General features: G+C 35.2%; 4 protein-coding genes and 1 non-coding gene across 6 annotated transcripts; 2 read left to right on the top strand and 3 right to left on the bottom strand.

The window, feature by feature from the left end:
* The first annotated feature begins 30,943 nt into the window (after nucleotides 1-30,943).
* On the top strand, nucleotides 30,944-32,519 carry LOC112737756 (senescence-specific cysteine protease SAG39-like). The gene is made up of 2 exons (XM_025787819.3): nucleotides 30,944-31,729; nucleotides 31,825-32,519. The coding sequence occupies exons 1-2, from the start codon at nucleotides 31,294-31,296 to the stop codon at nucleotides 32,415-32,417; spliced, it is 1,029 nt and encodes a 342-aa protein (XP_025643604.1). The 5' UTR covers nucleotides 30,944-31,293; the 3' UTR covers nucleotides 32,418-32,519.
* A 122-nt stretch (nucleotides 32,520-32,641) lies between these two features.
* On the bottom strand, nucleotides 32,642-37,175 carry LOC112737755 (ketol-acid reductoisomerase, chloroplastic). The gene is made up of 10 exons (XM_025787818.3): nucleotides 36,625-37,175; nucleotides 36,343-36,435; nucleotides 35,562-35,627; nucleotides 35,266-35,406; nucleotides 34,703-34,930; nucleotides 34,502-34,619; nucleotides 34,289-34,428; nucleotides 34,003-34,170; nucleotides 33,524-33,679; nucleotides 32,642-33,313 (listed from the first exon to the last, which is right to left on the bottom strand). The coding sequence occupies exons 1-10, from the start codon at nucleotides 36,889-36,891 to the stop codon at nucleotides 32,945-32,947; spliced, it is 1,746 nt and encodes a 581-aa protein (XP_025643603.1). The 5' UTR covers nucleotides 36,892-37,175; the 3' UTR covers nucleotides 32,642-32,944.
* Nucleotides 37,176-47,883: 10,708 nt separating this feature from the next.
* Nucleotides 47,884-51,930, top strand: LOC112737752 (uncharacterized). Of its 2 annotated transcripts, none has more exons than XR_011869477.1 (6): nucleotides 47,884-48,304; nucleotides 48,826-48,999; nucleotides 49,565-50,219; nucleotides 50,338-50,406; nucleotides 50,502-51,416; nucleotides 51,500-51,930. XR_011869477.1 is itself a non-coding variant. In XM_025787815.3 (6 exons), the coding sequence occupies exons 2-6, from the start codon at nucleotides 48,904-48,906 to the stop codon at nucleotides 51,662-51,664; spliced, it is 1,098 nt and encodes a 365-aa protein (XP_025643600.1). In that variant the 5' UTR covers nucleotides 47,884-48,304; nucleotides 48,826-48,903; the 3' UTR covers nucleotides 51,665-51,930. The 2 variants fall into 2 exon arrangements, 1 of the variants encoding a protein (XP_025643600.1); XM_025787815.3 differs by having other exon boundaries at nucleotides 51,304-51,416.
* Nucleotides 51,931-53,179: 1,249 nt separating this feature from the next.
* LOC112737754 (uncharacterized) lies at nucleotides 53,180-56,345 on the bottom strand. The gene is made up of 5 exons (XM_025787817.3): nucleotides 56,218-56,345; nucleotides 55,182-55,420; nucleotides 54,497-54,614; nucleotides 54,175-54,406; nucleotides 53,180-53,461 (listed from the first exon to the last, which is right to left on the bottom strand). The coding sequence occupies exons 2-5, from the start codon at nucleotides 55,331-55,333 to the stop codon at nucleotides 53,433-53,435; spliced, it is 531 nt and encodes a 176-aa protein (XP_025643602.1). The 5' UTR covers nucleotides 55,334-55,420; nucleotides 56,218-56,345; the 3' UTR covers nucleotides 53,180-53,432.
* Nucleotides 56,346-66,928: 10,583 nt separating this feature from the next.
* LOC112739497 (small nucleolar RNA R71) lies at nucleotides 66,929-67,036 on the bottom strand. Its single transcript, XR_003170433.1, has one exon. It is a non-coding gene; the product is annotated as a small nucleolar RNA R71 (small nucleolar RNA).
* Nucleotides 67,037-72,089: the final 5,053 nt, after the last annotated feature.

Below are 72,089 nucleotides of genomic sequence, written 5' to 3'. Positions count from 1 at the left end.
AAAATTAACACAGTAAAACAGAACACGATAATACATAATATGTAAAATACTTAAATATTGGTACGATTTGGTAAAATTTTGATTTCTTAAAAATGATAATAATTATGTTTGATAAATTAAAATAAAAATAACTCTTAATAAATATAAACTAAAAAAATTATATTTGATAAAATTATTTTTAATATTTAAAATAAATTTAATCGATATAAATATAATAAAAGGTAACAATAAACATAAATTTATTAATATATAAAGTTATATTTAATTTTTTAATTTTGAAAGACACAAGTTAATTTTAAAAAGCAGGATAAAATATACTTTTTGTCTTTAATATTTGTGATTTTTTTAAAAATACTTTTAATGTTTAATTTTATTCAATTTTGTCTCTAACGTTTTTCATTAATTTAATTTTGTCTTTAACATTTTCGATTTGTGTCAAAACTATTCTTAAAAATTTTTAATTTTGTCCCTATTGTTTTATATGAAATGAATGTCTATAAATAATTTTAATTCAAATTAAAAATGTTAAAGACAAAATTAAATGTAACTTATCCTTAGGAATATTTTTAAAAAAAATTACAAAGATTAAGGACGAAAAAGCATACTAGAAGGTATCTTACAAACATACAATTGCAATAAAAAGTTGAATCTCATCAATTTTATTTGAAGCAAAACTGCCTGTTTAAGTTCCATCAAACTTAAAAGAGTTGTTTCCAAATAGTCAAATACGATGACCAAAATTTTATGCAGAAAATGGAAAGGAATCATATGATTAAGATTAGTACTAACACTATAGTACCGATATGAAAGTGTAATACCTTCCTAATCCTATCCACAATTATAAAATAGTGACATCCAAATCATTCTTTGTTAAATGGTAAGTTGGTAACAGTAACTAAGACACTTGCTCTCTTTTAATACGAAGAATTTACGAAAAACACGTATCAAGAAAAGGAACCGGAGAAGGTGATGGATTCAGCAAGAAGAAGCGAGCGAAGCAGAGTCCACAGTAGCCGATAAGGCGCATACAGCACCAGAAGGAACATGAGCTCCGCTCCTCTTTCGCCTAGGTACCATCTTCGCCGGTCGCATGCCGCTGCGAAAAGCCTTGGAGATGAGTTCTCTGCCGCTGCAGCACGTTTCCTCGCCGTCACCACCGCCGCTGATCTTCCTTTTGGGCGTAACCTGCGAGTGGCTCGCGATCTGAAGGCGGTTATGGTGAGGATCAGAGGATGAAGGAGGAAAGAGGAAGTTGTTGTTGATGGAGTAGTTGTTGCTGCTGCAGAGTTTCTCCAACGAAGTGACGCAGCATTCTTGCCAATTGAGCTCGTTGAGGTCGGCAATGGCGTCCTCCACCGTCAGAACCGCTAACGCTGAGATGACGCAACTGTGGAGCGTGGAGCGCGACAGGTTCACCAGATCGAGCGAGTTCACCGCGTCCACCAACACCTTCTGTGGAAAAATCACAGTGAAGTTTCTCGAATTTTTCAAGAACGGCTCCAGAGTTACAAGAAGCAACATACGTAATAATGTAATCGTGTTCTATTTTCCTTTTTATTTGAATTTATTTTCTCTGCAAACAAATGAAGACTTGACATTCATCGAATTTCTAAAAAGCAGAGAATAGGTGACATTTTCGCGCGCGCGCGAGAGAGAGAGAGAGATGAGGACAAAACCTTGGGAGTGTGGTGAATCTTCTTGAAGCCGTGAATGCGAATGATCTGAAGTAGGAAACAGAGAAGAAAACACGTCGTAATGAAGATCGATTATGGAGAAATGGAAATCAGAGCAAATTGAAAAGTGAAAGCGAAACCTGATTGAGTTGAAACATGGTGAGGTCGAGGGAATGGCGAGAACGCAGGAAATGGATGTAGTCGTCGAGGAGAAGCTTGTCATTCCTCACTGACCGTTTTTTCGTGGAGCTGGCGTTGTTCACCTGAGACTCCATGGCCATCAATGCTGCTTCTTGCGCCATTGAAGAATTCAATCAGAGAAGGAGAATCAGAAGAAGCGGGATTTCTTTGATGATGAGTTCGTTGCGAATTTGTTATGTCGCGCGCTCTCTCTCCTCTCACACTCGCACTTCCCGTTTTGTAACTGTTTACCTGATGTGAGTGTGAGCTCAGTGATTAGTGAATGCTATATGCTCTGAAAAATTATGGGGCAAATTTAATTTTACTTAGTATAAGATAATGTGCTTATTATTAAGGTTTTTTTTTTCTGAAATAAAATAAAATAAAAAATTATTTTTTCAAACATATTTTATTTTAACTTTAATTTTTGGAATGATTTTTTTAAGGTGAGTTTGTCCAACTCCCGACTAACTTCATTCAACATTTTTCTCAACGAATCAAATTTAAATTTTTAAGTCATTATCATCGTGTCCAATCGTTTATAGTTGTATACAAAAGTACACAGACAACAAAAATGACTTCTTTAATATCGTCCACGCCAATGATAATTATTATCATCGTCTCCAAAAATACACAGGTATACATGAATAAGCCATATTTAATCAGAATTTTTTTATTATAAATTAAAAAAAATCACTATCTCCCAAAACAAATACGATTTATTTCTATATATTCTTGTGTATTCTTATATACTCTGGAGACGGAGACGATGATAATGATGGTCATAGTTAACTTTCAAACTTCTCTTCTCACCTAATCTAATATTTATAAAGAAATGTGGTGAAGTTTTCCCGAAATAAGGCAAATTCTATAAAAATAAAGAAGTTTGTCGGGATCAGACGAACTCTATTAAAATAATGAAGCTCGTGAAAAATGCGGCGAACTTATCCTATATTCCCAAAAAATAAATTATATTCTAAAAATTAAAGTTCAAAAATTAAATTTAGGAAAATAATAATTTTTTTATTTTATTTCAGAAAAAAATCCTCATTATTAATTGAAGGATCAAATAATTGGGTTTTAAATCCTAATCCATCAAAGGATTGACTTTAGGCCATTAGATTTTAATAATAGGATAAACTACTAAATATATATTTTAATAATTTTGTCATTCATAAAAATGCATTTAAATTTTGTTTTTAACAAAAATTCTTTAAATAATTTAAAAATTTGATAAAATATTCAAAAAAATATTATTTTTTTTGTAAGGGATAAATAATTTTTATATTTAATAAATTATTTATATATTTAATAAAAAAATTATAAAAATATTAAAATAACTATTTTAAAAATACACACAAAAAATTAGATAAAAAATTTCAATGTTTTTTTATTTTTAAAAGTATTATTGGTTGTTGACAAAAAAATAAAAAAAAATAACTATATATCTAGCAAAAAATCACCGAATTTTAAAAATAAAAATATTTTATTTTTCTAATCAAGCTTGCAAAAAATTGTATCAAAATTCAATCTCTAAAGTATTTTTTGAAAATACATATTTAATGATGGGTATTTTTGTCGCGTTTTTAAATTATTTGAGGGTATTTTTGTCAATAACAAAATTTGAGTGCATTTTTGTCGGTGACAAAATTATTCATGTACATTTTTTGTGGTTTAATTAGTCAATACAAACACTAAATTTTTAACAAATAAATTTTATTAATTTATGTGTGTAAATTCTGATAAATATAAATATAAAATTATATTGACTTATATTTATAAATTATAATAAATATATATACAAATTATATATTTTATGTGTATAAATTTTTATAAATATAAGTACAAAGTAAATTATTAATTGGCTAAGTGTTTATTTAAAATAAGACATGTAACATTGTTGAAAGCCAATACATGGTGCAAATATATAACCTTATAACAAATTACAAGATATAGTTATCCCATAAAAAAACTTGTATACCTTTTGGATAGAAAATAATTTTTAGAGTTTAATTTTAATATATTATAAAAAAAATAAAAATAAAATTTATTTTAAATATTAAAAACAAAGCTAAATTATTTAAATAATATAAATATTTTTAAGAAATAAATATTTTTTTTAAATTTAGAATTAAAATCGAAATCATTCCTAATTGTTTCAAAGGTAAAATTATTTTTAAATTTTTTTAATTGATAAATTTCTCACTATTTTATTTTTATGAAAAACTAATTATAAAATTTTATTTTTCTAATCCCCAACTCCCCTGAACCATTATTGAACCATTAAAACTGAGAGGAAAAACTAAGGAAAGGACGAAGAAGAAGATAAAGAAAGGAGAGGGAGATGGAGAGTGGGAAGGAGACGACGGCGTCGGGGTAGCAAGGAGCCGTCGCGGTAGCCGTCGTCAATGATGAAAGACAAGAGCAAGAAGCAGATCTGATATAGATTTTCCGTAAAACTATCAACAAGTGCACTGGATCGCATCAAATAATACCACGATGAGTGGGTTATCGTTCCCACGAGAATTAACGGATCAAGCAACAATAATCAATTGACTATTCTAGTTAAACAAATCAATTTTGAATGAGAATCAATTAAGACAACATAAAATTATATAACTTAGCTGTGAAGTAAATGATTGAATCTAAATAACAAGAAAATAAATGGTAGAATGATAAATGACTGAAAGTAATCAATGGATTAAGAACATAAACAAAGAATAGATCATCTATATTGTAAAATTGAAATAAGGCAATAATTGAAAGCAAAAATCAAACAATTAAGAGAATTATATTATGGTAAACATTGAGGTTCATAGATGTTAACTCCTTTGGCATTATAGATTTCAACTCTATCTCAATCATGCAATTATTAATCTCTAACAAATCTTAAGTAGTTGAACCCAACTCTTGGTAATTCAACCTCTCTTAACTTGATCAATTACCAATGTCTTGATCTAATTGTTCATGAAAAAAGATGAAAATTGATCTTTGATTTAGAGGCACACAATTCTTAGGATCTGAATTTAGTTAATTATATGTCACATATCAAATCTAAATACAACATCAGAAGAATTGCGAGAGAGAATCTTCAAGCTTAATTCCTATGAATCAACTTCTCAGTTAATCAAGGAATTTAACCCAAATTCAAACCATCTCTCAGTGCATTTGATCATTCAAAATAAAAACGAAAATCCTCTCTTAGAAATAACAATACATAGATTAAAGATAGAGAATCAATGAATTCATTGCATTAGAGATCAACTGAGCTCTTCCCCTCAATGAGAAGGAATTAGAGATTCATTGCTCTAAAGTTACAAAATTCAAAATGTTCAAAAGTGAAAAAATGGTAAAAGTCCATTTTCGAATGCTCTCCTTCTCCTTTTTATACTTCCTTCCTTTGCCCTTCAACTTCAATTCAAATTTTCATCCAATGCCAAGTCCAACTCAAGGTCCAATTCAACGCAACGCAGCCCATGAAGGTTAGCAAAGTTAAGCCTCCTCAAAAATTCCACCAAATTAGATGGTAAATTAGGCTCCAAAGTGAAAAGGTTGATATTATGGAGAATGGCTTGGAACACTTTCATAGTGTCGTGCCACGGCGCTATTAAGTTGGCCCAAAAATTGAACAAATGAAGCAATAGCATAGGACACCAAAGCTTCCCGTGGCATACCAAGTTTCCCTTCTACATGTTGGCCTAATTTTGGATGAATGATGCAACAGGCATGGGACATTGAGAATTGGCGTAGAACGGCAATGAGACTTCTCCTTAGCATGGCCCAACTCACATATATGACACTAACATGCTTGGGACGTTGAGGGCGTAGCGTGGGATGCCAGGGTCATTACATGAATGTCCAAAAATCATGTGTATGCATGAAATGGGTGTGACACGGCAAGGAAGGTAGGTGTGGGACGCCAAGATAGCGTCAATAGGCCCACAATTTACTTTGGTGTGGCATGCAGTAGCATTTGGCATGGGACGCCAAGGCTTCATCACTAGGCCAAAAACATTTGGGCGTGGGTGGTGCAGAATTTCCAACCACAAACTAACCGGCAAGTGTACCGGGTCGTACCAAGTAATACCTCAGGTGAGTGAGGGTCGATCCTACGAGGATTGATGGATCAAGCAACAATGGTTGAGTGATTGGCTTAGTCAGACAAGCAGAAAAGAGTATTTTGGTATTCAAAAGCATTAAACAGTAATTCAAAATTCAAAGGCAGGCAAGTAATAAGTTGGGAATAAAATATGGAGAAGATAGTTAAGGTTTCAGAGTTATCTATTTTCCGGATTGACTTTTCTTATTAATTTATTTTAATCATGCAAGATTTAATTCATGGTAAACTATATGTGACTAGACCCTAATTCCTTAGACCTTTCTAGTCTCCTCTAATTCCCATCAATTGCCAATTCCTTGGTCAATTAATTCCAATTAGAGGGTGAAGTTTAATTCTAGTTATTATGCCACAAAAATCCTAATTACCCAAATATAAGAGGATTATATGTCACGTATCCCGTTAAGTCCAGATAATTAGAATTTAAGAGAAATTGTTTTCAAGCTGTTGTTCAAGTAAAGAGCTTTTCCAAGTTATACAAGAACTCAATTAGAAAGAGTGTCATACTTCCGTTCCACCCAATTTCATAAGATAAAGAACGAAAATAATTCTTGAAATATAAATCAGTACATGAATTAAAATAGAAAAATAATAGTATCAATCTATACAATAGACAGAGCTCCTAACCTTAACAGTGGAGGTTTAGTTGCTCATGGTTCAGAGTGAAAAACTAGGATTGTAAATTGGGCTGAGGTGGAATGAAAAGTGGAATAATATTCCAATCCCCCAAAAGAGAAGTTTCTTTTCTCTTTTATATCTAACCCTAATTAAATTTAAAATCTATTTTCTAAAACTAAAATAATATCTTTTCCTGTTTTAAAAATAAAATACAAATTTAAATCAGAATTAATTGTAGCAATCAGCAAGTCTTCAATTGATGGATGGGGACCACTTGCTTTGTAGGATCCACTCCTAACTTGGGCAATAACGAGAAGTGTTCCCCTGATTCCTCCATTCTGCAGCCTCTAATCTGTGTTTTCTAGACTAAAAACTGAGTCAAAAACAGCCCAGAAATCGCCCCCAGCGTTTTTTGCACGTGGCGCATGTCACGCGTACGCGTCAGTCATGCATACGCGTCGATGGTCTTCTCCGCGTGTCACGCGTACGCGTCAGGTACGTGCACGCGTCGCCGTGCGAATCTCCAAATCACGCGCACGCGTCAGGTACGCGCACGCGTCGCTCCTCGCTGGTTATCTCCTTTAATTCTTGTTCTGCAGAAACTCCATCAAATCCAGCCAAATGTTACCTAAAATAAACAGAATTGTACATGACTCAAAGTAGCATCCATAGTGGCTAAAAGATGATTAATTTTTTATTAAACTCAACAAATTAAATGCAAATTCACTAGAAAAAGATAGGAAAGATGCTCACGCATCACAACACTAAACTTGAATTGTTGCTTGTCCTCAAGCAACCAAAACTAATACAAGGTTAAGATGTGAATTTACATGAGAAGTGAGAGTTCAATCATGCTCATGTCTCTTCTTAAAGTGGGATTTATCTATTGCAATTCTGAACAGTTTTGGCATCTCACTTTCCTTTGAATCAGAGGAATGTCGATGTCTTGCGAAATTAGAATCCGGATCATATTATGAGTTCTCTGATCTTTACACCTCAGTTAAATCCTTGAACACAGCAGATATCCCTTAAATTAACTGGTGCTTTACACCTTGAGCCTAGCCGTGACTTTAAATATTCTGTCTCAAGGGTTAATTGACACAACAACACCACAAGCACTTAACTGGGGAACTTTTTTGAAGTTCTGATTTTTCTTTCAGCTATTCCCAGACAGTGGTGCTCAAAGCCTTTGGCATACTCTACTAATTGCAGTTGATCTCGACTCTAAATGTTCTGTCTCAAGGATTACTTGACATAAGAACACCACAAGCATATGACTAGGGAAACAACTCTTTGAGCTTTTAATCATGTCTGACCTCCCTAGTCATTGATGCTCAGAGCCTTGGACCTTGCTTTTTTTTTTTTTGCTGTTTCTTTTGCTTCAAGGATTAACTGACACAATTTTCAGAAAATTCATAATACTTCTCTAAATTTCTTTTCCTTATACATCAACATTCCTTGATTCAAATTCAAATATGCACGGTTTATGTCATGCACTCAGAACCATAGAGAACACCACCACATTTGATTAAGAGAGACTACTCAAAATAAACTCAATTTCTCATGCATTACATCTCCTTTTTCTTCTTTCTTTTTTATTTTAAGTTCAGTGGGCAATACATGAGATACCTTTCAGAATTAAAGCAACTAACAAAAATTTTGAAAATAACAGAACTAAACTAGAACCTAGAAATCTAACTAATAAAGGATCATGCAATAAACAAAGCAAACTAGCAGAAAACCGGAACATAACATAGTAAGAGCGGGAAGGAATACAGAATGAAAGGAACTCAACCACCTCAGTTATCCTAGCGGTCGTTTTATTCTTGAGGTTATGTTCCTCCGTGAAGATGATTCGCCTCCCTTTGGTACCATAAAATTAGACAGAAAAGCCATAAGCAAAGCGTCAACACCAAACTTAAAGGTTTGCTTGTCCTCAAGCAAAGAAGAACTGAAAACAAAAATAAATAGTATGAGGAAAGAAGAATATAAGGATAAAAGAACAAGAGAGAATTAGGATTTGGGAGGGAGAGAGAATGAAATCAGGCGCTGAGGTGGTTTAATTGGGCGTCGCATGCAACGCGTACGCGTGATATTAGTTGTGCGAATGGCACGAGGGCAGCCCCGCGCACGCACAACTCTCTGTTCAGATACGCACGAGAGCCAAAATTTTATATGACACGTGCGCGTCAGGGACGCGTACGCGTGGACGGCCAGGATGGGAAAACGACGCGCACGCGTCAGCCACGCGTACGCGTGATGGGGCTTGTGCACCCAGCATAGTTCCAGCCCCACACCATCATAACTCTCTGCCCAAACACTCATTGACGCCGATTTTCAGGGTCACGCGTACACGTCAGGGACGCGCACGCGTGGGTGGCTAAAAGCGCAAACGACGCGCATGCGTGAGGTACGCATACGCGTGGGCTTGTTTGTGCGCGAAACATAGTTCTAGCGCCACTCCTGCTCATCTCTCTGTTCACTTCATTGGTGTTGCGTACTCATGCATGACGCATACGCGTCATCGACGCTTGCGCGTCGAACACCTCTTTCTCTTTTTTTTTTGTCGAAGTATTCAGTTTCTGTTCTAAAATAGCTGCATGATCAGAAAAATAGTAGAAACTCAATAAAAATCAAATAAGTAAGAAAACTACTACTATGAAAAATAACTAAGGATACGACATTATCGGGTTGCCTCCCGACAAGCGCTTCTTTACCGTCACTAGCTTGATGGCCAGCTCCTCTAAGGAGGAGGATCATAGGGGCTCAGCTCTTCACCCCTCACCTTGAACTTCTTTCCTATGTCTCCATAAAGTAGCTCAATATGCTCCAGAGACAGGATTTTGTTTACTGTACAAGTCCATACTGGATTCCTAGTCAATACCACCTTCATTCCTGAGGAGAAACCTTCAGTGGGGATCTTTTTGTTTCTCCATCCCTTGGGTATTTTCTTCTTTTTGGGAACCTCCTCCTTGGTGGATGATGCATTCCCAACACCAAACTTAGGTTTGATGTCAGGAGGAATTTTATTGATTGTTACCAAAGGAGGTTTGAGCTATAGATTCTGCTATTTGTCATCAGGAGGTTGTTGAAGGTTTGGATCAATAAGCTCAGTCTGCATGCACCTCTCTTCTTCACCTGTTGAATGTGTATCTTTGAAGACATGAAAGACTAGTTGCTCATCATGCCATCTAAGCACTAATTCACCCACTTCTACATCAATCAGAGCTCTTCCAGTGGCTAGGAATGGTCTTCCTAGAATTATAGAGGCATTCTCATCCTCCCCTGTGTCAAGAATCATAAAATCTGCTGGGAGGAAGAACTTTCCCACTTTGACCAAGATATTCTCCACTAATCCGTATGCAGGCTTCATAGATTTGTCTGCCATCTGTAATGCTATCCTTGTTGGTTATGCCTCTTAGATTTGTAGCTTCTTCATCACAGACAAGGGCATTAAATTGATGCTTGCTCCCAGATCACATAACGCTTTCTCAAAGGTTGTGCTTCCAATGGTGCATGGAATTTGAAAGCTCCCTGGATCTGGCATCTTCCTTGGCAAGTTATTCTGAATTATGGCACTACATTCCTTAGTCAGGATCACTATCTCATCTCCCTTTAAAGGCTTCTTCTTTGACAACAATTCCTTCATGAATTTGACATAGAGAGGCATTTGCTCCAAAACCTTAGCAAAAGGAATATTGATTTGCAACTTTCTGAAGACTTCCAAGAACTTTGAAAACTGCTTGTCCTTGGTCTCCTTTTGAAGTCTCTGAGGATATGGCATTTTAGGCTTGTACTCAGGAGCCTTTGGCAATGTAGGATAAGTGTCAAGAGAGTCTGGGAATGGGTTGTCCGCACGCTTTGGAGGGGCGTGCTCTAATTCTTCCTTCTTCTCCTCTGGAGCTTCTTTTTCAACTGGCTCCTCATTAACTTGTGCTTCCATACTTGCCACTTGTCCACTTATCAAGGTGATAGCCTTGCATTCCTCTCTTGGATTTGGAATTGTATTACCAGGAAGGCTATTAATGGTCATCTTATCAATTTCATTAACTTTTGTGACTAATTGACCCATCTGAATCTCCAAGTTTTGAACTGTATTTGCAGACCTCTCAGGTATTTGCTTGCTCAGTTGGCCCATTTGCACCTCCAAGTTTCTAATGGAGGCTCTGGTTTCCTGCATAAAACTCCTCATCATCTCCCAATTAGAATCTTGTTGGGATTGAGATTTTGTCTGCTGAGGTGGTTGTTGTTGATGAGACTGAAATTGGCGGTTATTATGATTGTTCTGTTGGAAACTGCCATGAGAATTATTATTGAAATTCTGAGATCTCTGAGGTTGGTCCATCCACCCAAGATTGTATGTCTTAGAATATGGGTCATTATTGGGGTTTCTAGGACCACTCCCCATATAATTTACCTGTTCAGAAAAAGATTGAGCATAATCATAATTATCATTTTGCACAAAATTACCTGTCATGTCATAAGAGACCTCTTGAGGTGGATTTTGGGTGTTGATAGCTGAGACTTGCATTCCACCCATCTGCTGAGTAAGTAGATTTATTTGCTAAGACATAAGCTTGTTCTGAGCAAGAATAGCATTAAGAGATTCTACTTCCATAACACCCTTCTTCTGAGGAGCCTCAGAGTTGACAGGATTCCTGTTAGATGCGTATAAATATTGGTTGCTAGCAACCAATTCAATAAGCTCAATAGTCTCCTCCGGTGTCTTCTTCTTGTGCAATGAACCACCTGCAGAATTATCTAAGCACATCTTAGACATTTCACCCAAACCTTCATAGAAGATATCTAGTTGGGTCCATTTGGAGAACATGTCCGGAGGACATTACCTAGTCAGTAGCTTGTATCTCTCCCAAGCCTCATAAAGAGTTTCACCATCCTTCTGCCTGAAGGTCTGAACCTCCACCCTAAGCTTAGTCAGCTTCTTTGGTGGGAAAAATTTAGTAAGAAACTCAGTAACAACCTTGTCCCAAGTATCCAAATGCTCCTTGGGTTGGGAATCTAGCCATAGCTTTGCTCCATCCCTCAGAGCAAACGGGAAGAGCATGAGTTTGTACACCTCAGGGTTCACTCCATTTGTCTTTCCAGTAACACAAATCTGCAAAAAATTAGAATTGATTTGGGTCTTCGTGGGGAAGACCGTGATACTGGCAGTTTTGTTGCACCAGGGTGACCAATTGTGGCTTCAACTCAAAGTTGTTCGTAGCTATAGGAGGCACCACAATGCTTTTTTCATAAAGATCTGTAATAGGAGCAGAATAAGAGCCTAGCACTCTCCTTTGTTGCTCATTCTCATTCGGATTTGCCACATTGGCATTAGCAGCATTGTTAGGATCCATAGTGGATTCTGCAGCCTTGTAAAGTCTTGCTTGTTGCAAACGCCACCTGAAAGTTCTTTTAGGTTCAGGATCAAAGTCTAAGAGATGTTCTTTGTCTCTGTTCCTGCGCATAAACAAACAGAAGACAAGAAAAGATGGAACTCTCTACGTCAGAGTGCAGAGAATTTCCAGTGAGGTAACCTGTGTAAAGAGATAAAATAAAAAATACTGAATAGAATAAACACTAAAATTCAAAAATTACTATTAAAATTAAGACAAAAAATTTTTCAAAATTATTGGGTAAATTAAATAAAAAAAATTAAAATAAGACTAACTAGGGAACACCAAACTTAATTTCAGAAATTAAGGAAAAATATTAGTGCTATTTATTTATTTTTTTTTCAAAAGTACTAAAGCAAAATTTAAATAAAATTAAAACTAAAACGCCTAATCTAAGCAATCAAACAACTGATAGTTCTTAATTACTATCAATCCCCGGCAACGGCGCCAAAAAACTTGGTGCGGAATTTCTAACCACAAACTAACCGGCAAATGCACCGAGTCGTACCAAGTAATACCGCAGGTGAGTGAGGGTCGATCCCTCGAGAATTGATGGATCAAGCAACAATGGTTGAGTGATTGGCTTAGTTAGACAAGCAGAAAAGAGTATTTGGTATTCAAAAGCATTAAACAGTAATTCAAAATTCAAAGGCAGGCAAGTAAATAAGTTGGGAATAAAATATGGAGAAGGCAGTTAAGGCTTCAAAGTTATCTATTTTTCGGATTGACTTTTCTTATTAATTTATTTTAATCATGCAAGATTTAATTCATGGCAAACTATATGTGACTAGACCCTAATTCTTTAGACCTTTATAGTCTCCTCTAATTCTCATCAACTGCCAATTCCTTGGTCAATTAATTCTAATTAGAGGGTGAAGTTTAATTCTAGTTATTATGCCACAAAAATCCTAATTACCCAAATATAAGAGGATTATATGTCACGTATCCCGTTAAGTCCAGATAATTAGAATTTAAGAGAAATTATTTTCAAGCTGTTGTTCAAGTAAAGAGCTTTTCCAAGTTATACAAGAACTCAATTAGAAAGAGGGTCATACTTCCGTTCCACCCAATTTCATAAGATAAAGAACGAAAACAATTCTTGAAATATAAATCAGTACATGAATCAAAATAGAAAAATAATAGTATCAGTCCATACAATAGATAGAGCTCCTAACCTTAATAGTGGAGGTTTAGTTGCTCATGGTTCAGAGTGGAAAACTAGGATTGTAAATTGGGCTGAGGTGGAATAAAAAGTGGAATAATGTTCCAATCCCCCAAAAGAGAAGTTTCTTTTCTCTTTTATATCTAATCCTAATTAAATTCAAAATATATTTTCTAAAACTAAAATAATATTTTTTCCTGTTTTAAAAATAAAATACAAATTTAAATTAGAATTAATTATAGCAATCAGCAACTTCAATTGATGGATGGGGACCACTTGCTTTGTAGGATCCACGCCTAACTTGGGCAGTAACGAGAAGTGTTCCCCTGATTCTTCCATTCTGCAGCCTCTAATCTGTATTTTCTGGGTTGAAAACTGGGTCAAAAACAGCCCAGAAATTGCCCCCAGCGTTTTCTGTAATTTCAGCACGTGGCGCATGTCACACGTACGCGTCAGTCACGCGTACGCGTCGATAATCTTTTTCGCGTGTCACGCGTACGCGTCAGGTACGCGCACGCGTCGCCGTTCAAATCTCCAAATCACGCGCACGCGTCAGGTACGCGCACACGTCGCTCCTCGCTGGTCATCTCCTTTAATTCTTGTTCTGCAGAAACTCCATCAAATCTAGCCGAATGCTACCTAAAATAAACATAATTGTACACGACTCAAAGTAGCATCTATAGTGGCTAAAAGATAATTAATTCTTGATTAAACTCAACAAATTGAATGCAAATTCACTAGGAAAAGATAGGAAAGATGCTCACGCATCAGTGAAACGCTCGGACTCAGGGGTGGGACGCCACTACTTCTTTACTCAAATTTGGCCCAATTGTGAAAGTATAGATCACAGGCGTGGTACGCTGAGACTATGGCGTGGGACGCTAAGATTCCTTCAATAATAATTGGCCCAATGCAAAAGTGTGGATCACAGGCGTGGCACAGCAAGTATTAGCGCGGGACGCCAAATTGCATTTGTGCGTACGCACGAAGGGGTGCGTACGCATGGTCCTGGAGATAGCACTAGTTGTGCATACGCGTGAAGTGATGCGTAAGCATGTTCTTCTTGATTCATCAAATTCATGAGTATGCATACAGTGTGCATACGCATGCTTGTCTCTAGTTGCAACATTTGTGCGTACGCATTATCCATGCATACGCACGACTTCCGTTGGACGCCACTTCTCCCGCATTGAATGGCAAAGCTTCCAAGGCCCATTCTTCACTCTTTGGCTTCTTCAAAGTGTGTCCATTCAAAGTGTACCCTTTCTTTTAAAGTGTATTCTGCTTGAAGTGTGTTCTTGGCTCTTTTTGTTCTTCTTTGATCTTGTTTTACTTGGTTCATCTTCAAATTCTCCCAAAACACATTATTTAATGCATTAAACATATTCTTTGCTAATCTATGAGTTTATAGCTAAAAAAAATAAAAACTATTAAAATATACATGAAATTGAACAAGAAAAACTACTAATGATGCAAATGCATCAAGATCTAAGAAGAAAGCAAAGAGAGAGCAAGAGAGAGAGAGAGAGAGAGAGAAGAGAACTCGCTGGGTTTTGGAAGGAGATGACGGCAGCATAGTGAGAAGGGCCGCCGCTGCCGATGAAGCAGAGAAAGTGAGAGAGTGAGAGAAGGAGAGAAGGAGAGGGACGTGGTGCTTCCCCATTCCTGTTGATGGGCCGCCATTGTTGTTGCCAGAAAAGGTGAGTCATCGTTCCCTTTCTCCTTCGTGTCTCTCCTGTGACTCCCTTGGGTTCTTCTCTGTTTCTTCCATCACCCCCAATCTTAATCCTCCCTACCATTATTACCCTATCATCCTTAACATTCACCACCAAAATTTCTCCTTCGCTATCAACATATTCAATAACAATTAATTTATTTAATTAAAAAATTTGAAAGAAGAAACAGAAGAAGTATTTGCTTGGAGTACTTTATATTATTGTGCTTTGCTGTTGCTGTCATTAATGTTTTATTGTTGAAGAGTCTCTAGGCTTGTTCTACAGTGATGATTGTGTTGGTTGTTGATGAGTTTCTTGTTTGATGTTGATGATGATGATGAGTAGGGATGAGAGGATGTTGAAGAGGAAGGGAGATACTAAGGCTTAATTTGGTGAAATTTTTATTTTTAAAAGTTAGTATTTTAAAAGTTATAGCATCTATATTTGGTAAATTAAATTTAAAATAATTTTTAATAAGCATAAGCAAAATAATTGCGTTAGTAGAATAGCTTTTAAAATTTAAAATTACTATAATAGACATTAATATAAGAATTAAATTTGAATATTAATCAATGTATGAGGTTATATTAGACTTTTTAAGTTTAATAAATACAAGCCAACTTTAAAAAGTTTTCTTTCAGGTGCTTTCAAAGGCACTCATAATTTTTAAAAACTACAAGTATAAGCACATGAGCTTTTTATTTACTGATATGATCGTTATAAATCGGTTATAAAAACTCCGCATATATTAAAATCATAACAACAAATCAGAACGTTATGATATACCTTTATACATTACCACTATAGTTCGGTAACGGCAAAAAATAACCTCTGACTACTTACTCTCTTTATAAAAGAAAGTAATCAAAAGAAAGGCAGGGCATTCATTCATCCAAGAATTACTTGAAAATAGAGCTTATTCACATACTGACTTGAGCGTCGGAGTACCTTTTTGTAGGTGTCCACCTCCTTGTTCCCAAGGTGCTGAGGTATAACCCATCTCGAAAGAAGGTTTAAAGGAAGTCGCCAAGGAATGAGCTAAACCCCAGCCAACCCACACAAGAACAATTAGCTCCCATCGTGGGGCCTAGAAACAAAAACCTTTTTTTTTCCTTAGGCCTCGAAATTTCCAGATCTGCCTATTGCTAACCAACCTCCTCCAACACCATCCGAGCTTCTTCAAATGGTAACAGAGCTACAACAAGCTAATCAGTGCATAGCAGAAGAAAACCAAAGAATGATAAATCAGATAGCTGAGTTAACTAATGCTCGGATTGAAAATAATGATAATCATAATGAGCAACCAGAGGACGAGGAAGAAAATTCTGATCCAACACACGTCTCTGAAATACAACAACAAGAAGGAGATCAACAAGCCAATGACGACAATGAATTGGATAATGCCATTGGTCCATTCACGGCCGATGTCAAGAATTTTCAAATGCACAAAAGGTTCACTCTACCAACGACTTTAACTCCTTATGAAGGATTGGGGGACTGGAAGAAGCACATCAAGAAATTCCAATCTATAATGATAGTAAATGGTGCTTCTGACCATGTTTTATGTCGTTATTTTTCTACTTTTTTAGATGGTCTTGCACTTGATTGGTTTTATTCTTTGCCTGCAGATTCTGTTTCTCGTTTTTAGGAATTAACAAAGCTATTTGAGGATCAGTTCGCTGCATCTTCTATTTATCTACACAATTTTGACTACTTGAACACAATCAAGCAAGGACAAAATGAAAGTCTGAGAGACTATATTACTCATTTTACGAAGGTGGCAATAACCATCCCAGATCTTCATCCTGAAGTACATTTACATGCCATCAAAAGCGGACTTTGGCCAGGAAAATTCAAAGAAGCAATCACAGTAGCAAAATCAAAAATGCTCGCCAAGTTTTGCGAGAAAGCTAAAGGTCAAATGGAGATTGAAGAACTCCGTCAGGCTCGAAAGTCAGAAAAATCCACAACAATAAAGACGACGATAAATCTCGGGATAATAAAAAGACCTTTAAATTAACTCCCCATTATGACTCCTATACACAATTCAACACCAAAAGGGAGGAAATAATCAAAGAAATCCTGAACACAAAGCTCATCAGGCCCCCTCGAAAAGCTGGAAATTACCAGGACATGAAGAATGTAGATAAATCAAAATACTGCACTTTTCATCAGAAGCACAGGCACACTACTGATGAGTGCGTTATAGCCAAAGATTTGTTAGAGCGACTAGCTCAGCATGGACATTTGGACAAATACATTGGTGGCCATATTCAAAAATGCACAGGACACTCTGCCGACCATTCTTCTGCTGGACAATATCCTCGGGAAAAAGAGAAAACTACTCATACTCAACCTGATCAACCACGAGGTATCATTAACTGTATATCTGGAGGCTTTGCTGGTGGTGGGGCCTCAAACTCCACCTAAAAACATACATACTAATGACAAGTCATCTTAGCCTAGTTTCACTAGCCTTTTTCTTTTGTTTTCAATTGAATTATGCACTTTCTTGAGCCATAAGCAAGCCAATTGGGTAGATTTTCATGCTTCCTTTGATTTAATCAACCATAGATGAATTAATGCAATTTCATGAGGTTTTATGCTATAATTGTCACATATTATGAAAGAACGAATATCTCATGATTTTGAGCATAGCTTTGATGTGTTTGGTTGATTAATGATAGGTGAAGAAAGCTTGGAGAAAGGTTGAAGCAAGGAGGAATGGCTAGGAGGAAGAGAGGACAAAAAGTTTGAGCAAAAGTTTGCCTCAAACTTTAGCTCAAACTTTTGGAATAAGTGAAAATGAACCAGGGAGCAAAAAGCTGGAGCAAAAGTTTGTCTCAAACTTTTGTGCAAACTTTTGGGCAAAAAGCTGGAGCAAAAGTTTGCCTCAAACTTTTGTGCAAACTTTTTGGCAAACTTTTGGCATCACAAATCAACACCCTGGAGAGAAAAAGTTTGCGCCAACGTTTGCCTCAAACTTTTTGGCAAACGTTGGCGCATGAACAACACACCCTGGAGAGCAAAAGTTTGCGCCAACGTTTGCCTCTAACTTTTTGGCAAACGTTGGCGCCATGAGTATGCAAGGGGAGGCCAACGTTGGAGCAAAAGTTTGACCCCAAACTTTTGCCCCAACGTTGGTATCAGCAAAAGAGGGTGGCTGATGTGAAAAGTTTGAGTAAAAGTTTGCCTCAAACTTTTACTCAAACTTTTACTCAAGCTTTCATGATTCCAAACCCGGTTCAATTCGGTTCTTCTCCAAACTCCAAGAGCAATCAACCAAGGCCTCTATCAACCCAATTCCATCAAGAGCAAAGGCCCAATTGAAGGCTTGAAGACCATTTGAAGAAAGTGTATAAATAGAATAGGATTTAAGTTTTCGGAGAGCTTTTCTTTTCGGTTTTGATTAGTGCACTTAGTAGAGAGCTCATTTTATATTTTTTGGCATTGTTGTTTAATTCAAGAGAATTTGGGAGGAGAATTGATCTCTCTTCTTCCTTGTTCTTGCCCAGCACTCTTTACTTTCCTTGTCTTGGATCTTGGGTTGGAGAATTGAAGGAAATCTGTTTCAATCTCATCCTGAGATCTCTCTGTTTCATTTTACTGCACAATTGAATTTCCATTTTGGTTAATTGCTTCTGTCTTCTACTTATTCTGCAATTTATAGTTTACAATTCCTTCGTTCTTGTTGGATCTAGGAAGGCATTGAGATCTAGACTTGGTTATCTAGTCTCTTGAGTCCTGAGATCTAAATTCTCATTTTACTTTCTCTGTTTAACGCTTTTCATGCTCATTTACAATTCTGTTTTTAGATCCGGTTCAATTCAAGTTATCTTCTATTCCTCTGCTTGTTAAATTTTACTTTCCCTTGTTTAATTTCTGCAAATCCAATTTCCTTTACAATTCAAGCCATTTACATTTCTTGCAATTTAAGATTCTGCAATTTACATTTCTTGCGTTCTAAGTTTCTGCCATTTAATTTCTTGTTCTTTAAGATTCAGCACTTTAAATTTCAGTTCTCTTTAAATTCAATGCAACTTACCCATTCCCTTTACTTTCCATGCAATCTAAATTCTGCAAATCACAAATCACTCAACCAAATCTTGATTCGCTTGACTAAATCAACCACTAAACTAAAATTGCTCAATCCTTCAATCCTTGTGGGATCGACCTCACTCCCGTGAGTTATTATTACTTGATGCGACCTGGTGCACTTGCCGGTTAGATTTGTGTGTTTGGAATTCATTTTTCGTTTTCCAAAAACACACATCAAGTTTTTGGCGCCGTTGCCGGGGATTGAATAGATTGACAATGATTAAGTAAAGTGGAGATCTAGATCAAGCATTTTTTCTTTTCTGTCCTTTAATTTTCAATTAACCCGCTAACTGTTTGAATTTTTGCTTAAGCTAACTAAAACTTCATTCTAGCAGTAGATTGAAGTGTCACTGATTTGTGTGTTCCTTATGTTCTGCTTGTATGTCAGATACAAGAAGAGAGATCCCTACCTTTCATGAAACTGACGAAAGAATCCTCCGAAGGCTAAGAAGAGAAGCAAGAGAAAAAAATGTTGCTGGAGAGGAAGAATCAGATGAAGAATATCATGAATTGGAGGAACACTCAACAAATCCAACAAATCCACCAGTGAGAATGGCCAACAACAATGGTCAACCCCAGAGGAGAGTCTTGGCTTCATATACATTTGCTAATCCAAGGCATTGTGGGAGTAGCATCCTCACCCCAAATGTCGATGCAAATAACTTTGAATTGAAGCCCCAACTCATCACCTTGGTGCAGAACAATTGTTCTTATGGAGGAGGCCCCTTGGAAGATCCAAACCAGCACCTATCCACCTTCCTGAGGATATGTAACACAGTGAAGACCAATGGTGTACATCCTGACAGTTACAAATTGTTGTTGTTTCCATTTTCCCTGAGGGACAAAGCTTCTCAATGGTTGGAGTCATTTCCAAGAGAAAGCATCAACAATTGGGAGGATCTAGTAAGCAAGTTCTTAGCAAAGTTTTATCCTCCTCAAAGGATCATCAGGCTCAAAACAGAGGTTCAAACATTTACTCAGATGGATGGAGAGTCATTGTATGAAGCATGGGAGAGATACAAAGCTTTACTCAGGAAGTGTCCACCAGAGATGTTTAATGAATGGGATAAACTCCAAAATTTATATGAAGGACTGACAATGAAAGCTCAAGAGGCACTTGACTATTCAGCAGGAGGCTCAATGCAACTCATGAAGACAGCTGAAGAAGCTCAGAACCTCATTGACATGGTGGCTAACAACCAATATTTCTTTGGCCATCAGAGACAACGCCAACCATCACTAAGGAAAGGAGTGTTAGAAATGGAAGGGGTTGACACCCTCCTAGCTCAAAACAAGATAATGCAGGAGCAGATTCAACAACAATTTGAGCAGATGGCTAAAAAGATTGATAGCTTGCAAGTTGCAGCAGTGAATACAAGCCAACCATCAACCACATGGGGGCAAAATAAAGAAAACCAAGAAGATCAGCAGCAGGAACAACCTCAATATGTGCACAACCAAGTTTCAGGCCAAAATGAGGTTTATGGTGACACCTACAATCCATCCTGGAAGAACCATCCAAATCTCAGATAGGGAGATAACCACACCCACAGCCAGCAACCGTGGCAGAAAAACTCAAACCAAAACAACTCAAGAAACACAACTTACTCAAACCACGACCAGCAAAACGCTAATAATAATCAATACAAGAAACCACAAAATACATATCAACCACCCCACCACAATCCACAAACTCATCAAAATAGCATTTCCGCACCAACATCTAACCCCCAAAACTACCACACTACCCCTACAAATAACTTCCAGCAACCACATTCCACCCCCATCATACCACCAATAGACCATCATGAAAGTAGAATTTCAAGTCTTGAGGCAGCCATACAAGCAATTGCTCAGTCCGCTCAGAGCTTGGTCAAAATGCAAGAGAGAAATGAAGCTACCATGAAGAGCCTTAAACGACAAGTGGGACAATTGGCCAAACAAGCTGAACGGCCAACCAATGTTCTCCCAAGTGATACAATCTCCAATCCAAAGGACAAAGGAAAAGCTACAGTGTGGGAGGAGTGCAAAGCAATCATAGTGGGAAGTGAAAAGACTAGGGAGAAGGAAGCCATCAATCAAGAAGAACACAACAGAGAAGTTCCACAAGAAGAGACAGAAGAGAGAAGTGAAGAGGAGAGAAAGACCAAGAATGCAAAAAGCTCAAAGAAAGATGTGGACATCCTTGAAACACAGCTACAAGAGAAGAAGGAAGGGGTGAAGCTAGATGTCCCCAAACTTCCGTACCCTCAGAGGTTCAAAAAAGAAAACGAGGATAAGCAATACTCAAAATTCCTAGATATATTCAAGACTCTCAGCATCAATATTCTTTTCTTAGAAGCACTTGAACAGATGCCATTATATGCCAAATTTATGAAAGAAGTACTCACAAAGAAAAGATCCCTGAAGGAAGGACAGATTGTTGAGATGACAAAGGAATGTAGTGCTATCCTCCAAAGAGAGTTGCCAGAGAAGAAAGATGATCCTGGGAGTTTTTACATACCTTGCACCATAGGAAACATAACAATTGAGAAGTCATTTTGTGACCTCGGTGCAGGTATAAACTTGATGCCTTTGTCTCTAATGAGGAAACTTCAAATTTCTGAGCTGAAGTCCACACGAATAGTTCTCCAAATGGCTGACAAATCCATTAAGCAAGCACTGGGAGTTGTGGAGAATGTGTTGGTAAAAGTGGGAAAATTCTTTCTCCCAGCTGATTTTGTCATCCTGGATATGGATGAAGACCCTAACACTCCCATCATCCTGGGGAGGCCTTTCCTGGCTACGGGCAGAGCATTGATAGATGTTGAAAAAGGAGAATTGTTGTTAAGAGTGCATGATGAGCACCTAGCATTCCATATTTTTAAAATCCTGCATGAGCCTACTCAAGAAGAAGATTGTATGAAGGATAAGGCCAATGATCAAAGCTTGAAGGAGGCATTCAATGAGTTAACTCCAAGACTTCTACATCCATACTTGAAAGAAGTAGAGATGGTGCAACAGACCAAAGAAATCAAGGAGGAACTAGATCCAAAACCCCCAGATGAGAACCTCAACATTCCAGATAAAGAACCACCAAGGCATGAATCATCTCTTAAGAAAGAAGAGAAGAAGAAGAGGCCAAAAGGGTGGAAAAACAAGAAAATCCCCACTGAAGGCTTTTCACCAGGGGATAAAGTAGTGTTAAACACCCAACCAATGAAGGTGTCCCCACAATCATCTGAATGCTATACTGTGAACCGGATCCTTTCACTTGAACACCTAGAGATCATCAAAGAGGAGACCGGAAGAAAGTTCATAGTAAGAGGAGAAAAGCTGAGGCACTATGATTTTCAACCTCCATGATCAAAAGAACAAGATGTCAAGCTAGTGACATTAAAAGAGCGCTTGTTGGGAGGCAACCCAACCTGAGGTAATTTTCTTTTCATAGCTTTTTCAATAAAAATGTTGAATAATTAAGTATGTATTGCAAGGAGCTAAGTTTGGTGTTGCACACCAAAACAATTTAAGGGAGAATGAAGGATTCTAAGTTTGGTGTTCCACCAAAATCTCATTTAAAAGCACATTCTCACCTTCTGCACAAAGGGTTACTAGCTCCAAGCAATCTGATAAATCATTAAATCATTGTCTGTTTCTAGTTTTTAGTTTTATTACTTTTAGCAAAGACTTAGGCTTTCACATATGGTTATTTTAATACATAAGAAACATGGCAAGGGGCTAAGTTTGGTGTTCACACACCAAAGTGAGTTCAAACGCCTACAAGAAAGTCTTGCACACTAACCAGTCATCTAAGGGCTTGAGAAACAAGCAACTTCCATTAACACTGCAGGAATTCAATCACTCTCTTGGGAGGACTACACACCATTGGCTTAGAGAAAGAAGAAGAAGCCACCAAGAGGTTGTATTGTCACTTAACTCCATCAGCATTGAATTACTCTAAATTGGAAGTGTGAATATACCCATCTTAACAGTAACTGTTAGTTTAATAGTCTTTGCATTATGTGTGTTTCTCTTAAAATAAGTAAGCTATCCTATTTGTGTGCTTGTGTGTTTACTTTCACTGAACAAAAAGCATGTTTTGTCCCCTGCATCTTTAATTCAATAAAAGAAATGTTTGAATATGAAGTGAGACAGTTCTCTGTTAGATAGAAGTATAATAAAAGTAAGTGGTGGTGTGTGTGTGTGATTGTATAATAGCTCACTTTTAGTGAATAAAAGAACTAGGATGTCTCCCTCTAAGTAGAAAGTGGAATACTGTCTATGAATCTCAATCAAATAAAAGTCCTTGGTTGAAAAGAAAAACAAAAACAAAAAGAGAGAAGAAAAGCCAAAAATGGCAACAGAACAAAAGAAAAACAAAAAGAAACAAAGCTAGACACCAATAGCTTGAACCTTAGAATATATGCCTGTGGTGTCTTTGTACTAGGATCTGCTTGGATTATTAAGCTCTTTGGAGTGCATCAACACTTGGTGACTTGGGTTAACTAACCCGGGATCATCAGCTGAAAGTCCATTATCAAGAGCAACCTAACTACAAGGCATTTAATAGCCCAAAGAGGTGCTGGGCATCAATATTCTAAGAAGGAATGTGAGCCAAGTGTCTATAGTGAATAATGTGTCAAGTATAAAGAAAAGGAAATAAACTTGCTACACATGACACTCAAATAAAGCTTATGAACAAAATAATAGCCAAGGATAAAGAAATAATGAGAGGTCATAGCAGTATGTTACTTGAAGCTTGAAGGAGACTTTCTAGGCTTAAGAGTCAATAAGAGGTGAGTGTTTACATATCCACATAAAACCCCATGAACTACCAATAACACTCTACTAGCATGAACATCCTCTTTCATTTCATTCTTTCTTCTCAATAAATCATTTCTTGCTTGGGGACAAGCAAGCTTTAAGTTTGGTGTTGTGATGACAAGTCATCTTAGCCTAGTTTCACTAGCCTTTTTCTTTTGTTTTCAATTGAATTATGCACTTTCTTGAGCCATAAGCAAGCCAATTGGGTAGATTTTCATGCTTCCTTTGATTTAATCAACCATAGATGAATTAATGCAATTTCATGAGGTTTTATGCTATAATTGTCACATATTATGAAAGAATGAATATCTCATGATTTTGAGCATAGCTTTGATGTGTTTGGTTGATTAATGATAGGTGAAGAAAGCTTGGAGAAAGGTTGAAGCAAGGAGGAATGGCTAGGAGGAAGAGAGGACAAAAAGTTTGAGCAAAAGTTTTCCTCAAACTTTAGCTCAAACTTTTGGAATAAGTGAAAATGAACCAGGGAGCAAAAAGCTGGAGCAAAAGTTTGCCTCAAACTTTTTGGCAAACTTTTGGCATCACAAATCAACACCCTGGAGAGCAAAAGTTTGCGCCAACGTTTGCCTCAAACTTTTTGGCAAACGTTGGCGCATGAACAACACACCCTGGAGAGCAAAAGTTTGCGCCAACGTTTGCCTCTAACTTTTTGGCAAACGTTGGCGCCATGAGTATGCAAGGGGAGGCCAACGTTGGAGCAAAAGTTTGACCCCAAACTTTTGCCCCAACGTTGGTATCAGCAAAAGAGGGTGGCTGATGTGAAAAGTTTGAGTAAAAGTTTGCCTCAAACTTTTACTCAAACTTTTACTCAAGCTTTCATGATTCCAAACCCGGTTCAATTCGGTTCTTCTCCAAACTCCAAGAGCAATCAACCAAGGCCTCTATCAACCCAATTCCATCAAGAGCAAAGGCCCAATTGAAGGTTTGAAGACCATTTGAAGAAAGTGTATAAATAGAATAGGATTTAAGTTTTTGGAGAGCTTTTCTTTTCGGTTTTGATTAGTGCACTTAGTAGAGAGCTCATTTTATATTTTTTGGCATTGTTGTTTAATTCAAGAGAATTTGGGAGGAGAATCGATCTCTCTTCTTCCTTCTTCTTGCCCAGCACTCTTTACTTTCCTTGTCTTGGATCTTGGGTTGGAGAATTGAAGGAAATCTGTTTCAATCTCATCCTGAGATTTCTCTGTTTCATTTTACTGCACAATTGAATTTCCATTTTGGTTAATTGCTTCTGTCTTCTACTTATTCTGCAATTTACAGTTTACAATTCCTTCGTTCTTGTTGGATCTAGGAAGGCATTGAGATCTAGACTTGGTTATCTAGTCTCTTGAGTCCTGAGATCTAAATTCTCATTTTACTTTCTCTGTTTAACGCTTTTCATGCTCATTTACAATTCTGTTTTTAGATCCGGTTCAATTCAAGTTATCTTCTATTCCTCTGCTTGTTAAATTTTACTTTCCCTTGTTTAATTTCTGCAAATCCAATTTCCAATTCCCTTTACAATTCAAGCCATTTACATTTCTTGCAATTTAAGATTCTGCAATTTACATTTCTTGCGTTCTAAGTTTCTGCCATTTAATTTCTTGTTCTTTAAGATTCAGCACTTTAAATTTCAGTTCTCTTTAAATTCAATGCAACTTACCCATTCCCTTTACTTTCCATGCAATCTAAATTCTGCAAATCACAAATCACTCAACCAAATCTTGATTCGCTTGACTAAATCAACCACTAAACTAAAATTGCTCAATCCTTCAATCCCTGTGGGATCGACCTCACTCCCGTGAGTTATTATTACTTGATGCGACCCGGTGCACTTGCCGGTTAGATTTGTGTGTTTGGAATTCGTTTTTTGTTTTCCAAAAACACACATCATATACCGAGCTATGCTCTCAGTAGAGGGTGCTCTCAGCGAATTCCAACCCCCTCCTCATTTTCCAAAAATGACGTTCCAACCAGCCGACTTCAATATAAATGCCATTAACCTAGATGACCCAGTTGTCATTTCTATCCAATCGGGAGATCTATTTGTACGTAAGGTATTGCTTGACCCTGGAAGAAGTGCCAACGTCCATTTTTATTCTACATTCCAGAAAATTAAGCTGAGCAATAACATACTCCAACCATCCACTAGAGAGTTAGTGGGATTCTCAAGTGAACGTGTACCGGTATTAAGACTTGTGTGGTTACAAACCACACTGGGTGAGCATCCTTTAACCAAAACTTTCGATATTCAATATCTTGTTGTTGATTGTTTCAGTCCTTATAATTTAATACTTGGCCGACCTTTTTTGAATACGTTCATTGCTATAGTATCTACAATTCATCTGTGTGTCAAGTTTTCTGTGCAGGACGACCTCATTGCAACTGTTCACAGTAACCATTGTGAAGCTCGACATTGCTACAACACCAGTTTGAAAACACCAACTTTAAACCGAGCTATAAGCGCACAAATAAATGTTGTCCACAATTCAGCTGACCTCCCAGCATTAGCCAACCTTGATTCAAGAGTCGAGCTTCTTGAAAGACCAACACCAATGAAGGAATTATAAAAGATCTATTTAACTAACGATTCAAATAAATTCACTTGTGTAGGTACAACTCTGAACCCATATGAGAAATATACACTTCAATATTTCTTACAGCAAAACGGAGACCTATTTGCATAGATCCCTGCTGACATGCCTAGGATTCATCCCTCAATCATTTCTCACAAATTGGCACTGAATCCATCTGTCTGACCTATAACTCATAAGAAACGCAACCTTGGCGTTGAGAAAAAAACATGCATCATTGGAAGAGACTAAAAATCTCATAAACGCCGGCTTCATACAAGAAATTAGATTCACAACTTGGTTGGCAAATGTTCTCATGGTAAATATATATATATATATATAATGGTAAATGGCGCATGTGTGTTGATTTTACCGATCTAAACAAAGCATGTCCAAAGGATGCATATCCTTTACCATCTATTGATTCTTTAGTTGATAATACCTCAGGTTTTGAAACACTAAGTTTTATGGATGCATACTCTAGGTACAACCAGATCTTGATGCATCCCTTTAATTAGGATAAAACTGTCTTTATAACTGAATATGATAATTATTACTATAAAGTTATGCCTTTTGGCCTTAAGAATGCAGGGGCTACTTACCAACACCTTATGGATAAGGTGTTTGCTAACCAAATTGGTCGGAACATGGAGATCTACGTTGATGATATGGTGGCAAAAACAAAGCTCGGCAACAAACATGTCAACGACCTCACTGAAATCTTTAATCAAATCAGACAGTATAACATGCGACTAAATCCGGAGAAATGCGCCTTTGGTATTCAAGGAGGCAAATTTTTAGGCTTTTTTCTTACAAGTCGAGGTATAGAGGCTAATCTTGACAAGTGCTGAGCTATATTGGAGATGAAAAGTCCACAAACTATAAAAGAGGTACAACGTTTAACAGGAAGACTCGCTACCTTATCAAATTTTTTACCGTGTTTAGCTTCTAAATCTTTTTGCTTTTTTCAAACACTGAAAAGGAAAAACAACTTTAATTAGAATGATGAATGTGAAAACTCCTTTTCAAATCTAAAAGCTACCCTTTCAAAACCCCAATTTTACAAAAAAATTAATTATGGGGAGGAACTTTATCTTTATCTATCTATTACTGATTAGGCTATAAACTCTGTTCTTGTTATAGAAAGAGAAAAAATGTAAAGATCTATTTACTTTGTAAGCAAATCACTACAGCATGCCGAGTTTCGTTATCCAAAGATAGAGAAGCTCGTTCTAACCTTGATATTCTCAACTAGACGCCTCTAACCATATTTTCAGAGTCATGTCATCAATGTCCGAACTTAATAACTATTACGACAAATTCTCAATGAACCAGAACTAACTGGCCCATTTATAAAATTGTTAGTTAAGCTTTTTAAATTTGACATCAGATATCAAAATAAAAGACCAATCAAATAATAATATTTAACAGATTTCGTTCTCGAATTCACTGCTCTCAATTTGAACGAGCATTCCATTGACTGGATTTTTTATATGGATAGCGCTTCTACTCCACAAGGATGTGGAATAAACATAAATGATTTCTAGGCTTTTCAGATAAATCATTACTCTTCTCTAGTCCTACAATAGTATTATATTGGTTTAAATTTCTATCCTAAACAAGCAATAATTTTATAAAATAACTTTTTTTAAATATAGATTTGTTTCACTATAATTAAATTGAGTTCATAAATCTATGGATTTCTTCTCACAACATGACGTGCCATTGTTAGAACCAAACACACAAAGATAAAAAATAGAGAAAAGGACAAATAGGTCCCTGACCTTTTGTCCCGCGGATATTTTTGTCCCTAACTATTGAAAAATACTTTTAAGTCTCTGACCTTCACAAAATTTGGACGGATCAGTCCCTCTGTCCAAAACGTTCCTAGAAACCTTCGGTATATATATTGCTTGGTAGCTATTAGAGTAAATTTCCATAATAGTCCCTGAAATTTGCATGAATACTCAATGTAGTCCTCAAGATTATGATTTTTTCATAGTAGTCCTCTAGATAGAGTTTCGAGTACTCATAATAGTCCCTAAGCATATTTATAGTGATGAGTCATCACCATAATGCTTATGTGGCATCATTTTGTCACGCTGGATAGGTCCAACAACTAGTTTAGCTGGCTCGTTTTCAATTTATACCCACATTGGTCCCTCCCTCTATATTTAACCCTAAATTCCCATATCGTTATTGGAACTAGCAGCCATGTCTCTTTCCCTGTTTGCATTGCCGCCAAGTTAAAAGGGATAAAGCTTGTGATCCATGACTAGAACTATGCTTCTGGTTTGGCCAACTATGTTCTTGTCTTGTTTGCTAATGCCATCTTCGTGGCTTTCAACTCAACTGCTGATAGCTTTCCGAGGAAGAAGTGCGTGGTGTGCGAGAATCCGGTGAGGTTGTCGCTGAGGAACAAAGTTTCAAAGGCGGCAGCAAAGTCGCATTTCTTTCCAGGGTATAGGAAGACGAGTGAGTGTAAAGCAAAGGTTTTGGTGGTTCTTGGAGGGTCTTATGGCGCAAATGTTGTCAACATTGCAATGCTAAATTTGTATTATCAGATGCTGAGGCAGAATAGTTGCTTGTACATTATATGGCAAATTGGGGTCGAATCATATGATAAAATGGACAATCTTGTTAAGAATCATCCCCGCTTGTATATGGCACCGTAAGTCTTTTATCCTAAACCTTTAAATATTTAACAAATTATACATGTGATTGTTTTTACATAGGCATTGTCAAAACTGAGGAAATTCTCAGAGACTTGGTCCAGAAAATTTTTTCCAAAATAAGAAGACTGGTTCTAGATGGCCTGGAAAGCATGAGGAGCGATAAGCTGAAGTTGATTATCAAGGACATGTTGCAAAGGAGGAGGTACTTGGTGATATTTGATGATGTCTGGCATATGCATGAATGGGAAGCTATCAAATATTGGTAATTTGAAGGTTAGGCATCAGGAATCTCAGAGACTAGGAGTTGTTGGAAAAGAAGATTAGAGATCTGGACTTTGAAATTTATGGTTAAATATAGAAAATGGGACCAATGTGGGTATAAATTGGAAACGAGCCAGCTAAGCTAGTTGTTAGATCCATCTAACGTGGCAAAACGACGCCACGTAAGCACTCCGGTAATGACTCATCACTAAAAATATGTCCAGGGACCATTATGAGTGCTCGAATCTCTATTTAAAAGATTACTATTGAAAAATCAAGATCTTAAGAACTACATTGAATATTCACGCAAATCTCAAAAACTATTACGGGGATTTCCTCGCGGCTATTATTATAATGATTACGGTTACGGTACCTATATAATTTTTTGTCACACTTAAACAATGTAAAGTTTGTTTTGGTGAAAATTTCGGACAATAAAAAATCGGTGAAAGTAGTATATTTTTTGGTGTTCCGCAAACGTTATTCCATACTCTAATTTTTTTACTTAATTTATTTACCAAAACCATGGAAGATAAGGCACACACTTTTATCACATCGGGAAATATTTAGTTATTTACTCTTTAGTTTTGCTACACATACAGTACTTTTATATATGATGTATTGCTGTACACTCAGTCGTTATTCTATACTCAATAATCACTTTATGCCTTCTTTGAAGTTAACCTTGGCATTTTGCTATTTCATTTGGTCAATATTAGGGGTGTGCATGGGTCGGATGAAACCGGGTTTGATGTGACCCAGACTCGACCCGAAATATATACCGGGCCTATTTATTAGACCCGAACCCGACCCTAGACCCGATGAAACCTATACACTTTCGGGCCACGATTATACCGGGTAAAAATCGGGTGAAAACCGGGCCGTTAACATTATATTACCTTGATACCTTCTTGTAAGTTAGCATGTAAAAATATCCAAATTTCCAAGACTCCAACCATTATTTGACATGGTAAAATTCACTTAGAAAAATATAATAAGAAGTAACTCTTCTCTAAAATTAAAGTATAACCATAATCAATACTAATATTGCCTAATAACACCAAATATTTAAATCAATACAAATAACACAAAATTATGCATTAGTCTAAAGTCTTATGCATTTTAAGCATAAAATATTAACTTATAGTATTATATATAATGACTAATAACACAAATATTAAGGTTTATAATACTTAAATTTCACATAATAATAACCATCATCCATCACTAATAACACAAAATATTAATTGTGTATGATGACCGGGGCACCGGGCCGATTTCGGGTGACCCGAGCTATGGCCCGGACCCGACCCGAAATAATGACCGGGTCTACTTTTGAGACCCATACCCGGCCCTAGACCCGATGAAATCACATCAAATTAGCCCCTAAAGTGTTCGAGACCGGGCCGGATCTTCGGGCCGGGCCGGGCCATGCACACCCCTAGTCAATATGAAATTCTCTAATCAAATGGTACGCGTAAGGATTAATTTTTATAAATCCTGATGTTCTTGGCAAACCATCAATTTTCTTTTAAGATAATAATCAAAGCGGCATGGTACAAAAGATGCAAACCAGGGATATAGTATGAATATTACTAAAGAATAAAAAGCTCTGTCCAGTAAAATTTAAAAAACAAAAAAACAAAAAAACAAAAAAATAAAACAAAACTTTCTCCAATACATAGACAGATAGATTGTCACCCTTCCATAAGTAAAAAGAATACAAAACCATCATTTAATTGTATAAAAAGGATTAAATAACTATTTTCAACTTTTAACATATGCATTTGAGTTTGGCCTTCCTTGACAAGTAATTTGGCACAAGTGCCTTGACCTACTATGGCCAAAACATGGGTCATATCTTATTCAGCTAATTCTCTCAACTACGTAGGAACAACAATAGATTTATTCTTAGACCCAACATGAACCTTCCATTATATATACCTCATACAATCTCCAATAGTAGCACAACATCATTCTAAACATTTCAGTAAGCAATTTGAACTGCTTCTTCCTATTATCACCATGGTTGCCAACATCCAATTCCATCATATTACTCTAGCTTTGATCCTCTGCTCGGCATTATTGGCTTTTCAAGTCACATCGCGCACTCTACAAGATGCGAGCATGTATGAGAGGCACGAGCAATGGATGGCTCGCTACGGCAAAGTCTACAAAGACCTCCAAGAAAGGGAGAAGCGATTCAAGATATTCAAGGAAAATGTGAACTACATTGAAGCTTCTAACAATGCCGGGGACAAAGCTTACAAGCTAGGCATTAATCAATTTGCTGACCTCACAAATGAAGAGTTCACATCATCCAGAAATGGATTCAAGAGCCACATGAGTCCCTCAATTGAACGGACCACTTTTAAGTATGCAAATGTCACTGCAGTACCAAACACTGTGGATTGGAGACAAAAAGGAGCAGTGACTCCCATCAAGAACCAACAACAATGTGGTAAGTTTTCTAATATTTCATTCAATCTCACAAAGTGACCCATCAAACTCTTCTTCCTCCTTTTGAATTTATAACTCACTTAATTTGTCTTGTAGGATGTTGCTGGGCATTTTCTGCTGTTGCAGCAACCGAGGGAATCAACAAACTGAAGTCTGGAACTTTGATTTCTTTATCCGAACAAGAACTTGTGGATTGCGACACTAAAGGTATCGACCAAGGTTGCGAGGGCGGCCTAATGGACGATGCATTCAAATTCATTATTCAAAATGGCGGACTAACGACTGAGGCCAAGTACCCTTATAAAGGTGTTGATGGAAAATGCAATACAAAAGCATCAGCCAACCATGCAGCTACCATTACTGGCTACGAAGATGTCCCCGCCAACAACGAGCAAGCACTGAAAAATGCAGTCGCTAATCAACCTGTTTCTGTGGCCATTGATGCTAGTGGCTCTGATTTCCAGTTCTATAAGGGTGGTGTCTTCACTGGAAGCTGTGGAACTGAGTTAGATCATGGTGTCACTGCTGTGGGTTATGGAGTCAGTGACGATGGAACAAAATATTGGTTAGTTAAGAACTCATGGGGAACTGAATGGGGCGAAGAAGGATATATCAGAATGCAAAGGGATGTAGACGCCACAGAAGGACTTTGTGGCATAGCAATGCAAGCTTCTTACCCAACTGCTTAGAAACCAAACTTGATTCTTCTTTTCCTATACATACCTAAACTTTTTACTTCTACGTACATATATATATACATACATGTGGCATATATTGTGGTTTCTTTGACCAGTTGTAATTTGTTCTCTACCTGTCAATTATGAAAATATGGAGAAAATCATTTGGTTTCCCTATAAAAAATCTCCATTTTATATTTATATTAAAAAATTTAACACATTATCTACACTAAAGATCACCGCAAGTCAATTCGGTTATCTATATGGAATAAAGCTCTAAGAAATGTTATTGGACTGATGCCATGATACCAACAAATAACACTCCACATACTTGTGAACATAACTTATCAGCTCATTTATAGTACGATATTACCTAATACGCAACATTCCTCATCCGCAAAATCCTTAAAACTGGAGAGAATTAATACAGATGTTCCATACTAGCACTCAAACAAAATCCACTCACTACCAGGATACAGGCTATTCTGAGCATTCTGAAATTGAATCAGCTCAAGAAAAAGCATCCACTGCTTGATGTTCTAGTTTCCAGACTGGCGCAACTCAGGACGGACAAAATCCGCATCTGGTGGAACTGAAATATCCACAGTAGGCCTCAGTTCAGCACATACTTCAATGGCTCCATGGACTGGATCTGACAAGAAGTTGCTGATCAGGTCCCGGTTAGTAGGCGCACCACTGTCTACTGCCACCAAGGCCTGCTGGGTTAGGATGTAATCGAATCTAGGAGCCCATTTCCTTGAACCCAACCTTGCTGTGGTTGAACAGTTATCAACCATGAAAGATACACCCCGAGCATGCATGAAAGGGTTCAATGAATCAACAGACTCAATGACACTCTCATTGATGATTTCAGAGTAGGAATGCCCTTTCTTCCTCAAGATCTCAATCTGCAAATTTTTGTAATCATAAATTTAAGAAGCAAAGACACAAACTTTTGGTCTAATTCTCTACCCCATTCCCCAAGCAAAGATAATCAAGAAAAAATTAACACGAGGGATTCTTAAGACCCCAATAAAACTACATCCTTCGACAGTATGTGAAATATGGGCATTGTGCATATCAACCCCAAAAAAGCTAGCTAGAACAAGTACACAAACCTGAGCCATCATCAATGCCACATATACACCAGCAGTAAATGGATATAATGGCCCTAGATCACCTGCTGGCCTTGTAGATCGGACACGCTGCCCAACTTTCCACATGCGGGTCTGATCAATTTTGCCCATGGGAAAGGCAGGTAGACCCTCTTTCTCCTGTAAAACAACCATAATTAAACTTTTGTTGCATAAAGCGAGGTAAATGGAATAAATTACCATTTCGGATCATGAAAGATTTGATTGCTGATAATTATAACCATGAAAGACGTAAAGTAGAATAACTCAATACTCATCAAAGGATGGGTTAGTTCGACAAAACTACCCAATGAACTACTCATTTTGGATAATTTTGTCGAACTAACCCAATCTTTGACGAGTATCGAGTAAAGTTAGTTTACATTTTTCATGGTTAGAATTGCTAGTGCTCAAATCTTTCATGGTCAGAAATGGTAGTTTCCTCGAAGTAAATGTGCACTTACATAAAAGCGACGCCCAGCCAAAACAACACTGCGAATCTCGCTACAACTAGCTACATCCTCGTAGCACTCGTACAAAATCTCCATGCAGGGATAATATGACGCACTATATGCCGTCTCGAATTCTCTTTTTTCATCTTCAGATAAAGAATTGTATACAGCCAACATGCCCTGTCCAAGACAAAAAGGGCAAAACGGTCATGTCACAATGCATAAGCGCACTTCAGATGCTCAAAAAATCCAGCAAACAAGAAATCAATTCTAAATGATGAATAAAAAAGAAGAGAACCTTAGTTGATATGATTTTAGATATGATTCCTGTTATGGACTCAACAGTGTTCTTATAAGCCAGATCTTCACTCATTCCATTTTCAGTGTACCTCCTAAACAAGGACTCCACAATTCCATGAACAGCACCAAGTAAAATGCCTATAAGTGAAAGGATAAATTAGATAGACAATCTTCAAGGAAAAATCAAGGTGCTGGACGAAGATATTCTCACCTCTCTCTCCAAATATGTCACTCCTGTATTCCATCTCCAATGTAGTCGCAAATGTGAAGGGAGAACCAAGGGCAACAGACCATGCCAAAGCAATATCAGTAGCCCGGCCATCGACATCCTATGTGCAAAGATAATTGGCTCACCCCATTAAAAAATATTTTTTTTGGGGGGGGGGAGATACCGAATGAGAAAGATATATACCTGGTGGACTGCAAAACTTGAATTAATTCCAGCACCATTTATCTCTTTGCCTTGAACATAGAGCCTCCTCACTGAAGGACCCATCCCCTTTGGACATACAGCAATTACACTGAAGTGCTTGGGAAAATCAATTCCCAATGACTGTAAATGCCCAAGAAGAAACCCATGGGACAATCCAAGTATGCTGCCTGGCTTCATGTGCGAAAATATTTTTTCATAACTATCTGCCTGCAAAATGAACGAAAATATTGAAATCACTTTAGAATCAAAGTAACATAACTTATTTGCTCTTACTTGAAAATCAGGTAAGTCCATTAAAATGGTTCCTATGGTCCATATACTTATCTACTTTATACTATATAAGTAACAAATAACATGAAGTTTAGGGAATCGAAGGCGTCACATAATATAACTATAAAATTTGGGATAACACATAACACTAAATAACTTTATCATTAGAAAAGCATAGCAACAGATTAAAGAGAATAAATACAGAGAAATATAAGCAGTCCTAGCACCTAAAGAGTCCAAAATTTCTGTAGTTCTGACTTGAATCGACAAACCTGTGCAGCATCTGAAATTAAGAGCAAGACAAGATCACTGCCTGAGATAGTATCCCATATGTCACCTAGAGTTCCATTTTCCTCACTGAAACCAGCTGCCCGAGCTTCATTAAAGGAACTAGAACCTTTCCTGAGTCCAATCTGTGTTTTGTTAAATGGTACATGTTAACATAACTAGGAGTAAGAAAGAGACAAATGAGTCAAAATTATTTACAAAATTACTTCAATGTTACAGCCTATTGACTATACTTTACGACACAAGAATGAACCAAAAAAGCAATGGAACCCAGAATCACCTTAACCACTATGTCAGACTTTGCTTCAGCGAGTGAGTCCCGAAGATTCTGGGCCTGTGCAGGTCCCTGGGTAAGGTAGTGAAAAGTTAGTAATCATATTGAAATTATGAACCATGACATCATGGGTTGCAAAGGAAATGTATACACTGGATGAAGCATCCAAAAGTCCAACCGAACTCTCTAAACTTAGGAACTTCCCTAACAATAAAAGTGAAAAAAAAAAAGAAAACAAAACAACGTAATTTTCATATAGCTAATCAACTACAATACAACCAGATATTCCCGGTTTTATTTTTTATTTCTTCAGTTTTATAAAAAAAAATATGGATGTGTGATTATTGTAGTTGATGTTGTGTCGAGATAGGATTTTTTTTTTTCTTTCATTTAGACTGCTAATGATTTTCGAGGGAAGAAGAGAGAAGACAGCAATAGCGGGAAAATTGATTTTATATGATAAAGGTGTTTATGTCATTTACTCAGCTTCTTCACAACCAAACAGACCTAATACAGAACTGTCCTTACTCCTTAGTGCATGAAATGAGAAAAATTTGACACGGATTTCGTTCGCTAATTGGATTACAGAGCCCAATGATATATACACTAGTTTTATAGTTAATTAGTTATACAAGAACTCCAACAATACAACAAAAACCATGAAACCAGTAAAACCCACGTGAACTAGAAAAAGGCTAAATCCACGTTCATAAGCTTTATTTATTTTACACATTTCTGAAGAATCTTTTAATCAATAAAAAAAGAAAAAAATTTCCGCTTTGTATACCTGTGAACCCCATCCAATAACACCAATCTGCTTAATCCCCTTGAAAGCATCCGGCAACAAATGAAACAAATCTCTCCCTCCTTTCACAATGTACTGCAACAAATCAACCATAACCGCCAAAAAAGTTAATTTCTCAGTCACATAAAGAAACTTAATATAAATAATCTTTCTTCCTTCAACAAATACCCTAATTCAAAAATAAACATGAAAATTCTAAGAAATGAGAAACAGAAATGCGAAAAGAAATTAAAAAATTAACTCAACAATAAGTAAGAGAGAGACCTCATCGTGTCCAGCGAGGCTAATCTTCTCCTTCTTGAAGATAGAAGTGTTGAAATCAAGCGAGGCAGGGAGCGTAACCGCCGGCGCCGACGAAACCATTTTAGCAGCGAGGGCAGCACCGTTGACGTGGCGAGCAGCGAGGGGTCTTGGAGTGAGGTTGTTAACGGAGAATGCGAGACCGTTGAAAACGGTTGGAGTAGGGGCTTTGGTTAAGGGCTTAGCTGCTGCTAGTGCTATGGTGTTTGAAGAAGCGGCAGCAGCAGCCATTGACAAAGTTTGTAAGAAAAGCAAGCGTGCGAGAGAGCGGAGAGAGCGGAGAGATGTAATGAGGTTAGTCTTTAAACTGTTGACACGTAGTGAAGCTGGCTAACGTGCGCCCTGTTGTACTGGTTTAATGTGGGCCAAATTCTTTATTAGGTTTTGCATGTGAACCACATGTTTATCCTTACATGATATGATGGTATGATGATATTATTATATTATTTTGGCTTCTAGCTTTTGGTTATCCTTACATTGGTACAAATATAAAGTTTAGGAGTCACTGATGTTATGTGTACAAGTTTTCTTTGTACTCAAGTTTAAAGAAGTTGGTGTAAAGTCTAGTAAAAAAAATGCGTATATGTTTTTTTTTTTTTTTTGTGTTTTCTACTGCATATAAATATTTATTGGAGAATACAAAAATTTATTGATATATTATATAAATTTTTAAAATATAATATATAAAAGTTTGTACATAACATAAATTTATTGATCTAGCATAAATATTTTTGTATATAGCACATAAATTTTTGAAATAAGATAGCACACAAATTTTTACACATAGCACACAATTTTTTACTGCAAATATATTTTTATTTGGTGAGTCAATATTCTAATTATATAATTTTCTAAAAGTTGTTCTAGTGCAAATCAAAATTTCTGTATTATAAATTAAGATTTCTGTATTGTACATCGAAATTTATGTGTTATATGAATAAATAATGGTGCATTTGGATTATAGAAGAAGAAAATAAAATTGTGTACTAGATGCAGGAAAGAATTACCGTAGAAGAAAACTAAATCGAATTGAGTTATGAAAATGAACTATTAGGCTGCGTTTGTTTACAAAAATAAAATACTGAGATAGGGACATAGAGATACAAAATCTCGTTTAAAAGAGAAGATATGGACAAAGACAATGTGTCCAGAGATACTAAATTAGTGTATTTTGTGTTCATCCTAATAGGAAGGACACGAAAACACTAACAAGGGACATAACTTATTTTTCATATTTTCTTTTATTATTCTTGTTAATTTTTCATATTTATAATTTTTATGATTGTATTTTTCGTCTCAAATTTTTTGAAAGGAAAAAAATGAGAATAAATTAGATCTTTATAATTTGTTCTAATTTATAACAAAAAAGAATACAAAAATACAAAATTTTGTATCTTTGTCCTTTATGTCTTATTCTCATTGTCTTATCTTGTCTTGTTCTCAAAAACAAACACAGCCTTATATCCCCTACAACTAAGGACGCTTATATATATATATATATATATATATATATATATATATATATATATATATACAAGTTTATCTAGGACTGAGTCAAGCAACTAACTACAACTTCAATAGAATTTAACCAGCTAAGGAACCGCTTTTTAGATTCATTGATTTTTCAAGTTTGTAACTTCCTGTGATATATATATATCAGTACCTTGTATACTACATGTATTTCATGGGTATAATATACAAATTTTTTAGCATAGTACACAAATTTTTAAAACATAGCACACAAATTTTTGCTGAACTAAAATATAATATATAAAAGTTTGTACATAACATAAATTTATTGATCTAGCATAAATATTTTTGTATATAGCACATAAATTTTTGAAATAAGATAGCACACAAATTTTTACACATAGCACACAATTTTTTACTGCAAATATATTTTTATTTGGTGAGTCAATATTCTAATTATATAATTTTCTAAAAGTTGTTCTAGTGCAAATCAAAATTTCTGTATTATAAATTAAGATTTCTGTATTGTACATCAAAATTTATGTGTTATATGAATAAATAATGGTGCATTTGGATTATAGAAGAAGAAAATAAAATTGTGTACTAGATGCAGGAAAGAATTACCGTAGAAGAATACTAAATTGAATTGAGTTATGAAAATGAACTATTAGGCTGCGTTTGTTTACAAAAATAAAATACTGAGATAGGAACATAGAGATACAAAATCTCGTTTAAAAGAGAAGACATGGACAAAGACAATGTGTCCAGAGACACTAAATTAGTGTATTTTGTGTCCATCCTAATAGGAAGGACACGAAAACACTAACAAGGGACATAACTTATTTTTCATATTTTCTTTTATTATTCTTGTTAATTTTTCATATTTATAATTTTTATGATTGTATTTTTCGTCTCAAATTTTTTGAAAGGAAAAAAATGAGAATAAATTAGATCTTTATAATTTGTTCTAATTTATAACCAAAAAGAATACAAAAATACAAAATTTTGTATCTTTGTCCTTTATGTCTTATTCTCATTGTCTTATCTTGTCTTGTTCTCAAAAACAAACACAGCCTTATATCCCCTACAACTAAGGACGCTTATATATATATATATATATATATATATATATATATATATATATATATATATATATATACAAGTTTATCTAAGACTGAGTCAAGCAACTAACTACAACTTCAATAGAATTTAACCAGCTAAGGAACCGCTTTTTAGATTCATTGATTTTTCAAGTTTGTAACTTCCTGTGATATATATATCAGTACCTTGTATACTACATGTATTTCATGGGTATAATATACAAATTTTTTAGCATAGTACACAAATTTTTAAAACATAGCACACAAATTTTTGCTGAACTAAAACTTATGTGTTGTGCATCAAAATTTTTGTGTTTTAGTTTTCTGAATATTTATAGTAGAAGAAGAAGATGAAGACGATAACGAGGACAATGACGATGATAAAAAAGGATGAGGAGGAAAAATAAGAGAAGAAGAAATTAGATAACAACAACAACAACATCAAGAAGAAGAAGAAGGAGAAGTCAGTAGCGAGGACAACAACGACGTTGAAAAATACAGTGGTGACAGCAACGACGACAACGACGTTGAGAATTTTTCCATGCTAAAGAAGTACTGAACAGAGTAACAACAAAGTATAAACCCCTAGTTACACTATCCACTGAACTGAATGAAAATAATAACAAATTTTATTCCAAGCTCTAGTTATACTGTAAAAATGCAATCACAATAACACTAAACCCTGAACACATTAAATATCAAGTAAATCAAAATCACAAAGGCCACCGAACCGAACAATGTTCATGTGGTGAATAAATGGTGATCAACTTTCAATCAACAATAATAGTATTTCTCCATGCAAAAAAAGTACTGAACAGAGTAACAACCAATTTCAGAGTGCTAGTTAAACTATCCACTGAACTGAATGAAAATAACAACAAATTTCATTCAAAACCCTAGTTATATTGTAAGAAAGCAATCACAGCAATCCTAAGCCCTGAATCAAGTAAAAGAAGGCCACCGAACCGAACAATATTTATGTGGTAAATAAATGGTGATCAACTTTCAGTCAACAAGAATAGTATTTCTCCATTCTAAAGAAGTACTGAACAGAGTAAGAACCAAGTACAAACCCTAGTTACACTATCCACTGAATCGAATTAAAATAACAACAAATTTTATTTCAAACCCTAGTTATACTGTAAAAATGCAATCACAATAACCCGAAACCCTAAATACATTAAATATCAAGTAAATCAAAATCACAAAGGCCACCGAACCGAACAATGTTCATGTAGTTAATAAATGGTGATCAACTTTCAATCAATAAGAATAGTATTTCTCCATGCAAAAGAAGTACTAAACAGAGTAACAACCAATTTCAGAGCCCTAGTTATATTATCCACTAAACTCAATGAAAATAACAACAAATTTCATTCAAAACCCTTGTTATACTGTAAGAATGCAATCACAGTAACCCTAAACCCTGAACAAAGTAAAAGAAGGCCACCGAACCGAACATTGTTTATGTGGTAAATAAATGTTGATCAACTTTCAGTCAACAAGAATAGTATTTCTCCATGCTAAAGAAGTACTAAACAGAATAACAACCAAGTACAAAGCCCTAGTTACACTACCCACTGAACTGAATGAAAATAACAACAAATTTCATTCCAAACCCTAGTTATACTGTAAAAATGCAACCACAATAACCCTAAGCCCTAAACACATTAAATATCAAGTAAATCAAAATCACAAAGGTCACCGAACTGAATAATATTCATGTGGTGAATAAATGGTGATCAACTTTCAATCAACAAGAATAGTATTTTTCTTTGCAAAAGAAGTACTGAATAGAGTAAAAATCAATTTCAGAGTTATAGTTAAACTATCCATTGAACTGAATGAAAATAACAACAAATTTCGTTCAAAACCCTAGTTATACTCTAAGAATGCAATCACAGTAACCTTAAACCCTGAACAAAGTAAAAGAAGACCACCGAACTGAACATTGTTTATGTGGTGAATAAATGGAGATCAACTTTCAGATAACAAGAATAGTATTTCTCCATGCTAAAGAAGTACTGAACAGAGTAACAACCAAGTACAAAGTCCTAGTTACACTATCAACTGAACTGAATGAAAATAACAACAAAGTTCATTCCAAGCTCTCGTTATACTTTAAAAATGCAATCACAAAAACCCTAAGCCCTGAACTCGTTAAATATCAAGTAAATCAAAAACACAGAGGCCACCGAACCGAACAATGTTCATGTGGTGAATAAATGGGCGATCAACTTTCAATCGACAAGAATAGTATTTCTCCATGCAAAAGAAGTACCGAACAGAGTAACAATCAATTTCAGAGCCCTAGTTAAACTATCCACTTAACTGAATGAAAATAACAACAAATTTTATTCAAAACCCTAGTTATACTGTAAGAATGCAATGATAGTAACCCTAAACCCTGAACAAAGTAAATGAAGGCCACCGAACCGAACATTGTTTATGTGGTGAATAAATGGTTATCAACTTTCAGTCAACAAGAATAGTATTTCTCCATGCGAAAGAAATACCGAACAGAGTAACAATCAAGTACAATACCCTAGTTACACTATCCACTGAATTGAATGAAAATAACAACAAATTTCATTTCAAACAATAGTTATACTGTAAAAATGCAATCACAAATACCCTAAACCCTGAACACATTAAATATCAAGTAAATCAAAATCACAAAGGCCACCGAACCGAACAATGTTCATGTGGTGAATAAATGGTGATCAACTTTCAATCAACAAGAATAGTATTTCTCCGTAAAAAAGAAGTACTGAATAGAGTAACAACCAATTTCAGAACCATAGTTAAACTATCCACTAAACTAAATGAAAATAACAACAAATTTCATTCAAAACCCTAGTTATACTGTAAGAATGCAATCACAGTAACCTTAAACCCTCAACAAAGTAAAAGAAGGCCACCAAATTGAACATTGTTTAAGTGGTGAATAAATGCTGATCAACTTTCAGTCAACAAGAATAGTACTTCTCCATGCTAAAGAAGTACTAAACAGAATAACAACCAAGTATAAAGCCCTAGTTACACTATCCACTGAACTGAATAAAAATAACAACAAATTTCATTCCAAGCCCTAATGATACTGTAAAAATGCAATCACAATAACCCTAAGCCCTTAACACATTAAATATCAAGTAAATCAAAATCACAAAGGCCACCGAACCGAACAATGTTCATGTGGTGAATAAATGGTGATCAACTTTCAATCAACAAGAATAGTACTTTTCTATGCAAAAGAAGTACTGAACAGAGTAACAACCAATTTCAGGGCAATAGTTAAACTATCCACTGAACTAAATGAAAATAACAACAAATTTCGTTCAAAACCCTAGTTATACTGTAAGAATGCAATCACAGTAACCCTAAATCTTGAACAAAGTAAAAGAAGACCACCGAACTGAACATTGTTTATGTGGTGAATAAATGGTGATCAACTTTCAGTCAACAAGAATAGTATTTCTCCATGCGAAAGAAGTACTGAACAGAGTAATAACCAAGTACAAAACCATAGTTACACTATCCATTGAACTGGATGAAAATAACAATAAATTTCATTCCAAACCCTAGTTATACTGTAAAAATGCAATCACAATTACCCTAAACCCTAAACACATTAAATATCAAGTAAATCAAAGTCACAAAGGCCACCGAACCGAACAATATTCATGTGGTGAATAAATGGTGATCAACTTTCAATCAACACGAATAGTATTTTTCTGTGAAAAAGAAGTACTGAACAGAGCAACAACCAATTTCAGAATCCTAGTTAAACTATCCACTGAACTGAATGAAAATAACAACAAATTTCATTCAAAATCCTAGTTATACTGTAAGAATGCAATCACAGTAACCCTAAACCCTCAACAAAGTAAAAGAAGGCCACCGAATCAAACATTGTTTATGTGATGAATAAATGGTGATCAACTTTCAGTCAACAAGAATAGTATTTCTCCATGCTAACGAAGTACTGAACAGAATAACAACCAAGTAAAAAGCACTAGTCACACTATCAACTGAACTGGATGAAAATAACAACAAATTTCATTCCAAGCCCTAGTTATACTGTAAAAATGCAATCACAATAACCCTAAGCCCTGAACACATTAAATATCAGGTAAATCAAAATCACAAAGGCCACCGAACCGAACAATGTTCCTGTGGTGAATAAATGATGATCAACTTTCAATCAACAAGAATAGTATTTCTCCATGCAAAAGAAGTACTGAACAGAGTAACAACTAATTTCAGAGCCCTAGTTAAACTATCCACTGAACTGAATGAAAATAACAACAAATTTTATTCAAAACCCTAGTTATATTGTAAGAATGCAATCACAGTAACTCTAAACCCTCAACAAAGTTAAAGAAGGCCACCAAACCGAACATTGTTTATGTGGTGAATAAATGGTGATCAACTTTCAGTCAACAAGAATAGTATTTCTCTATGCCAAAGAAGTACTGAACGGAGTAACAACCAAGTACAAAGCCCTAGTTACACTATCCACAGAACTGAATGAAAATAACGACAAATTTTATTCCAAACCCTAGTTATACTGTAAAAATGCAATCACAATAACCCTAAACCCTGAACACATTAAATATCAAGTAAATCAAAATCACAAAGACCACCGAACCGAACAATGTTCATGTGGTGAATAAATGGTGATCAACTTTCAATCAATAAGAATAATATCTCTCCATGCAAAAGAAGTACTGAACAGAGTAACAACCAATTTCGGAACCCTAGTTAAACTATCCACTGAACTGAATGAAAATAACAACAAATTTCATTCAAAATCCTAGTTATACTGTAAGAATGAAATCACAGTAACCCTAAACCCTGAACAAAGTAAAAGAAAACCACCGAACCGATTATGTGGTGAATAAATGGTGATCAACTTTCATTCAACAAGAATAGTATTTCTCCATGCGAAAGAAGTACCGAACAGAGTAACAACCAAGTACAAAGCCCTAGTTACATTATCCACTGAACTGAATGAAAATAACAACAAATTTCATTCCAAGCCCTAGTTATACTATAAAAATGCAATCACAATAACCCTAAACCCTAAACACATTAAATATCAAGTAAATCAAAATCACAAAGGCCACCGAACCGAACAATGTTCATGTGGTGAATATATGGTGATCAACTTTCAATCAACAAGAATAGTATTTCTCCATGCAAAAGAAGTACTGAATAGAGTAACAACCAATTTCAGAGCCCTAGTTAAACTATCCACTGAACTGAATGAAAATAACAACAAATTTCTTTCAAAATCCTAGTTATACTGTAAGAAAGCAATCACAGTAACCATAAACCCTGAACAAATTTAAAGAAGGCCACCGAACCGAACATTGATTATATGGTGAATAAATGGTGATCAACTTTCAGTCAACAAGAATAGTATTTCTCCATGCTAAAGAAGTATTGAACAGAGTAACAACCAAGTACAAACCCTAGTTACACTATCCACTTAACTGAATGAAAATAACAACAAATTTTATTCCAAGTCCTAGTTATACTGTAAAAATGCAATCATAATAGTTCGATCTACTAAATGAAGCAAATCAATCCAGTAAACCTTAAATGCAACTAGGAGAAACGCGACATTGCAAGATTTCTAATGAACAGTAGTTTTTCTCATACATTTGGTAGTCTCTGTTGATGTTTTCGTTCGTTTCTGATTGTTCCTTGCGAAATCTTCTCGCGATTCTTCTGCAGTAGTGGTTTTCGCAGAGAACGTGACTGAAGTTTGAGTGATTTTGAGAGAGATTCAAAGAGAATGAGCGGTTTCGTATTGCAATTTCGTGAGGAAGAAGTAACGTTTTTTCATGATGATAAGTGCGAAGTAACGAAGGGTTTTCGGGTGCGTGTTTTCACTCGTCATTAATGCGCGTGACTCTATTTGAGCTTGGGTCAACTTGGTTACATGGTTACATGAATGTGTAGCATGTTTAAATACATAAATTCTTTCTCCAATTTAATCTCTTGTTTCTAACAACTAATAATATTATAATTATCTTCCTAGCAAAGAAAATATCACTAAAATTTAACAAATATATTATGCTTAATATGTGATTATTATTGTTACACTATTTACTGTTTTTAGAAACTAAGCAACTTTAATTAATGCTTTGGCTTTGGTTTTTGGTTGCCTTAAGTTGTATAGTAACAACTAACAAGAATGGGAAGGATAATTGAGAAGGTAAAGGAAACGGAGATGACAAGGAAATAGTGCATACTCGAATATGGCAACAACACTCTTTGTATAAAGGTACCTACGTTAAAGGTAACTGCCCCAATGGCACAGGACATCGGTGCCCGTTATCTAATTTCGTGGATAATCACAAAAAGAAAAAAGTGGTTTGTTTTATAGAGAGATATTCCTGCCCCAAAACACATGGAGATGTTGAATCCAAATATCCCAATTGTTCTTTCTTTTGGGGCATAGAAATTAAAAGATTCCCAGCCATGTGTAACAAGATTTTATCGCTAGCCCAATATTTTAAATAAAAAGTTATACAAATTACTATTTGTAATCCAACTTTTCATACGTAACTATCAAGTAAATTTACTACGCCAGATGAAAATTGAGGGGAAAAAATAGCAACAATGTAAGTTTTGATTAATTTGATAAGAACAACCGGAGGTAGCACATTTTTTTTTGGTTCAGAGAGCAAGAAAGAAGGATAAGCTGTATGTAGTATGGAACCAAACAAAATTCAGGCTTTGACAAGATAATTTTTTCAAAAAAAGAATTGGCATTTTATTTCTTCAGAAGTTATATGAGCATTGTTTTTATAAGTGGTAAACAATTAGTATATTTGATTTAATTTTTACAAGAACATTTAGGTAATTATATAAGAAATATATACAATTTTTTTTTAAAAAAAATCTCCACCCCACTTTTTTTTCATTTTTTCCTTTTGAACTTTTTTGCCATTTGTGTAAAGAAAATCACTAAACAAATTCACCTAACATAAAATTATTAAATTTTAAAAATAAAAATCTCATATATCTAAATAAATTTATAAATAATCATATTAAAATAAAACTTGACATATTGCATAACACAACGAGACAAGCCACAAAATACAAATATATAATTTGTCCAAATCTATCTACCTTCTTAGATCATATATATGTTATTCAAAAATAAAACAATCCAATTAGGGTTAATTTTTTTGGATATTGGATAAAAATGGGTGTAATTCTTTAATATTGGAAGTTATGGTGTTTTAAAAAATTTTGGGGGCTATAGAATTCGCAGAGTGCAAATTGTCAAATTAATTTTTTTTAATTTATAAAGACAATACACAGACTACGTATTGTATTATTTTAATATTAATTACAATACGCAGACTGCTATTGTATTATTTTAATATTAAATTACAATACACGGTCTGCGTATTGACAATACACGGTCTGCGTATTGTCAGTACAATACGTGTTCTGCGTATTGTGCTTACACAGAACAGCGCCCCCAGATTACTGTAAAATTCTATTTTTTGTAACATTAACGTAAAACTCTCTTCACTCTTCCATATTAAAATAAAAAATCCTCCAATTAGGGGTGTGCATGGCCGGGCCGGGATGGAGCCGGCTCCGAACATTTTAGGAGCTAATTTGGTGTGATTTCATCGAATTTAAGATCGGGTAAGGGTCTAAAAAATAGACTCGGTCATTATTTCGGGTCGGGTACAGGCCATAGCTCGGGTCACCCGAACTCAGACCGGTGGCCCGGTCATCATACACAATTAATATTTTGTGTTATTAGTGATGAATGATGTCTATTCTTATGTGGAATTTAAGTATTATAAATCTTAATATTTTGTGTTATTAGTCATTATAAGACTATAAGTTAATGTTTTATGTTTAAAATGTATAAGATTTTAGACTAATGTATAATATTGTGTTATTTGTATTGATTTAAATATTTGGTGTTATTAGACAATATTAGTATTGATTGTGGTTATGCTTTAATTTTAGAGAATTGTTGGTTCTTATTATATTTTTTTAAGTGAATTTTACCATGTCAAATAATTGTTGAAGTCTTGAAAATTTAGATATTTTTATATGCTAACTTTTTTTTTTAACAAAGATAGGAGACTCGAACCCGCAACCTCTTAATTGAGTATGGGGAGACTATGCCATTTGAGCTATTACTCATTGGCGCTAATTTGGAAAGATAGGAGACTCGAACCCGCAACCTCTTAATTGAGTATGGGGAGTCTATGCCATTTGAGCTATTACTCATTGGCGCTAACTTACAAGAAGGTATCAAGGTAATGTAATGTTAACGGTCCAGTTTTTACCCAGTTTTTACCCAATATAATCGTGATCCGAAAGTATGTAGGTTTTATCGGATCTAGAGTCAGATTCGAGTCTAACAAATATGCCCATTATATATTTCGGGCGAATCTGATTCACATCACACCCAATTTCACCCGACTCATAAACACCCCTAAATTCAATATTTCACAAGATGTTTTTTTTTTTTCAAAATTTATTTTGTCAAAAATAAAATATTTTGGGTCAACAACTTTTTGCTGGTACAAGCAATTTTTTCTGAACTGTTAGATTTTTAACGGATTGGACCATCGTTTAAAGATTTTTATACAGGTCCAAACTTAATACTTTAATAGCAAACTGAATCAAACAAATCGTTGATTTATCAAATTTCCGGCTGAATCGGACGGTCTGATCGGATTCGGATAACAATGGTAAAATAGTAATTTTGTAAAAATGACGTTGACTTGGCGAGTAGAACGTAAGCCGTAAGGACAAAGATGCACACGTGTACGGACATCTTAATGCCTCAAGAAGCTGAATGCCTACTGTGCACGTTTTCTCTTCGTTCATCCTCGTATTGTAAACATAACCGCCGCAAAAGGTCATAAAACTCCTTTTATAACTTTATCCAAGCTTTTCTTTCTCCTAACCCTTTTCGTGTTACAATTGCACATCTTATCTTTCTTCCTCCCTTTAAATAGCAATTCAATTGGCTGAACATGTTGATTGATGGTCTCTTAATTCTCTGCTTCTACGAACAGGTAAGCTCTGACATCTCTTTCTATGCCCAAATTAGCTATCCTCTATGTTAATTTGTAGTACTTTTTTATCATCAAAATCTCTTTCCTTTGTTGATTTTCTATTTTTTCTTATTATAATTTGGTGTTTTTGTTTGTTTATTTTGTTTTACTTCTTATTTTAGATGTCCCTAATCCAATTTCTTCTATTTTTTGCTGATGTTTGGTGTACGAAAAAGATGAAAAAATTGTGTGGCTTAAATTATCCGAAGGGTTTGATATGGGTTCAAGGATGCAGGTTTGTTAGTTAGAGACTAGTAGTTTTGTTGGTAGGTAAGAAAGTGGGGCAGTGGGAAGTTGGAGCTTTTAAGTTTGGCATTATTAGACAAAGACTTTTTTAATTGAATTTCCATTAATGCTCTTGTTTAATTGATTTTCTTTTTTTTTTTTCCAATCCATTTTATGTATTTGTTATAACTTATAACACTCTTTAATCAAGATACTTTCATGACTCCGTTGGATACTTTGTTTCTGATTTCTTGCAGACAATCAGGTAGAAGTAGAACCACCATCAGACAGTGTCTGGACTTAGTAATATTCTAGAAAAGGATATAGGATATACTATGATCACTATGGATGTGAAAGGCATAACTTGGGTGGGAAATATATACAAGAAATTTGAGAATATGTGCCTGGAAGCTGAAGATATAATCTGCGAGGTATGGCTCCCTTTTCGAATAATCTTGACCTATGTTAAACATATTGATTGTTTTAAATGGAAGGATAACTTAGATTACCCTAATAAGTGCACATGTCTTTGCTTCACCATGTATCATAATACGATTTGTTTTTGCACTGCAGTGCATTGCTTGGAATTAGGTTCACTCAATTCTAATATGAGGGGGTTAAAATAGTCATAATTTTGAAGGAGAAAGAAAAACTACAGCTTTGTTTTTCAAAATAGGATGCCATTTTTTTTTTTTTGTAAAAAGGAAAATTTACTTAAAAACGAACCTTAGAAAATTTGCAAAGGAAAAAGTTGCAGAAATATTCATTATCTTCATTTTCAAAGGCTCACACACATTTCTGAATGTTTAATGCAACTGTTTGCTAATTTTTTTCCCCGTTTTCTATTAGTGGTGATTTATGACAAGCTTGTGGTCTCTATCTGTTAACAGTAGTTGGTTTAACTGTTCTAAACACTGATGGCTCCAACTCTTGCATTGATTGACAATTATAATGGCTGTTATATCTCTTATTTCTGTTTTTTTCATTGAGAAATAGGATGCAGTTAAATATATAGAGAATCAGATGCAGACTGTTGGCACGAATGTTAAAAAGTTATATTCAGATGTTATGCGAGATTTCATTCCTCCATGTTCCTATGATTTGGATGAAAAAGAAGCCTCTGGACCTGTAGATCAATACATTGATGCTTGGTTATTTGAAAGGCCATTTCAAAGTTTGAAGCAAAAACCTATGAAGGAAGATTTCAAACAAAAGAAATATGATTCGGGAATTCATCATGATAGCAATAATGATACCATTCGTGCTGCATCTGATGATGGAACTTGTCATTCTGATGCTATGTTCATATCATCTTCTAGAAGTTCGGTCAGAAGAAGAAACTTCATTTCACATTCAAGACATTATGTTGAGACCACGAATATCAAATCGAATATTCGTATCGATGGAAATCAAGTAAATAAAAGAGTTGTTGCATCCAAGAAATTCGATAAAACCCCTCTGGCAGAAACAAATGTATGCAGGGCATCCCAATCTTGTGAGACCTCGAATGAAGATATAAGTCCTGCAGTTGGTGATTCAAAGCCGCCTTCATCTGAAGTTACAAGGTGTTCCTCCATAGCAGACTCTTGTATCGAAATTGAAAATGCTAGTTCTGAACAATCCCCCAATGTTCCGGAATTCACCAAATCAGGTGAGCTTATGAGAATCACTTTGTTATAGTTTCAGAATTTTCCTTGTCATTTTTGTTTTCTCACTTTCGGCTTCAGCTCTGATGGACTTTCTTGATAACTATATTGTTTCACTTGTAGGGTTATCTTCCGATAGAACAATACAGGCTGATGATTGTTCTTCCAGCATGGTAGTGATATCTCATCCAGGTATTAATTCATATCGTTATGAAATATGAAGTAGTTGGTTTAAATACTCACTGTATGTATGTATGTATGTATGACTTTCTGACATCTCACTTCAGTGTTAATGGCGCCCAAACAAGCCCTTCATCTTCAAGCCAGAATCACTTTATATCTTGGTTTCTTTTAAGTATTTGATTTATCCCTTTTATGGGTGCTAGAGAGGCGTCGAGATGAAAAGCTACAACCAGTATATTTATGGTTTATAATTATATAAGATAGCAAGCAAACTTTTGTGGATGAGAATGGTAATGAGAGACTCCTACCACTTTATGGGATTCCTTCGAGTCAGGATGGGTTAGTAAGGTTTTTGGTAATAGTACCTGTGTGCTAGGGGATCCACTGGGATCCCAATAATAAAAGTATGCTGATCTTTCACGGTCACTTAGTTTGGTCGAGATATCGACTTGCTTCCCTTTTTGCACTATAAACCAATGTTATAATTTTCTTGATTTCCCTAGTGACTTCAATTTTGTGTTACTTTTACAAGTGGGTTGTGTGTAATAACGTTACACAGGTTTGTTAGTGCAACCTCTGCCACTATTTTAGGTTTGTTTGTGTCTTCACTATGCAACTCAACCCAGAACTTGTACTCATTTAGGACCTCAAAATTTCAAATAACACACATAAATGATAAATTTATATTTTTGGTTGTAATCAAAATTGCATGGAGAGTCAAGATTCGTTTAATCTGTCATAGGTTTATATTTGTTCTCAAGTTCGTAGCGATGAGACTTCACATAATCCTTCATCCCTGGCACCTATTAGCGAACGATTCAATTTCATATTTTTCTTGTGCATGGTAACTCGTCATTTTAAAAATTCCAAGTACATGAATTTCTGAATTAACAACACTTGATGAAGGGCACAAAACCATGCAACAAGATAATCTGAATCTCGAGGAAACTTGTGTTATGGTGACTGGAGACGAACTTAAATTAGTTCCCAAGGTAGGCGATAGTTCGAAGACTAACAAGGTACACACTCTCGTCCCGAAAATTCCTCCTCTATTCAGTACATACACAATCATGTCTAATCGAAATACTCTTCCTTTTAAAAGAAATCGAGGCGGCGAGTCTTTTCGCTGGCGAAGAAGTCTGCAAGAAAGCAAGAATATGAAGAGCTTGCAGCATGGCATGGGAACGGTGAAAAACTAAATGGAGATTGTGTGGAGAAATTAGATCCACTTCCTAGCATTTCTGAACCTGAGTGGGAGCTTCTCTAGTTTTCAACCTTTCATAATTGAAAACCTCTCCTTATAGGTCTTATGGAGGTTGAGATTTCATTGTGGAATTCCAAGAATCAAGATGCTAATAATATTTGAATTCATGATATATATGTCATCACTAGTTTCTTCTTATCGCCCAAACTTTCTTCCTTCTTTTATCTATTTCATGCTCACAGAAAATAGGAAGGGAAAGAACCTAAAAACATTGTATAGCCACTAAATTGTAAATATTGAATGTATCTTATTTCCATATTCTCCACCAATTGTTGTGTAATTTGCATGCCTTTTCTTACTCATACTATTGTCCTTGAATGTTCATTGAATTAGTAAGCGTCAATACTTATTTTTATCGATATTTTCTCTAAATAATATAATAATGTTATTTCTATTTTTTCTTCCTCAGATTAAGTTGGGTATAAAAAAAATTTAAAAATAACAACTCATGTGGCATTAGGGAAACATCAAAATAGGCAAGGCATATTTGGCTGTACGCGACCACATGGTTTAACTTGGATTAAAATAACAACTAAATGTAATAAAGCAACTTGGACGATCTATGGCGGAACATGACTTAAAATTTGGGGGAAGGTGATAAAAATGGATGTTGTAATTTTCATAAAATAGGTTTAGTTTTATTAATTTAGAGGTTTGGTAGTCTTTCTAAACTTATAAATAAGTCTCTACCTTAAAAATTTATAATTAAGTCTTCATAGCTTATGAAAAATTTTAATTATGCCCTTATTATTACAAAAGAAGTTAAAAAAAAAAAGAATATTCCTAACATTTACTTGTAAGAATTAAATTGAAAAAAATATAAATAATAAGAACTTAATTGCAAATTAGATTTTATTGTATATATCAAAGTTGTTTTTAAGAAAAAAAAATTAAAGAAAACTCTAATGATTTATCCTTTGTACTTATAAAAGTATAATGGAAGACAATTATTTCTTAAAAAAAAAAATTTGGAAACAAATGCTTTATAATTATTTTACATGTATTTACGTATGAAGTATCGGTTAATAATTCTAATTTATCTTTCTAACTATTCTTAGAATTCCAAATTGTATATATATATATATATATATAATTTTTTATCATTAGAAAATTGGAGAATAATTAAAAGGATATAAATATATCAATGAACTAAGTAAAGATAATTTATTCAATTTTCTTAAAAATTATAAAATTAAACATATTATCTTTTAGTATGTTGTTTATTCAATGATATGAAATTTTTTTATTACGTTCCTAAGAGCATATCTAAGAATTACTCTATTTCTTTTAACATTTATGTAATTACAAAGACTTCATTACAAATTTTTATAGTGTGTAAAAATTTAATTACAAATTTTTAAAGTGTAGTAACTTATTTACAAATTTAATAAAATTATGGAAACTTCTAGATTGATTAACCTATTGCAAAATTACTAAAATTATAGAAACTTGTAGATTTATTAAACCTATATTTGATTAAGTATAAATTAGCAATTACACAAGAGTAGCTTTAACGAATTATCATTCGAACAAAATCCACTTTATTGAACTCAGTTTGAAGAAAATGTCTCCCAAAATACATGCAATCTCCATAGAATCTTCATCCTAACGAAAAGTCCTCGTTTAAGAACACACTTCCTCAAGACCCCTTCCTATACAACAAATCCAATATTTGATAATAAAAAGATGGCAAATAAAATCCTTACTCCAGCAAATTATGCAAAGGAACTTGCAGATATTGTATGCTCTCATTAACATAACTGTGAACTCATCAAGCTTTAATACGGATGGTAAATGCACCTGAAGAATTATTTAGAAAAAGCATACCGATTATTCAGAAACAAACATTAAATATTACTTCCTTACTTTCACATTGAGCAAAGATAAATGCTTTGAAACTACATCTTTGAGAGAAACAAAAGAAATAAACAAAACATGCGTTGCTATCAATGGCAGATTGGCAGTGACAGGCTGACAGCACGAAATACTCCACACAAAAATTATAAATAAATTTATCCAATAATGTTAATATCTCTGATTAAGTACACCTACAATAGTTGTCTCATTTTCGGGGTCTAATGGACATAGTAACAACAAAGAACCTGCTAATCTTACATGCTTTTTTCAGATATAAACAAGCAAGGCAAGCTCAAATAAAACTCAATTTTTATGTCCATTGTCAATACTAGTGACATTGTGACAGATATTTTGAAACGAGCAGAGTACTTATTAAGTAACAATACCCTCATATTCTTAAATTGTAAAATGTCCTTTGACATCTCTTCTTCTCTATGGATCTTTTTTTTTTCTAATGAATTTTCTTCCTTCTAACCCTTACATAGCCTGCACCTTTTTTAACCATATTCAAACAGATGAAGTGATTTCACAAAGCAATCTCACCCCCTATGTCAGATAATCATAATTTGACCATAATTTAATATTACTTAACTTACAAGGTGTTTGTGTGTGTGTGTGTGTGAGAGAGAGAGAGAGAGAGAGAGAGAAGTACGTACATGTTGGAAGGGTTAATATATCTGCAGAAACGGCACAAAGAATTCCCAGGTTTGTAAGAAATCCCCTAAGGATGCCACATGGGAAATAAAGATGCATTTTCATTGCATGTGTTGCCTTGTTCCCAGCTGTAGGAGATGTAATATCTTCGGGTGACTTACCACTATCAGCTAATGGATCAATTGACATTCGCGCAAGCCAGCAAAATTTATTATCTTGCAATACAAAGGTACCCTGCAGCAAATCAAACGATAAACCATTCCAATCTAAATTGATATGACGAGTTGACTGCGAGTTATGAGTTTATCTGTGATCTTAACACACCCTATGGTTTGTCCTCAAGTTGTCTACATGCTTCTTAAAGAGCTCAAGCCAAAAATCCTTGCAAATGAACTTGATGGCTTCCAGATGGTCATTGAATCGTGGCCGCTCCATGGTGTACCTGATCAGAGTGTGTTAAGAACACACCCACATTTTTTTTCCAATTCATTAATATTTCAGGATTAACAACTGCAAAGAGACATTGTGTAGAATAGATATAGAAGAAGCACATTGAAATGATTTTAAAGGCTTAATTTTGCATTTCATACTTACCATGGCGCCATTTGTTTATGCATCTTCATTTGCAGGTTACCTCTTTGGTGAAGTGGTCCTACTTATGAAAAGCATAAAGGGATTGATAACCCAACTTATGCTTCCAAAATTAAAAGTAAAACATTACTCTCTACAATATCTATGTTTGTTATAGTCATCTGAGATTTAAAGCACAATTTTACCAAACACTATATTTGTGCCTTTTGCAAATTGTGACCAACTTTTGCTTTGTTTTACTAAACAAAACAAACTATAACTTTTGAAGAACAGTTTTAAAAAGATGAAAGAGCTCAACAACTTTCTAAGAATCACAACAATACCAAACCCACTTGATAACAGATCTGCAGGAACAAATTCTAGTACAGACAAACAATAGTTTTAAGGTAGGGAAATCGAAACCATGGAACTGTTTTACCTTTCAGAGAGCTGGTGACCAACCTGGTATCCAATAGCCTCGATTCTGCGAGCAGCAAGATCATGCTTATTAGGGTAGAATCGGTTGCAATAGCACGAAACCACCTCTGTCAACAGGCTATCCAAACAACTCTCTGAAACTTCTCTCACCATTCTCAGTCTTTTAACTCGCAGGAATGAAAGAACCAGAATCACTATGCACTCTCAATCTAATTATGCTTTGCTTCCCTAATGGTGAATCTTGAACACAAAAGAGTATGGAAATGAATTGAGGTTGCAAATATATTACACTAACTGCTAATGTGCCCAGCACAATTAGAGAAATAAAGGTCAGATGAAGTAGAGAAAGAATTAAGTGACAATTGTTATAATCATTCTTTCTAATCATCTAAAGCGCCAAGAATTAGGCACGTGAATCATTTAAGCATTATTAATTAAAAAAAAAACACAAACGTATAATGGTAATATTTTTTCCATTATTGATGTATATGGTTTGGAACTTGATCTGCTTTTTTATTACATTTACATTCTGTGACTGAAAGAAGTTCTATGATTCATTTCTTTTCATACTAACATATAGTCTTTGCAATTTTTTTTCCAGTTACAGTTACAATATAGACGAATCACAATGATGTTCACTAGGAATAGAAGACATGACATAATTTAGAGTTTCTTTAAGAAATTACTTCTAAAAAAACATCATGAATATTGTGCCATTCAGATACAGTTTCTTTGTCCATTAATCATCTTTTAAGAATTTATATATATTCTATTTTAATTTCATTTTATTTTAAACTTCATTAAATACCAAATACAAATTGCATCATCTTATAAAACTAAAACCTAGCTAGCACAAGTGCAATGCAGCAATGTATCAATAAAAAAAAAAGAGCCATAAAGGAAGATTCCAATATATGCACAAGCAGAATATAAGAATAATCACAAAAGATGAATATCCAAAAGAGAATAAATAAAACAACAAATCATGAATCAAATAATAGCGCAAGAGTGAGTGGGTGATTGATTTGTTTACGTACGAGAAAATGTGCGTCGAAAGAGTGTCTGAATTGCCGAAATGCCGGGGCCCAATTGGGCGAGAAAGTGTCTTGTCTTCTCTCTCTCTCTGCAGTTTACGTCGTCTTCTGTGTGTGCTGCTATGGGAACTATTTTCTTTGGCGTTGGAATTTTGTTTTTAAATTTTGCTATTATCATATCAAAATCAAACCGGTTCAACCACTAGATTATTAGTTAAACCAATTGACCTTATACAAAATTTTATATTTTTTTCGACTATAAATATTTTTTAATATTATTTTTATAATAAAATAATTTTTTTTAATTTTAATAATTTAGTTAGTTTATATCTATTATATTATTATATACTAAAATATTTATTAAAAAATATTAATAGATATTATATAATTATAAAATTAAGTTGTGATTAATAAATTTTTTATTTTATAATTATTTAATAAAACTTATAGCTAAATAAAAATAAAAATATAGTTAATTTAACAATGCGTGAGTATAAAATTAAAATTAAAAAAAATTACATAAATATAAATTATTTAAAAATTTGTTATATATATTATAAGATAAAAACTTAGGTAGAGTTATTTTTATGTGAAATTAATAATTAAATATTATTAGACTAAATTATTATTAGATAATTTTTAATTATTAATTTTATATAAAGATAATTATATACAAGTTTTTATCATATTATTATAATTACCTTAAATATCAATAAAGGCTAAATGAGCCTAGTGGCAAAGCTTGTAACATGTCTAAGGGCAAGGGTTGAAGCCCATTCAGGCACCATAGGAAGCCGCTTGGTGTGACCCAACCAATTCAGTTGGGCTGGTTTTTGTCGGATTATTTAACCAGTTCTACCAGTTCTCATACTTGAACGTTCGTAAAGGTGAATTAGATTGGTTTGAGTTTGGTTTGTCAATTTTTCAGTCAAATTGGACAATTGATTTGATTTTTATGTATACCTTAAGACATAGACATTAAATTAAATATATAGATATATATTATAATTTATTTGTATTGTGTTTGCTAAAATATTAAACAAGACACAATAAAATTAAAAAAAAATAAGTCTATATTATCCCTTAATAAATTTTTTTACACAAAAAAAAGAAATATATCATTCACTACTACTATCACCACCTCTATTCATAGTTGTCAGAACCGAACCGGTGATCGAATCGGTCAGGTTACTGGGTAACTGGGTTACTGGTTCAATCGGTGGATCACTGGTTGAACTGATAGAACCGGTCGTACGTAAATAAAAAATATAAAATAGAAAAAAATTGAATAAAGTGACAATTAGGTCTATCCTTAAAATTTTTTACTTCAAATTAATTAGCCCTTGAAAAAAAAAATATCAATTTAGTCCTTCAAGATAGTAAACAATGAACATATTACATCCTTCCATTAATTTTTCATGTGAAATTTAGTGGTGATGCTTAGATGTCTCTACTAATTAGTCTTAAGTCGAAATCTTCGAAGACCTACTAACTCAATACTCTAAAAAATTTAAAATAAATATCTTTACTAACATTTTAATATGTAAATGTAAATATTAAAATATTTGATACTTATTTTAATAATTCTATAAATTCTAAAGAATTAAAAAAATGAGTATAAAACAAAAATTAAATTAAATAAATATAAAATAATTTAGTTGTGTATGTATATAATATATAGAATAATTAGCACATAAATTTCCAAATGAACAACACACTAGCTTGGTGGCATTCCTTATCCTTGCCTAGCAAGGAGATACAGGTTCGAAACCCACTGCATGCATTTTTGAATATTTGAGCACCATAGGACCGGCCGGTTCACGGATTGTATCGAACTGGCCAGTTTTGACCGGTTTCGTTCGGTTTGTGACGAACCGCCCGGATTTAAGTGGTTTGTTTCCTCCTTCGGTCTAAAGGTAAAACCAAACCGGTTGGACCACCGGTTCACCGGTTTTTCGGTTGAATCGGTCGGTCCGGTCCGGTTCTTACAACTATGCCTCTATCACTATAGGTTCATCATCACACATACTTCCTCGAAAATAAATCAACAAGAATTTTATAAGAATCAGCATGAATACCATTTATTTTTCAAAAAAAAAAAAAAGAAAAAAATGAAAGGGAAGGAGAATGTGACAGAAGAGTAGATCTTGATGGCACAACGCAGATATGTTAAAAGGAGAAAAAAAAAAGGCGACAGATGAAAAAGGCAGCAAAGATGAAAAGTGTAACACCTTACCACACAGAACTTTACGCCTAGGACGTAAATCAAGGGTGGTAAGGCGCTACGACCTTTAAAAACAAAAATACCTACATATATAACAAGGATAATATAAGTAAGAGTCTTGAAAAAGAAGTTAAGCAAAGCGAAACAGAAAATCGCATCACTCACGATCAGATACACGTAAAATGGATAGACGAAAACGAAAGGAAGGATAAACAAGATTGAGAAGAAGGCTAAAAATATAAATATACAGATCAAAGCTCCAAATGTACAGACATCAAGTTCCAGTCTTGACCCGGGAAGCAAAGGCCGACCAGAGTATATATATATATATATATATATATATATATATATATATATATATATATATATATATATATATATATATATAACCCAACCATATCCAAAATACAGAATATAAATCCTAGTTCTCCAAAGTCAATTTCTAAGAGGGACAAAACATGCTTTTATACAAAAACGGAGAAAGTACATATATAACTAAGTACATAATATGAAGAGCCCCAAAGGATAAGTCTTCGCTTCTAACAGAAAGACAAATCCAACACGCTCAGCGAGGAGCATCATGTCATGCATCTGAAAAATAACAAATACATATGGAATGAGAACAAGAGGTTCTCAGCATGGTGGACGTGGCCACATAGATAATATATAAGGTCTCGAAAAAGTCAGAGGCATTACTAGAACTTCGACACTCAGATTCAAACTTAAAATTAATTCTACACTAGAAATCTCGATAATCTATCTAAGGGGATTCTATTTCTACTCTAGTTCTTCACCTCCTGTCAACCCAAACCTCCTAATCACCGGTGAAACTATCCTCAGTGTCACTTTCGCCAGTATGAGAGATCTCTCAGTTGCAAAGATACACAAGACATGCAAAGAAAACACAGATAGGAAGCAATTGCAGTAAGTAGGATAAGTAGCAGATAAGCATGACTAATTAATTAGGCAAACCCAAGTATGCATACTGAAACAAATCATACAAATGCACATGATGCATATCTGTCCTATAGCTAATGAGTCTCATCTGTCGGTTATCCAGCCAAACCCGACATATCCGGTTGCTAACACTGGACAGTCCCTGCGTGTGCATATCCCCAAGCTCAAAATCATAATCATTCAACAAATCTCAAGTTTTTCCAAGGCATTCAATTTAAAATCCATCATATCACAACCCCAAACAGTCCCAAACCATATTCCCATGCTTTCCAAATTCTGCCACAACATACCAACACTCTCGAACCACACCATCTACTCAACAAATTCATTCAATAAAATCTCACTATACCCAACATTAACCATCAACACATCACATTAAATACATATATCATATCTACACCATAATCTCCAATTCAATAATTCAATACAATGCACATCAAACTTTCACAATCCTTTGCTATATCCACAAACATGAACAATATACATAATCCAGCCTATCCTACGGTCAACTAGCCTAAGTTTTTACGTAACATTACACATTATCTACGAGAAACCAAAATTATATCTTGGACGATTCCTCCCTAAGCCCGGAACACCTCAAATTCCTCTGTTCCACAAGCTTCCACTTCTCCAAGTCCTCACCAAATGGATTTCCAGTCGCCAAATCTTCGTCCCAAGTGCTCTAATTTGATAATTCAACTCTAATTCAATATAAACTCAAGTTAGTTCACACAATTCACTCAAATTAGTACTAGGACACACAATATTGGACAAACCACAAGGGTTTAGAGTTTTCTTACCTTATCCATTAATGATTGGAGTAAAATTCAACAACTATCCAATGTTACATTGCACCTAAACTACCAAAATTATGAAAATCACTCAAAACCCAAACCAAATTTGTGAAAAAGGACGGGATAGAAAATTGGGCAAAAAATATGGAGGTACATACCACTTTGTTCGGATAAAATTGAAGAGGACTCCGAGACAAACGCGTGGCTGCAAATGGCTCGTCAATCAGAGCTCTGAATTGAAAGTTATGGAAGATTAAAATTTACAGTGAATACTAACACTAGGTTTTGTGTTCCTCACTCACAATACAGCGTGTTTTACCAAATGAAAGGGGAGAGTGGCTGAAAAGCTTAATTGTGGGTTTATATATGTTAGGTCTTGAGCCCAATAAGGGCTCGATTCAACTGATTTAGTCTGTTAGTCTAATTTTAGACTAAAACCTTTAAAATTAGTGTTTTAATTCCTATTCTAAATATTTTTACATCTCTAAGTTATAAAAATTTAATTTCTTAATTTCTTTAAATAATAATTAATTTATTAGCTAATTATTTAATAATTTTCTAGAGTTTATATTCTACCCACCTAATTAAGAATTTTGTCCCCCAAAATTCATATTCAGTTTCCTGAAAATAGGTGAGGGTAGTCTTCTCTCATTTTCGACTTAAGTTCCCAGGTGTGTTCCTCAATTCCAACTCGACTCCAAGCAATATTTACTAACGGAACTCCTTTTTTGGGTATCTGCTTAACATTGGTATTGTCAGTTCTAACCAAAGTTACTTAAAGCATTATATCCTCTCTCAGTTGCACTGGTTCAGGTTCTAAAATGTGATTGGCATCAGAAGTGTACTTCTAAAACTGCGAGATGTGAAATACGTCGTACTGATTCGAAAGATGTGGGGGGTAGAGTTACCCAATACTCCACCGGCCCAATTTTCTTCAATATCTGAAATGGTCCATTTTGGCCACTAACTCAAGTCCCAATACACTTCGACTTCAACCTCTTAGTTTCGATTGCTCATCAATTCCTGCCTGTTGAAGTAATCTCCAAGAATGCGTAACTTTCTTCCTTAAACTATCTAGGTTTTCTCCTCTTATATTCGCGTAACTCTTCTTCGGCTGTGCGCAATTAGAATCTTCACTCGAATTCGCTTAGTTTTTCTCTGTTGTCTCGACTATCAATTCAAAACCTAAGGTGCTTGATTCTCTGGTTGCATTTCAATACAGAGGCGATTCATGCACCGTGCAACCTTACTATCTCTCTAATGTGTAGTCTCACCAATTTCTTCAATGAATAGTTTGCTTCGATGGGTGAAAGGTAAGTGGACTTGGTCACTCAATACGTGATTACTTACGGCATCAAATCCTATCCCAGCCTCTGGTAAATCCATTACGAAGTTCATAGCCATACTTTCCTACTTTCATTGTGGGACCCCCAAAAATTGCAGTATTCTGGATAGCTTCTAGTGCTCAATCTTCTCCTTCTCAGCATAATTCATACCCAAACTCATCACAATCAAATTCTCAATTATCAATCACAACCAAATTGTCATCAATCATCTCATTCAATAATTTACACCGATTACCTTCACTTACCTCATAGGAAATTTTCTCACCCTATCATGGCCTTCGACCCAACATCCACATCAATCAACAACAAAATCAATATACACCATTCACTTTATAATATCACACTAATTCTCAATTAATTACACACACACACACACACACACACACACACACACACACATATATATATATATATATATTTTTTTTACGTAAATCAAATGTGGTGAGGCACTACGACCTCTAAATATAGCTAGGAGCCTTGAAAGAAAGGGGTACGATCAAAACAAAATCGAAGATGTATCGCTCACGAAAAATAATACGATAGAAAGTTTATACAAAAAAAAAAAAAACAGATACATATAGAGTTCTAACAGATAAATATAATTCAAGCCCTAGACTCGACTTGCGAAGCAAAGGCCGACCAGAGTATAAATACATATATACATAACCCATAAAGTATAACCCAAGAATAAACACATATTTCTCTAAATCAACCTCTAAGAGGGACAAAATACAGTATATACAAGACAGAGAATCTATTTACATATATAAACATAAACAAAATATAACACTATGTCCTATAATTGTTCTTCGCTTCCAAAGAGTCTCTAAAATGCTTAGTGATTTGCCTCGCATCCTACATCTAAAACAATAATTAATGTATGGAATGAGAACCGGGAGTTCTCAGCATGGTAAGGGTGCCCGCATAATTAATATATAAAGTCCCAGAAAAGTCAGAGGCATTCTTAGAACCCCGACACTCAGATTTTAAACTTAAGATTCAACTAAGACAGAAATTAGGTAAAACTATCTAAGGTATTCAAGTTCTAATCTAACTTTAACATAACATTTCACTTTCTGACTCTTCCAACCCTCCGAATCACCGGTAAAACTACTCTCAGTGTCACCTCTGCCAGCATAAGGGATCTCTCAGTTGCAAACACATACAATACAATAAAAAACCACAATTATGGATAACAACTACAACAGATAGGACAAGTAGCAATTAATTAAATTAAACAGTTAGGCAAGCCAAACCAAAGCTTTCTCAAACAAATCACACAAATGCATATGATGCATGTCTGCACTATCGCCGATGAACTCATCTGTCGGTTATGCAGCCAAAACCCGACATATCCGGTAGCTAATCCGGACATCGTCTCTCTGTTGCGTACAATTATCGTCGGATTTTTTTGCCGATAAATCCTACGGTAGTTGTGTTTTCTTTTAAGCCCACAATTAGAAGTCAAATTAATTTTTTTTTACAAAATTTAGGCAAAAATTCAAAATTATCAGAAATCAACTAATGATTTTATTAAATATCAATGGTATGAATATAATAAAAAGTCAAACAACATAGAATACAATGAAATATACATGAAATAAATTAAATCCCTAAAGCTTACGGATCCCAAAAATCGTCGTCGTCGTCTTCCCCAGCTGAGGTTGTGGAATAGGTGTTGATGTCGGTACCCCACCAGCAGCGTCGTTGCCTCCAGTGCACATCTACTCGTTGTACACCTCCATCTGCTCGCGCAAACGCTCTAGCCACTCCAGCTTCTCCTCCAGGTCTGAGCTGATGGCAACGGCTCCTTCCAGGTGTGCAAGAGGCTCGTTTTACCTCTGCTCAGACTGTTGAGCTTAGATGAGCGGATAATTTATATGCTTTTTGACATTGTTTTTACATAGTTTTTAGTATGATTTAGTTAGTTTTTAGTATAATTTTATTAGTTTTTAAATAAAAATCACATTTCTAGACTTTACTATGAGTTTGTGTGAATTAATGCAAAGTACTATTGTTTTTCTATTCAATTCAAACTTATTCCTATTCTAAGATATTCATTCGCACCCAAGAACATGATGAATGTGATGATTATGTGACGCTCATCACCATTCTCCCTATGAACGCGTGCCTGACAACCACTTTCGTTCTACATGAAGATGAGATAGAATGAGTATCTCTTAGATATCTAATACAGGGGATCGAGTCTGAGATATTAGAGTCTTCGTGGTATAAGTTAGAACCCATGGACGGCCATTCCTGAGATCCGGAAAGTCTAAACCTTATCTGTGGTATTCCGAGTAGGATCTGGGAAGGGATGGCTGTGACGAGCTTCAAACTCGCGAGTGCTGGGCATAGTGACAGACGCAAAAGAATAGTAAATCTTATTCCAGTATGATCGAGAACCGACAAATGATTAGCCATGCAGTGACAGCGCATTGGACCATTTTCACATAGAGGACGGGATGTAGCCATTGACAATGGTGATGCCCAACATACAGCTTGCCATGGAAAGGAGTAGGAATGATTGGATGAAGACAGCAGGAAAGCAGATGTTCAGGAGGAACGAAAACATCTCTATACGCTTATCTGAAATTCTCACCAATGAATTACATAAGTATCTCTATCCTAGTTTATATTTTAATTATGTTTTAATTATCAATTCTCTATAACCATTTGAATCCGCCTGACTGAAATTTACAAGGTGACCGTAGCTTGCTTCAAGCCGACAATCTCCGTGGGATCGACCCTTACTCACGTAAGGTTTATTACTTGGACGACCCAGTGCACTTGCTGGTTAGTTGTGCGAAGTTGTGACAAAGTGTGATTCAAGTTTGAGAGCACCAAGTCTTTGGCGCCATTGTTGATGATCACAATTTCTGCGCACCAAGTTTTTGGCGCCGTTGCCGGGGAACAAACAATCCCCGCGCAACCAAGTTTTTGGCACCGTTGCCGGGGATTGTTCGAGTTTGGACAACTGACGATTCATTTTGTTGCTCAAATTAGATAATTTTATTTTAATTTTAAGCTTTTTGTTTTTATTATTCTTATTTTTGAAAAAAAATTTAAAAATAAATATTTTCAAAAATATATTTTTCTTCATAATTTTTAAGAATGAATTCTAGTGTTTCATGATGATTTGTTGAATCCTGGCTGGCTGAAAGCCATGTCTAATCTTTTGGACCGGAGTTTCAACTTATCATCACAAGAGCTTGTTGATCTTCACCCATTTGGCAGTTACACACATAGTTGTTGTATACATGGGAGGTAGACAATATCTGCTGAAGCTTGGTTGGCTATTGGCCATGTCTAGTGTTTTAGACCGGAGCTTTTACTGAAAGCTTGGCTGGTTAGTGAGCCATGTCTAATTCCTGGACCGGAGCTTTAGACTAACATTGCAAGATTCCTGGAATTCCTATTAAAAATTTTGAAATCCTTATTTTTCCAATTAATTTTCGAAAAATATCCAAAAAAAATTAATAAAATCATAAAACCAAAAATAATTTGATGTTTCTTACTTGAATCTAGTGTCAAGTCATAAGTTTGGTATTAATTGCATGTTCTTAAAATTTGTGCATTTTTCGAAAACTCATGCATGTGTTCTTCATGATCTTCAAGTTGTTCTTGACAAGTCTTCTTGTTTGATCTTTGCATTTTCTTGTTGTGCATCTTTTCTTGTTTCTCATATGCATTTTCAATTTGTTAGTGTCTCAACATTAAAAATTTTTAAGTTTGGTGTCTTGCGTATTTTTCTTTTCTTAAAAATTTTCAAAAATAAGTCTTGATGTTCATCTTAATCTTCAAAGTGTTCTTGGTATTCATCTTGACATTCATAGTGTTCTTGCATGCATTGTGTGTTTTGATCCAAATTTTTCATGCATTGAGTCTTTTTTATATTTTTCTCTTTCATCATTAAAAATTCAAAAATAAAAAAAATATCTTTCCCTTTTTCACTCATAAATTTTCGAAAATTTGAGTTGACTTTTTCAAAAATTTTTAAAATCTAGTTGTTCCTTATGAGTCAAATCAAATTTTCAATTTAAAAAAAATTCTATCTTTTTCAAAAATCAAATCTTTTTCATTTTTCTTTTATGATTTTCAAAAATTTCAAATTGATTTTCAAAAATCTTTTTCTTATTTTGTTTCATAATTTCAAAATCTTCACTAACAATTAATGTGATTGATTCAAAAATTTTAAGTTTGTTACTTGCCTTATAAGAAAAAATCAATCTTTAAATTTTAAAATCATATCTTTTTGTTTTTTGTTAGTCAAGTAATCAACTTTAATTTTCAAAATCAAATCATTTTAAATTTCTTTTTCAAATCTTTTTCAAAATAAGTTTCAATCACATCTTTTTCAAATTCAATTTCAAAATCTTTTCTAACCTCTTATCTTTTTAAAATTGATTTTCAAATCTTTTTCAAACTAATCCTATCTTTTTGTTTCAATCATATCTTTTTCAAAACTACCTAACTAATTCTCTTTCTAATTTTCGAAAATCTCTTCCATCTTTTTCAAAATTCATTTTTATTTAACTAATTGTTTTAAACTTTAATTTAATTTAATTTAATTTTTCTTTTTTATTTTTGAATTATAACTTTGATTTTAAATTAAAAACAAAAATATTTTTATTTTATTTTATTTAATTTTCAAATTCTCTCATCTCTCATCCCCTTCTAATTATTTATTTATCTACTAACACTTCTCTTCCACCCAAGAATTCGAACCCACTCCTCTCCCTTTGTGTTTGGATTCTTATCTTTTCCTTCCTCTATTCTTCTCTTCTTATGCTTACATAAGGAATCTCTATACTGTGACATAGAGGATTCCATATTTTCTTTTTTGTTTTCTTCTTTTTCATATGAGCAGGAACAAGAATAAGAACATTCTTGTTGAAGCTGATCCTGAACCTGAAAGGACTCTGAAGAGAAAGCTAAGGGAAGCTAAAGCACAACTCTCTGGAGAAAATCTGACAGAAATTTTCGAAAAAGAATGAGACATGGCCGAAAATAATAACAATGCAAGGAAGATGCTTGGTGACTTTACTGCACCAAATTCCAATTTACATGGAAGAAGCATCTCAATCCCTGCCATTGAAGCAAACAATTTTGAGCTAAAGCCTCAATTAGTTTCTCTGATGCAACAGAATTGCAAGTTTCATGAACTTCCATCAGAAGATCCTTTTCAGTTCTTAACTGAATTCTTGCAGATCTGTGATACTGTTAAGACTAATGGAGTTGACTCTGAGGTCTACAGGCTTATGCTTTTCCCGTTTGCTGTAAGAGACAGAGCTAGAATATGGTTGGACTCTCAACCTAAAGATAGCCTGAACTCTTGGGATAAGCTGGTCACAGCTTTCTTAGCCAAGTTTTTTCCTCCTCAAAAGCTTAGCAAGCTTAGAGTGGATGTTCAAACCTTCAAACAGAAAGAAGGTGAATCCCTCTATGAAGCTTGGGAGAGATACAAGGAACTGACTAAAAAGTGTCCTTCTGACATGCTTTCAGAATGGACCATCCTGGATATATTCTATGATGGTCTGTCTGAATTATCAAAGATGTCATTGGACCATTCTGCAGGTGGATCCATTCACCTAAAGAAAATGCCTGTAGAAGCTCAGGAACTCATTGACATGGTTGCAAATAACCAGTTCATGTACACTTCTGAAAGGAATCCTGTGAGTAATGGGATGCCTCAGAGGAAGGGAGTTCTTGAAATTGATACTCTGAATGCCATATTGGCTCAGAATAAAATATTGACTCAGATAGTCAATATGATCTCTCAGAGTCTGAATGGATTGAAGGAATTATCCAACAGTACTATAGAGGCATCTTCTGAAGAAGAAGCTTATGATCCTGAGAACCCTGCAATAGCAGAGGTGAATTACATGGGTGAACCCTATGGAAATACCTATAATCCTTCATGGAGAAATCATCCAAATTTCTCATGGAAGGATCAAAAAAAGCCTCAACAAGGCTTTAATAATGGTGGAAGAAACATGTTTAGCAATAGCAAGCTTTTTCCATCGTCCACTCAGCAACAGACAGAGAATTCTAAGCAGAATCCATCTAGCTTAGCAAATATAGTCTCTGATCTATCTAAGGCCAATTTAAGTTTCATGAATGAAACAAGGTCCTCCATTAGAAATTTGGAGGCACAAGTGGGCCAGCTGAGTAAAAGGGTCACTGAAACTCCTCCTAGTACTCTCCCAAGCAACACAGAAGAAAATCCAAAGAGAGAGTGCAAGGCCATTGATTTGACCATCATGGCCGAACCTACAAGGGAGGAGGGGGACGTGAATCCCAATGAGGAAGACCTCATGGGACGTCCTCTGACCAATAAGGAGTTTTCCTTTGAGGAACCAAAGGAATCTGAGGCTCATCTAGAGACCATAGAGATTCCATTAAACCTCCTTTTACCCTTCATGAGCTCTGATGAGTATTCATCCTCTGAAGAGGATGAGGACATTACTGAAGAGCAAGTTGCTAAATACCTTGGTGCAATCATGAAGCTTAATGCCAAATTATTTGGTAATGAGACTTGGGAAGATGAACCTTCCTTGCTTACCAATGAACAAAATGCTTTGGATAGACTGAAATTACCTCAAAAGAAACAGGATCCTGGTAAATTCTTAATTCCCTGTGACATAGGCACCATGACCTTTGAGAAGGCTCTGTGTGACCTAGGGTCAGGAATAAACTTAATGCCACTCTCTGTAATGGAGAAACTTGGGATCTTTGAGGTGCAAGCTGCCAGAATCTCATTAGAGATGGCAGACAACTCAAGAAAATAGGCTTATGGACTAGTAGAGGACGTGCTAGTAAAGGTTGAAGGCCTTTACATCCCTGCTAATTTCATAATCCTAGACACTGGGAAGGAAGAAGATGAATCTATCATCCTTGGAAGATCCTTCCTAGCCATAGCAAGAGCTACGATTGATGTGGACAAAGGAGAGTTGGTCCTTCAACTGAATGAGGACAACCTTATATTTAAAACTCAAGGATCTCCTTCTGTAAACATGGAGAGGAAGCATGAAAATCTTCTCTCACTGCAGAGTCAACCAAAGCCCCCACAGTCAAACTCTAAGTTTGGTGTTGAACCCCTACATTCAAACTCTAAGTTTGGTGTTAGGAGGTTCCAACCTTGCTCTGATTATCTATGAGGCTCCATGAGAGCTAACTGTCAAGTGGTGCACGAATTGTGAATCACACTTTTCACAACTCGTACCACTAACCAGCAAGTGCACTGGGTCGTCCAAGTAATACCTCACGTGAGTAAGGGTCGAATCCCACGGAGATTGTTAGTTTGAAGCAATCTATGGTTATCTTGTAAATCTTAGTCAGGAAGTCAATTATGTTTATCAGTTGAATTGTGAATAACCAAGAGAACATAAATTAAAGATTACTTGTTGTGCAGTAATGGAGAATATGTTGGAGTTTTGGAGATGCTTTGTCTTCTGAATCTCTGCTTTCCTCTGTCTTCTGATTCACGCACGCCCTCCTATGGCAAGCTGTGTGTTGGTGGATCACCGTTGTCAATGGCTACCTTCCGTCCTCCCAGTGAAAACTACGCTCACGCGCTCTGTCACAGCACGGCTAATCACCGGTTGGTTCTCGATCCGGTTGGAATAGGATTTACTATCCTTTTGCGTCTGTCACTAACGCCCAGCCTTCAAGAGTTTGAAACGCGTCACAGTCATTCAATCCTTGAATCCTACTCGGAATACCACAGACAAGGTTTAGACTTTCCGGATTCTCATGAATGCTGCCATCAGTTCTAGCTTATACCACGGAGATTCTGATTAAAGAATCTAAGAGATACTCATTCAATCGTATATAGAACGGAGGTGGTTGTCAGGCACACGTTCATGGTTTGAGGAAGGTGATGAGTGTCACAGCTCATCACCTCCATCACAGTTAAGCGCGAATGAACATCTTAGATAGGAACAAGCGTGTTTGAATGGAAAACAGAAATACTTGCATTAATTCATCGAGACACAGCAGAGCTCCTCACCCCCAACAATGGGGTTTAGAGACTCATGCCGTCAGAGAATACCAAGTTTAGATCTGAAATGTCATGAGATACAAAATAAGTATATAAAAGTTGTTTAAATACTAAACTAGTAGCCTAGGGTTACAAAATATGAGTGGACTATGATGGATGATGCAGAGGTCCACTTCTGGGGCCCACTTGGTGTGTGATGGGGCTGAGATTTAAGTGAGTCACGTGCAGAGGCCATTTGTGGAGTTGAACGCCAGTTTTTATGCCAGTTTGGGCGTTCAACTCCAGTTTTTGATCCTTTTCTGGCGCTGGACGCCTAGAATTGGGCAGAGAACTGGAGTTGAACGCCAGTTTACGTCGTCTATCCTTGTGCAAAGTATGGACTATTATATATTTCTGGAAAGCCCTGGATGTCTACTTTCCAATGCAATTGGAAGCATGCCATTTCGAGTTCTGTAGCTCCAGAAAATCCAATTTGAGTGCAGGGAGGTCAGAATCCAACAACATTAGCAGTCCTTTTTCAGCCTGAATAAGATTTTTGCTCAGCTCCTTCAATTTCAGCCAGAAAAATACCTGAAATTACAGAAAAACACACAACTCATAGTAAAGTCCAGAAATATGAATTTTTTCTAAAAACTACTAGAAATAGACTAAAAACTAACTAAAACATACTCTAAACTATATGAAATTATCCCCAAAAAGCGTATAAAATATCCGCTCATCACAACACCAAACTTAAACTGTTGCTTGTCCTCAAGCAACTAGACAAATAAAATAGAAGACTAATAGGTTGAGAAGCAATAATATCTCAGTGTTTTTGATTGAAGCTCAGATTCTAATTAGATGAGCGGGACTAGTAGCTTTTTGCTTCTGAACAGTTATGGCATCTCACTTTATCCATTGAAGCTCAGAGTGATTGGCATCTATAGGAACTCAGAATTCAGATAGTGTTATTGATTCTCTTAGTTCAGTGTGATGATTCTTGAATACAGCTTCTTTATGAGTCTTGGCCGTGGCCCTAAGCACTTTGTTTTCCAGTATTACTACCGGATACATAAATGCCACAGACACATAACTGGGTGAACCTTTTCAGATTGTGACTCAGCTTTGCTAAAGTCCCCAATTAGAGGTGTCCAGAGTTCTTAAGCACACTCTTCTTTTTGCTTTGGACCTTGACTTTAACCGCTCAGTCTCAAGTTTTCACTTGACACCTGCACGCCACAAGCACATGGTTAGGGACAGCTTGGTTTAGCCGCTTAGACCAGGATTTCAGTCCTTTAGGCCCTCCTATCCACTGATGCTCAAAGCCTTGGGATCCTTTTTAATTGCCCTTGCCTTTTGGTTTTAAGGGTTATTGGCTTTTTCTGCTTGCTTTTGCTTTTTTTTTTTTTTCTGCAAGCTTTGTTCTTTGCTGCTTTTTCTTGCTTCAAGAACCATTTTGATGATTTTTCAGATAATCAATAACATGTCTCATGTTCATTATTCTTTCAAGAGCCAACATATTTAACAGTCTTAAACAACAAATTCAAAAGACATATGCACTGTTCAAGCATTCATTCAGAAGACAGAAAGCATTGCCACCACATTTAACCAATTAGAATTTGTTTTATTTAAACTCGAAATTTTATTGCTTCTTATTCAAAAGATCTACTATTTTATTCATGTTTAATGATGATGAGAAAAATAAACTATAGCTTAATTGGAGATAAAATCAAACTAGACACTAATTACTACTAATGATCATGTAATGAAGACACAGACATAGATAAGCACTTATCATAGAGAAAACGAAAAACAGAGAAAGTAAGAACAAGGAATGAGTCCACCTTAGTGATGATGGCATTTCCTTCTTGAGGCACCAATGATGTTCTTGAGCTCTTTTATGTCTCTTCCTTGCCTTTGTGGCTTGATTCCTAGTGATTTTTGGTATTTCTATCCTCAGTTGCTTCCAATAATTATGTGGAGGGAAGTGCATCCCCTGAGGTATCTCTTGATTTGCAGCCACATGTTCTACCACTGAGCTATAGATCCTTTACATAATTGTTTTACCACACCAAACTTAGAATGTTGCTCGCCCTCGAGCAAAAGAAGAGGGAATTGCACACAACTCTGGGCGTTCAGCGCCAGGTTGGTGCCCATTTTGGGCGTTCAACGCCCATTTACTAGCCATTTCTGGCGTTGAACGCCAGAACCATGCTCTGTTCTGGCGTTGAACGCCAGACAGGTGCTTCCTCCAGGGTGTGATTTTTCTTCTGCTGTTTTTGATTCCGTTTTCAATTTTTAATATTTATTTTGTGACTCCACATGATCATGAACCTAATAAAACATGAAAAATCATGAGAATAAATAAAAATTGGGTTGCCTCCCAACAAGCGGTTCTTTACTGTCCTTAGCTGGACTTTGCTGAGCTTTTAATCTAGCTTCAGCCTTGAGCATTCTTGCTCAGTGTTGCCTTCAAGATAATGCTTGATTCTCTGTCCATTGACAATGAACTTCTTATCAGAATCAATATCTTGAAGCTCCACATAACCATATGGTGATACACTTGTAATCAC

The sequence above is a fragment of the Arachis hypogaea genome, chromosome 13 (genome assembly GCF_003086295.3).
Source record: "Arachis hypogaea cultivar Tifrunner chromosome 13, arahy.Tifrunner.gnm2.J5K5, whole genome shotgun sequence".
Classification (NCBI taxonomy): Eukaryota; Viridiplantae; Streptophyta; class Magnoliopsida; order Fabales; family Fabaceae; genus Arachis; species Arachis hypogaea.
Note: the sequence above shows the minus strand (reverse complement) of the source record. Positions and strands in the feature narration are given on the sequence as shown.

Coding starts and splice junctions, on each gene's coding strand:
- LOC112737755 (XM_025787818.3), bottom strand. CDS start 36,891: ATGGCTGCTGCTGCCGCTTCTTCAAACACCATAGCACTAGCAGCAGCT. Junction 34,171..34,288: donor CTAAAATCATATCAACTAAG/GTTCTCTTCTTT, acceptor TGTCTTGGACAG/GGCATGTTGGCTGTATACAA. Junction 33,314..33,523: donor TGGCATTGATGATGGCTCAG/GTTTGTGTACTT, acceptor AAAAATTTGCAG/ATTGAGATCTTGAGGAAGAA.
- LOC112737754 (XM_025787817.3), bottom strand. CDS start 55,333: ATGGTGAGAGAAGTTTCAGAGAGTTGTTTGGATAGCCTGTTGACAGAG. Junction 54,615..55,181: donor GGTCACCAGCTCTCTGAAAG/GTAAAACAGTTC, acceptor CACTCTGATCAG/GTACACCATGGAGCGGCCAC. Junction 53,462..54,174: donor TATATTAACCCTTCCAACAT/GTACGTACTTCT, acceptor ATAATTCTTCAG/GTGCATTTACCATCCGTATT.
- LOC112737756 (XM_025787819.3), top strand. CDS start 31,294: ATGGTTGCCAACATCCAATTCCATCATATTACTCTAGCTTTGATCCTC. Junction 31,730..31,824: donor CAAGAACCAACAACAATGTG/GTAAGTTTTCTA, acceptor TTTGTCTTGTAG/GATGTTGCTGGGCATTTTCT.
- LOC112737752 (XM_025787815.3), top strand. CDS start 48,904: ATGATCACTATGGATGTGAAAGGCATAACTTGGGTGGGAAATATATAC. Junction 49,000..49,564: donor CTGAAGATATAATCTGCGAG/GTATGGCTCCCT, acceptor ATTGAGAAATAG/GATGCAGTTAAATATATAGA. Junction 50,407..51,303: donor GGTAGTGATATCTCATCCAG/GTATTAATTCAT, acceptor CACTTGATGAAG/GGCACAAAACCATGCAACAA.